The sequence below is a fragment of the Pinus tabuliformis genome, chromosome 1_2 (assembly GCF_031772625.1).
Source record: "Pinus tabuliformis cultivar Carrire ecotype Pingquan chromosome 1_2, CPIR1, whole genome shotgun sequence".
NCBI lineage: Eukaryota > Viridiplantae > Streptophyta > Pinopsida > Pinales > Pinaceae > Pinus > Pinus tabuliformis.
In genome coordinates this window covers 170,464,197-170,536,285 of record NC_142298.1, presented here as the reverse complement: position 1 = coordinate 170,536,285, position 72,089 = coordinate 170,464,197, and positions in this window count along the sequence as shown.

Here is a 72,089-nt window from a genome sequence, read left to right as displayed (position 1 = left end):
TGGCCCAAAGCGACGCGTACTTTGCGGCCTCTGGTAAGTCTTGTTCAATGCTAGGGAACTGAGTCCTTGGGTAATTCCCTTGTTACCAGTAAAATAGATAAGAGAAACCACACATAGTGGAAGGTCTTGCCCTGCTCCTAGGCTTCCTTGCAGTTAGTTAGGAACTCCTCACAGAGGAATGTGGCTCAATTGAATTGGACCTCTCAGTGTATTGTTCTGCCAATGCAACTACCATTACTGGTACCTCATCTCCACGGCATTTTCTCATAACCTTCTCGGCGAGGAGGTTGGTGGATACGTGCACCCCTTTATCTTTAATGTTGTTGATGGTGTAACCCCTCTTTTTCTTCTCCAGTTTGTATTTTTTCTTCATGGCCTCTGCGAGCACCAAATCTCCACTTTTTCCTACTATCGCCACGGGGTCCTTTCCCTTACAGGGGAGCCAGGAAATCCTATGGATGAGATCCACCGTGATGGGAATAGGCTCTTCCAGCCATAAGTACCCATCGTGCACTAGGAAAAGCAGCTGCCTGATGACGAAAATAGTGATAGGCACGCGGTGAAAGTGTGGAATCCACAGCAGATGAAGTAATCCAACCTTCTCCACACCGCACAGCCATTTCCGCAGCTCTAGTGTTGTGACTGACCCCTCTGTGCTTTGCTTCATGAGGCTCTCCATCTCCAAGTGTGGGAACTTCTCACTGTCCGTGAGGTCCCAATCTTCAAACTTCATTGTGGGTACGTGACCTAGGTGTGAGCCCTCAAACACAATTCCATCGGGGAGGAGCAGGGTCTGGAGTGCACTCTTAGTGGCATCCAGGTCCTTGGGTATCTTAGCTTTCCCTTTCCGCGGAGGGATGTATTCAGGTAATTTAGCTATAGTGCGCACCAGCTGGATGTCCTCTTCCATGTCTCTTGCTACCTCTATCTCATCGACAAGAGCCTGTAGGTCCTCCTCCTCGTCATCTGTCTCAATCGTGACAGCCTTGCCCTTTTCTTCCATTGAAAGTTTACCGAACCACGGATTCCTCAAGGTCATCTGAACTGGTCCCGCTGCTTGCTTATCCTTCTTGGGCCTCAGCATTCGGGGTGATTTCAGAATTTCCGGCATGAACCCAGTGTCTCCGGGAACATCATGTACCGTGGGGTTCTGCATGGCCTCGTCGGTGGTTCCTTCTACTGAGCCCAAACCTCTCCTGGTAGCCATCATCCTGTTTGAGCTGTCTGTGGTCGTTCACGAACTTCAAGGCTCAAATCTCGCTTGACGCTCAACACTCTGTGCTCTAACCAACTGCTCAAATATCAAATGACTAAGTGTTGTCTCGTGGTTAGCCCCTTGAGTTTTACAGTGCCTTTTGGATTCAAATTCAACCATTCCCCCCAATTCTGGGCCATCAATGCTTTCTTGGCGACAGATTGCCCCAAATCTTGCCCTTAATTCGTGTCTTAAATGCCCACCTCCTGCTCCCTTTTGCCTTAAATTGGACATCTCATCATGAACAGTGACACAAACAGTTACTTCCCAGCCTACCCGCACAGTAGTGCAGCCCCCCGTGCACGGGCGAGAACGTTGTGTCATGCTGATTCTGCACGCACCTCCCTCATCGTGTAGCCCCAAAATAGACTCTTTTAGAGTCCCGCACTCTCTTTCAACTGTCTAGAGTGCTGAGACTATGATCCCTACGGCTAGTCAGGTGGTCGCACCACCCGTGCGAGACTTCAACTCGCCTTCCAGTATATGTTGAAGATAACAACAAGAAATGCTAAAAATATCACTACTATAAATAGTAGTTTCATCCAGTGTTGAACTTAGCTATATTGGATGAAAAGTGAAATTGCTAAAAATAACATTTCTAAAAATAGCATTTTAGATAGATTCCTATTTTAGTCAGTCCCTGGACTAAACATAGGAAGTAAAATTCGAATTTTAACTTAACAATTGTTTGAAAATAAATTAATTAATTTACCATGAGTTAATTAGTTGTGAAAAATCAAACATGAAGTCTATGTGAGGACATGCAACAGTTTCTCTATTAATTGAGGAATTTATCCATCAGTTAAAGAGATAAGGATGAGTTCTAATTTGAGTAGTAATTAGTTGGCTCAGTTAACTGAGTCAAGTCCAATTATATTTGATTTAAATAGTTTGTTTAAATTAAGTAAGTTCAGTTAGTTAATGCATGCTTGCATATAACTGCTGTTCTTCAGATAACTGAATATTCTCTCATGGATAACTCATGCAAGTCAATTTAGATAGAGACCCAGTTGAGTTTAGATAGTGGGAGAGTGTACTATTAGTTGCTAGGATATTTTAGATGAATATTCCTTGCATGGAGAAGGATTTATTTCCAAGAGAATTACATGATATAGGAGCTTGGAGGACTTGATTAGTATATACACTTGTCTATACAGTCTATGAGCTTCATTATCTGATTACAGAGAGAGTAGGAAAGCTTTTGAGCTGATTCTTTTTGTAACTTGGAAAGGATTTCCACTTGTATGATAATACAGAGTTGGGGTTTTATGCTTTGGCTTTCCCCTAGTTATATCTTCTGTGTTATGTGTTATTGATTTCTTCTTATCAGTTATATGTGTTCTTATTGATGTTTCTCAATTTAATTAAGCTTCCGCTAAATTGTTTGTAGAAGTAGATCAAGTATTTTTCTTTAGTATATTGCATTATCAGGTGATCTACAGGTGGGAATTTCTACAGTATAGCCCGTGGAAACTCCTCAATTGCTTGCGCGACTGCTGGCACCGCACGTTTTATTGTATGTAGTGCGATCCCCTAGTTACTGTGTTTGGTGAGGTGCGGTCGTAGCCATGGCAGCAGAGTCATAAATTCTCAGCGACAATCTTCCAATGCAGTGGTACGATCATCTGTATCTTGCCTTTTCATCCTTGGTTTATCGACGAGACATGCCTTCGTGATCTCGTTTTCCAGCCTCTTAATCTCAGCGTCCATCAAAATTCTTTTCTTTGTCAATCGTACCCGGTTCTTTTCGAGTTCTCGAAGTCTAAGGTTCCCTCGCCGGATGGCTTCCTGAATCCTTATATGTTCAACCTCGCGTAGATGTGTGATTTCTTCCTCCTGGTCATCGTGCACTATCACCACTATAGGGGCCAGTACGTGTGGATTCCTTTTTGGATTTTCTTCAATAATTACGTTTTCCACTTTGTTCCATACCTTTGGAGTCATCCCCGCGTTCAGGGTTATGCACACGGTCCTATAGGCCCATCGAACCACTTGCATGCGCGGGTCCCAATCAGTTCATCTTGCCTGGTGAACCTTGTTCAGTACTCCACACATCCTATCGAATGCTTCATCATGGAGAATCGGTAGCGCGCATCGCCTTTCCTGCTACTGCGGGTTGTTCTGATTCTCTAGTCAGGGAGTGGTGTGCGCTTGTGTGGACTATACATCATATGTCTGTACCCATCGGGATAGGTGGGCGCACAAGTTGTTTCACCCCGGCTGATTGACTTCCGTTCAGAGCTAGGGTTTTCCAAAATGTTGGCGCATCATCCTTCTGCGTCCGCGCTAGTCTTCAAAATTTCCTTGATGCGTACCCCACCATTGTACGGGTGTTGTGCACAGTGCCCACTTCAGCACATCGAACCCCTACTATTCTGGTACTGCGCTTTCAAATTTGCTCAGGAATTCATCCACCACTAACAATCCATCATATGTCAAGATCTCCCTTGCCTCTGTTGTCATGCAATGCAATGATCTGATCATCATGTTACAGTTCAACGTTGTTACTTCGTGCAACCGATTCTGCCATCGCTCTATCTCTTTGTCTGAATCTAAAGTGCAGGAGCTTTCGTGCTCCCACGAAATTCTTCCATTTGTAGTCGGATTCATCCAATCCTCTTCTCATGCAGTTATCTTGTAAATACAGTCGAGATCATCATCACTATCATCGTCGCGCACCGGTTCAGTGTATCGCGCTCCTTCGGCTGGATCTAGTGGTACTATTACGTGTAGTGAATTTTTCTCAAAGATCATTTTGTGCTTCTTCAGATTTATGACTCCATTCATATCGGTAGCCCAGTCTATTCCTAGTAGCGTGGGATAGGGATTGTTGTCATCGACAATTTCTATCACTTCAAAATCTGCCTGCGCGCTCGCACCTTCAATATTGACTATTACCCCTTGCAATCTTCCCATGGGAAAAATCTTCTGTTGGTTCGCCATTCGTAACTAAATAGGGGACGATTGCAGAGCAGGTCTGCCCATGCGTTCCCATGTTTGCTTTGGTAGTACATTTTCATTCGAACCCAGATCCAGGATTACCTGATCCATTTCATACTCGCCGATTTGTGCATTCAACCTCATTTCCCTTCCTGTGCGCAATGCATGCTTTCCCAGTTTCTGGACCACGCGCAGTTCTCCTGAACCCGTGCACCTAGTGATAAGTTCCTGTAGTCCTTTGACTGCCTTGATGTCGCGTAGCAGTTTCATGCATGTCTCCACAGAGGTAGTGAGCATTGAAGGATCCGTCCCTAGTTCTAGTTGATCCTTACTACCTAAAGTGGAGGCCTCTGTGAAGCTCTTCTTAGCTTCCATGAATGTCTCCTTCGCGTGTTCTAAATCAAATTCGGCTTCCTTTGTAGGAGCCTTGCGAACCCACGCACTTTTTTCTAGCTGCTTCCCTTTATCATCTCCCGTGGTCATACTGCTCCTAAGCATCTTGTTTACATTTGGGTCTTCTTTGCGTGGCTCAGAACTCATCATTTGTAACTTCTGAGTTGAAGGGGGCTGGAGTACCCCCTTTTCATGCATCCTCGATATCAACGAAGGGCAGTCTTCTGCCTCATGATCAAACTGAGTATAATACCAACATGATGTCCTTGTCAGGTTTGTACAATCGCGAGCATAGTGCCTTGGCCCTCTGCAATTATAACAAATTAGTTGTTCGCGACCCCTTCCTGGTCCTATTCCGCCTCGACCTCGACCGCGCCCCTGAAACCCAGCATGTGCCATCCTTGTATTTGGGTCGAGGGCTCGCATTTCAGTCTGCACCCTGTAGGTAGGAGTCTGATCCATCATTAGTTCATAGCTTTAGTAGGTGCATTCATCATGGCCTACCAACCTGCAGAAATTACAAAACAATTGTTGGGATGTCTGCGTATACTTCTGCAACAAATGACAATTATCCGTAGTGTGCTTTCCTCCTATCTAGAAGATCGTGCACCATAGTGCTGACGCCGTGCTTGGCCCTGCCTGTGCCTTTGGTCTTAATGGCATTGACCCTCCTCCTACCAAGTAGTTCACGAACACTGGATAGTGGTCCTTGTCGTGCCCTTGGCCTTTGCATTTTATGCACCATACTTCCTCGTGCACCTTCGGTCGAGGTGTCCTGTCTTGTTTAAAACTTTGCATTTCCAGACATAGATTCTACATTTACGCGTGGATTTTTTGGACTCCCAACCCAGGGTCTTGTATAGGGGTCTCATGTAATCTCATTTCCATCTCCAATGCTTCGGCCTGGGTGGAAATTTTTTGTTGTGACAACGTCGTCTTTAAGTGTGGCATAAGTGAGGCCACAAACCATGTACGGTGTTGTGCTTCTGTTAAAATCATATATTAGCTTCATGGATCGTACTCTTCAGCCTTTGGTCCAGATCCCAGGGGGTCTCGCCCAGGAGCATTGCGATCTCCTTAAACCTGATGATTGATTGTGTTTCTGATTTTGGCCCGCTAAATTCCCCGTTCAGCGCGGCCTGGATCTCTGCGATTCTTGCGTTTGGGTGGTCATTAGAATGCTTGATATACCATGTTAATGTGCGATCTTGCAGTGCGCTCAATAGCGTAGCCTTTTGAATATTATCATCTACGACACCTTGTGCTTCCCATACTGCTCTTACCACAAACCAGAATTGGTCCGGATTTCCCACTCCTCTAAATACCTTTACTTTGATCGCACTCACCATACTGAACTGTGGTGGTCGCAGAGGTGGGTGGGTGGAGATGGAGGTGAGGAGGGTGAGATGGGTGGCAGTGTGGGTGGAGGTGGTAAACATGGAATGCACTGCCTTATCAGACTAACCGCGCTTCTCAGGGAAACTTTCGCAAGCTCTTCCTCGCTTTCTCATGAGGGTGAAATTAAGGGACTGCTTTCCAACTCTTCACTACTTCCACTTCTGTAGATCTTCCTGCTTCGCATAGTCCCAAACATTAATTTATTCACATAACCCGCTTTTCACACAATAGCATCTTAATTCAAGTGTTCAAAGATTTAGTATACTTACCTCATGGTCCCTTGCGAAAACATCGCTCCACCTCACTGTAGCTGATGGTCGTGTCTACCACGAACTCAGTGATAAATCCTCCTATTATTCGGTCAAGCCAATAGTCCATAGCTCGCACTATCTTATCTCCTGACGCTTCTAGTCTACGCATTAATTTCGAAGTCCACACAGTTGGTTTGTCAAGCCTACACCTTCCCTGGCTGTCTACTAACTTCACGATCCACTCATACAGCTCAGAAGAAAAGAATGCAAAGAAAATTTTGTGGATTTCCATATACAAGTAGTGCTCCAACCACTGTTCCTTAGATACTTGTGGATTTCTTTTTTCTTGCGTCGTGAACTCGTGAATCTTCTTGTCCAAACACTCTTCAATTTCTTTCTTTGTTGGATTCCAGTGGCACGACATCAGACATCCCTTATGTAGATCCCAGTCCCGGCAACAGAACCATTTGTTGGCTTATATGGGCCTGACCCAGGTTCAGAGGTGATTTATCCAAGCAAATCCCAGTACTACTAGCCCTTTTGGCAAAAATCCGCGGAGCGCAGACTGAGGTCTCACCTGAAGTAGTATGGGAGGGTGCTAGAACCAGGTTTCTACACCCTGGAGATGCCTAATGAGCTTCTATAGGTCCGCGGTCTGACCCATCGCTACGCGCGCTTGTTGTCCCTTTGCGACCTGCGATGCTGCTTCTGTGTAGTCCTACTCGAGGCGCAGTCCATATAATACCCAAGTCCCTTGCTATTTAATCTGTTATTATCCAATTACTTAACTTGTTTATGTAAGACTAACGATTATTACAGCATATTCAGCAATCATACTAGTGCACGCGATAAATAAAACATTATAACCATAAAGAAGGCAATGCACAGCAGATACACAAAAATAGGAATCAACTTCTTTTTATTAATCTTCAATCCCAATTACAGACTCGACACTGCCATGCGCAGTCAGTTGCAGGGGTTCATGCACTCAACTGCGGACTCTACTAGGCCTCTGCGCACTCAGCTGCAGAGCCTCTTCCTACTACTACGACCCAATGCAGTTAGACTCTTACTCTAAGCTCGAACCATCCCTATTATTCTCTCTTCTTCCTTTGCTATCTTTACACTTAGAGCCTCTCTCTTATTTATACAATCCCATGGTCTGTGGACCATGGGTAGGCTGACATGACTTTACGTTACATTACAATACTTTAGGGCGGACAACCCTATGACTCAACCTATACTTCGTGCTCCACGCCCACAATTCGCGGAGTCTTACAAAACCTTTGACCAAAACTTGGGCTTTGAGCCCCAAAACATGTTGTGGGGGGACTCCATGCCCAACAGGTGGATAAGGCTTGGATGAGGCAAATGAGATGAGGTATCCCTGCAAATTAGAAGCACCTGTAACAACATACATTCTTGTCTTCATTTATGCACACATTTATTTATACATGGAGAAGATTTATTAAATGGAAGAAAACAAAGTTATTACTATCTAGTGGCTAAGTTCATGAATGGAAGTTCTTTGAAACCAATGAAAAACTTAAGAGATCAAAAATGACAATTGTAAATCATCCTAAGAAACTCAAATACAATGACCTACTCATCAAGAAACCCTAGATCATGCAGTAAAGCAAGAAATATGTTTTTAAGTTGTGTGAATGGAACCCTCAAGTCATGATCCCATAAGGGAGATGAGGTGAAAGCCATTATCACAAGATTTTCTGGAGTGTCTTCTATCACTATGTTACCACTGATCTAAATATCCAAAAATGGAAGCAAACTAATTATTCATCCAAATACTTGCAAATTAGCAAAACCAAAATCACTACAGAAGCTAATTATGAATGTAATTTAAGCATATATGTACAAAAAGAGGAGCCTATGCTACTAAGGTTGGGCCCTAACCCAAGAGCTTCAAACCTCTGAGTCAACTCAGTGATGGATCAAGGGAATGCTTCTCATTTTCATTAAAATGTCAAAAATACATAAGAGTCATCAATAACAATGTCTTAGCTCGAAATATGCCTCTTGGATACAACACAAAATCCTAATGAGGCTCTAGGCCTTCTTATTTATAAAACTGAAGCTACCAACAACTTCCTTAAATTTAGGGAGGCTTGGCTCCCAAATTCGAGATCAACTGGTCTTCAACTATCACTGGCTTGGCTGCCAATGGTCTTAATGGCTCGGTTGCTTGTAACTCTAAGCTGATGTGATCTGGTGGAGGAATCTTAGAGGGAGTGAGGAGTTAAGGAGGGAGATCCAATCTCCTAAAATCCCGCCTTCTTGTCTACTTCGAGTTCTTGCACTTTAATTAGCCAAAATTTTCTCCAAAACCTGCAATCAATGCACATTAGACCACAATACATGACATCTCATCTTTACCCTTCTCATTAAGCAAAATATAACAAAACATGTAAAGAAATGTGAGAAAAGTTTATTTTAATAAGCTCGAGAGTGGCTTTAAGGTCCATATAATTTACCCATTGATGAGCCTCATCACTGGTTAAAATAAAATCATGAACATATAAGACAATAATCAATAATTTACCTTCTACCACAATATGATAAAGGTTTTCATCTGCTTCACTTTTGGTGAATCCCAACCCATTGAGATATTTGTCGATCCTAGTGTTCCAAGCAAGGGGTGCTTACTTGAGTCCATACAACACTCACTTGAGTCTACACACATGTAAGTCTCGATCAAAGGTGTCAAAACCTTTTGGTTTCTTGATGTACACCTCCTCCTCAATAACTCCATTGAGGAATGTTATTTTTACATCCATCTGGTGGATCTTCTACCCCATCTGCACATCCAATGCTAGAATTGATCTAATGGGTGAGTATCTTGCCACTGGAGAAAAGGTATCCTCATAGTCAATTCCCACATCTTGAGATAATCCCTTGGCCACAAGTATAGCCTTTTACTTCTCTATGCTTTTGTTTGCTGCATGATTTACCTTGAATATCCATCTTGAACCCATAACTGATTTATTTTTTGGTCTTGGGACCACTTCCCAAACACTATTATTTACAATGGAATCATATTCCCCTGCCATTGTATCAACCCATATAGGTTTCTCGATTGATTCCCTGAAATAGGATATCTCAATCTCTATAATGTTAGTAATTAGAGCTATGTAGCTAGTGTACCGATTAGGTGACCTTCTCGGCCTGCACTATGAAGTGGGTGCTCCCACATTCTCTCTAACATCATGCAATAATCTCTCAGCTTCCCTAGTTCTTTTCCTTCCTTCTCTGGATGATTCCACTTAAATGGATGTATCCAATATCTGCTCCTCAACTTGTGTTTGCTCCACAACTTCCCGAGGTTCTTCCTTTGGAGCTAAAATCTCCTGATCTAGTTTTAACTAAAGCTCCCTCTCAAGAGAACATCTCATTACTTTATCCTCACCAAATTTTACATCCCTTTGCACAACTATCATTTTGAGGGATGGAAAATACACATGGTAGTTGTGAGGAGTTTTTGGGTAACCCACAAATACCCCCAACTCTATTGTCAACTCTAGCTTCTTCTTTGATTATTTGGAGACATGATAGTAAAAAGATGCTCCAAAATCCTGAAGTGCGACACATCTGGATTCCTCTAGTGTACTCATGCCAAGAATTTGATGAGGACTCTTGTTCTGCAAATAGACGGTTGTGTTACATGTTGCAACCCACAAATTTAAAGGTAGGCCTTGGTCATGCAACATCACCCTTGTTTTTCCCACAATGTTATGGTTCCTCCTCTTAGCCACCCTATTTTGTTGTGGGTTGTGGGGTGTTGTCAAATCTTGTCGAATGCCTACTTTTGCATAGAAATTTTTTAACTCATTCGACACGTACTCACCTCCATTATCACTCCTGAGAGCCTTCACCTTCTTGCTTGTTTCTTTCTCAACCAGTGCCTTGAATTCAACGAACTTGGAGAATATATCATCTTTCTTCTACATGAAGAAGATCTAGCACTTCCATGAGAAATCATCTGCAAATATAACATAATATTTTTGTCTGGCAGTGGAAGATATCGAGAAAGGTCCACATACATCAGAGTGGATCCTTTCAAGTAGTGCATGTGCTTTGTTGTCCCGATCATGGAATGTGGCTTTTATGTACTTCTCCAAGGTACACCGTTTGCATGTTTCCTACTGCTCAAGTGTTCCTTTGGGGAGGCCTGTGTTTATATACTGCATAATCTTTAGGGCGCCATGATGCAAATGGCCAAGTATTTTATGTCAAAGCTCACTGAAATCATGGCTCTACACCTTCTCCGTCTTCATGCTTAATACATCATAGTCTTCCACATCTAGCTTGTATAGGTTCTTCACACGAACCCTAATCTGCTTCACTTGTCTCATGGCTATGCGTCTTAGGAATGATTTCCCTTTGTTGAAGATCACATCATAACCACAATCTTCCAAAATTGAAATGGAGATGATATTTTGCTTTAGACCCGAAACAAACATCACATCCTTGAGTCTAAGAAGGGAGCTTGACTCCCTCTGAAAGGTCACTATACCAATCCTAGTCACATTGTACCTTCCATCATTTCCCATCTCGATGTGCATCTAGATATCTTTCTCCTCCAATTCACTAAAAAATTCTCTATTCCCCGTCATGTGGAATGAGGCATCACTGTCCAAGTACCACACCCTCCCCATCGCTGTGATCTCCATGTATGTGATGAGAGTGAAGTTAAGCTTGATCTGTGAAGCCATTCACTTGTCACTCCTCCTGAGGTCTTATTTATTACCTTCTTGTGTGGACACTTTGTGGAATAGTGCCTAAATTCATGACAATTGAAACACTTAATCTGGACAAGTATTTATTCTTTCCCCCTCGACTAGATTCTGGTTCAGGTTGGGATTTCTTCCCTTTTCCCTTATTTTCCTTTCCATCCAAGGCACAATTTTCTTCATCCTCGCCCTTGGATGAATTCTCATCTCTGGTATTTCGCCTTATTTCCTCCTGTACTAAATCGAACCATAATCATTCCCAATTTGGTAGTTTCTCCCTCGCATTCACCGAATCTTGGTAGCTATGTCAGCTCTTGGGAAGGCCTAGAAGGGTTGGGCTTACCAAATAATATTCTACAATAGCAACACCAACTCCACCAAGTTCATCATGACATTGTGTGAACTTGCTCAGATACTACAAAATAGTGTCATTCTTCTGCATCTTGATATTTTGAAGTTTATCCTTGAGTGCCAGCTTCCTGTGGTCACTACTATTCTGTAACAAATATGTCAGTGTTTGCCACATTGCATAAGGAATCTCTTTCCCATGGATATTTGAGACAATGTGGTCTTGTACTCCCTCCAATATAATTCTCCTTCAATCCATTATCTTCCAACAATTCCTCCATGTGGTCCTTCCAAGCAACATAATTTGAGCTTCCCTCAAGGGCATACTCGAGTCTTAGTACATAGAAATCCATCCTTCTAGCTTTGAATAATTGATCCTGCAAATTTGATCCTCCTGCTAAATAATTTCAAATTTTTTTCTTTACTAAGAATATTGCTTTGATACCATGCAGAAATTATGGTGTAGATCTGAAACTGCTCATGTAATTTACTAAAACACAAAACTCAGATCTACTCTACGTGTATGCGGAATTCAATTCACGATTGAGAACACAAATCATAAACATGCAAGAAGAAACATCACACATACACATAGATTTATCTAGGGGAAAGAAACTACTCAAAACCCCTTCCTGTTGGTATTTCATTAATCAAAGAATAGAGATGTAATACATATGTTGCACAATCCTGAGCACAACCTACAAGTGTATCCCTCTGGCTTACTAACAGACTCTGGCCAACACTTAGCCAATTTTCAAGCCCACCAAGCTTTTATATCCTTGCATTGTTCCTTGAGGAATTATGCCCCTATTAATTAGGAATTTCCTTCAATTGAATTGTGAAATTACTTTAGGCTAATACTCTGACTGCATGCACTACCTGTACACATTGGAATAACCTACAACTGATAGTACACTACCTTGGAATCTCCACCTCAACTGGGTAACTTGAATTCCCTGCATGCATCAGTTATTTTGGGTTGATTGATTAGCCAACTGGTTGATCACTGAGTGTGGTTGAAGTCACACTTCCACAAATTTGTTGAAAATGGCAACAAGAAATGCTAAAAATAGCATTGATATAAATAGCAGTTCGGGTACTAGTGTTGGACATAGCAACTAGGAATGAAAAATGGAAGTGCTAAAAGTATCTTTGTTATAAATAGCATTTCGGGATAGATTCCAATTTTAGTTAGTCCCTGAACTAAAATTGAGAAGTAGAATTCGAATTTGATCTTAGCAGCTGTTTGTAAAATAATTAATTAATTCATCTTGAGTTAATTAGTTGTAGAAAATAAAACATGAAGTCTATGTGAAGACATGCAACAGTTTCTCCATTGATTGATGAATTTATCCCTCAATTAAAGAGATAAGGATGAGTTGTAATTTGAGTTGTAATTAGTTAGCTCAGTTAACTGAGTTAAGTCCAGTTAGATTAGTTCTAACAGTTTGTAGAATTAATTGTGAGTTCAGTTAATTAATGTTTGCATGCATGTAACTGCTGCTCTCCAGATAACTGAATATTCTCTCATAAATAACTCATGCATGTCAGTTTAGTCAGAGACCCAGTTGATATCAGAGGAAGGGACGGTGTACTATCAGTTGGAGGATTTTTCCTATATAGGAAACTCATCCATGTAGAAGAAATTATTTCCTTCAGGATTGCGCAGTTATATTAGAGGTTAGTGAGTGTGTGAAGAGGCCAATTCACACAGGTGGCAGCATTGGACCCCAAGGAAAACTGCACAAGGAAATAGGAGGCTTGGAGGGCAAAGGAGAAGGTTTGTGAGAAGCCTTTGACTATCTATGAGCAGCAGTTGGATTGCAAAGAGAGCAGGATAGCTTGTGAGTTGATTCTTTTTGTAACCTGAACATATTTCCACTTGTATAATAATACAGAGATTGGGGTTTTAGGCTAAGGCTTTCTCCAGGTTATTTTTCTATGTTTCATGTGTATGATTTCTTCTTCTCTGTTATATGTGTTCTATTTGATCTTGCTCAAAATCGATTAAGCTTCCGCAAAGTTTGTTGTAGAAGTAGATCTTGTATTTTGCTTTAATATATTGCATTATCAGGTGATCTATAGTTAGAATTTCTACATGGTATCAGAGAAAAGGTGATCAAAGGAGAGAACAATATACAAGAAGGGAGAAGTTTGAAGTTTGAGGTTCCTGAATATAGAAATCGAGTTCTTATCACATCTCAATTTCACTAATGGCGTTCAACAGTTTAAGACTTGAGCATGCCCTTGATGGCAGCTCGAATTATATAGCCTGGAAGGATCGCATGGAAGCAGTATTAGAGGATAACGGTCTAAAGGACTTCATTGATCAAGAAGTCCCCAAGCCGATAGCATCTGATGCTACAGAATTGGTGGAATGGAAGAAATGTGTGGCTAGAGTAAGGAGAATCCTTCTGGAGGGAGTTCGAGACCACATAGTCTCGAGTCTCCATGGGAAGGAGACATCGTTTTCAATGTGGAAAACATTGAAAGATCTATATTAGAACAGCTGCGATCAGAGGAAGCTGGCCCTGAAAGACAAGCTTCAGAAAATCAAGTGTGAAAAGGGAGACACGATCTCTACATATCTAAACAAGCTCACCACCTACAGGGATGAGCTTGGAAGTGTAGGGATCATGACAGCCGATGATGACATGGTGAGTTTTGCACTCCTTGGTATTCCTAAGAGCTGGCATAGCTACCAAGACTCGGTTAATCGAAGAGAAAAACTACCAGATTGGGAATGACTTTGGTCGGATCTGATGTAGGAGGAGATAAGAAGAAGCAACAGAGATGGTTCTTCATCCAAGGAGGATGAAGAAAACTGCGCCTTAGTGAGTAAGGAAAAGAAAGGGAAGGAGAAAGATTCTCATCCCAAATCAAGTTCTTCCCATGGTGGGAAGAAGTTTGACAAATCGAAAGTGCGATGCTTTCATTGTCATGAGGTGGGCTATTTTTCTACAAATAGTCCACTGAAGAAATCCAATATGGAATCCAAGGAAGGATCTAAAGGTGAGGCATTGGCCTCAAAGTTCGAGCTGGATTTCGCCCTCTTTGCATGCATGGTTTCATCCATGGTGGGATGTGGTTGGTTTCTTGACAGTGGAGCTTCTTTCCACATGACTGGCGACAAGAGTTTGTTCAGTACCTTGGAGAAGAAAGATCTCTAGATACTCATAGCGATGGGTAATGATGAAAAGTATAGTGTCTCAGGTGTAGGCATGGTTGTTTTTTAGAGGAAGCATGGAGCTCGCATTACCTTGACCGATGTCAAGTATGTACCAGGACTGAAGAAAAATTTGGTGTCAATCGCAACGCTGGAAGACAAAGGTTGTGATGTAGTCTTCAATAAGGGAAAGGTTTTCCTTCGACACATCACCACAAGACAGGTGAAGCAGATCGGTTCATGAGTCAAGAACCTGTATGCTCTTGAGGTTCAAGATGCATGCAAAGCCTTGAGGAGAAAGGCAACTGTTGGAGACTTGGTGGTTGAGAGGGAGAGTACATTACCTCTCAACATGCAGCACAAAAAGAAGTCTCAGACAATTGTGGAGGAGCCACAATTGGTGAAGCAGCTTCAGGAGGTTGTGGAGTAGCCACAACTGGAGAAGCCGAGAGGAGATCAAGTGGAGGAATCCACTCATGCAAAGACCTATAGTAGGGGGAAATTTCGAGCCAAGTGGGTAGAGGGATCACATGCATCCAAACCTCCAGGTCGGAGGTGGGGCGAGGTGGAGTAACAGTCCCAAGAAGTCTGGAATAGGGGCAGGATCATTAAGGTACTCAACCTCTTTGATTAGACCTTGCTACGGGAGCCCCAACGAGGAGTAGTAGGACTGGCTGAGTGGGTAGAGACAGATGCAGATGGAGCGGCAGAGAGAGCTATAGTGCAAGAGTCCCAAGACTATGCAGAGTTAGCAAGATGTAGCAATGCGAGAGGCACAGGAGTGTTGCACTAGTGCAGGATGGCACAAAGAGGTGTGCGACAGTGCGAGATGTATGGAGTGTTGCAGCAGCTCAGAGGTCAGAGAGGGAGCACTTGTAAGCAGCTGATGGAGCTTCAGCATCAGAGGATGTTTCTAGCTCAACAGAGAGGTCAATTGGGAAATTTTTTTGTTTCTAGAGTTGCTGGAGCAATAACACTTGGGAGAAGTGTTGCATGCAGAGCATTCCAAAGGTTCAGGATCAGGTTCGAGTTGAATGCCTTTCTTGTTGAGAGGGAGTGTTGAAAATGGTAACAAGAAATGCTAAAAATAGCATTGTTATATCCCTTTCGAGTTGAATCCCTTTCTTGTTGAGAGGGAGTGTTGGACATAGCAACAAGGAATGAAAAATGGAAATGCTAAAAATAGCTTTGCTATAAATAGCATTTTGGGATAGATTCAATTTTAGTTAGTCCCTGAACTAAAATTGAGAAGTAAAATTCGAATTTGATCTTAGCAGTTGTTTGTAAAATAATTAATTAATTCATCTTGAGTTAATTAATTGTAGAAAATCAAACATGAAGTCTATGTGAAGACATGCAATAGTTTCTCCATTGATTAAGGAATTTATCCCTCAGTTAAAGAGATAAAGACGAGTTGTAATTTGAGTTGTAATTAGTTAGCTCAGTTAACTGAGTTAAGTCCAGTTAGAACAGTTTGTAGAATTAATTGTGAGTTCAGTTAGTTAATGTTTGCATGCATGTAACTGCTACTCTCCAGATAACTGAATATTCTCTCATAAATAACTCATTCATGTCAGTTCAATCAGAGACCCAATTGAGATCAGAGGAAGGGACAATGTACTTTTATTTGGAGGATTTTTCCTATATAGGAAACACATACATGAAGAAGAAATTATCTCCTTTAGGATTGCGTAGTTAGATCAGAGATTAGTGAGTGTGTGAAGAGGCCAATTCACATAGGTGGCAGCACTAGACCCCAAGGAAAACTGCGCAAGGAAATAGGAGGCTTGGAGGGCAAAGGAGAAGGTTTGTGAGAAGCCTTTGACTGTCTATGAGAAGCAGTTGGATTGCAAAGAGAGCAGGATAGCTTGTGATCTTATTCTTTTTGTAATCTGAACATATTTCCACTTGTATGATAATACAGAGATTGGGGTTTTAGGGTGAGGCTTTCCCCGAGTTATTCTTTTGTATTTCATCTGTATGATTTCTTCTTCTCTGTTATATTGTTCTATTTGATCTTGCTCAACTTGATTAAGCTTCCACAAAGTTTGTTGTAGAAGTAGATCTTGTATTTTACTTTAGTATATTGTATTATCAGGTGATCTACAGTGAGAATTTCTACAAACTTGACCTTCCACTAGTTTCTCTAATAGCTAGAACTAGTTTAACTGACCATAACTCACTTTAATTGAAATGGATTGTTACAAATTAGAAATCAATCATATTGAACTAAACTCGGTCTTCCCCAACTCGAATTAACTAAGTTAACTGAGTGACAAGTGCGATGTCACCTCAATTAGCTACCTCCAAGATTTATGTTGATGTGGAAAATTGAATTTTCTCTACTTTGACCAAGACAAGGTCAAACTAAGATTTTCTTGCTACATTTTCAACAGGCATAACAATGACTAATGGTAAGTCTGGCATGGATCTTGTGGTTGTAGCATTTCATAATATTAGGAATTTGATTGGTTTGGACCATTCCAAATTTCATTGATTTATCATATTTATCCATATTGAAATTAGAAAAGTAAAGTGCCAACTAACTTGTGATGCTATTGAGAATGCCATGTCCCCTATGGCCCTAACAATTTCAAACAACACTCAAATATTTCACACTTTAAACTTAATGGAAAATTCAAGAAGCATGCATGATTCCAACAGCTTTGGAATGAAAAGCATATTCAAAATTATCTGAATCCTTTTTTCTTTTTCGCTGATCACATGTTTTCTTGTCATGGATTGGTTAAACGTGTTTTCTTTTCATGGATTGGTTAAACGGTTTTGATTTTAAGGCTCAAAATAATTACAATATAACGAGTCCATTCAAAGCCAAATTTGAATACACAATATTTAGTTTAATTAGGCAATATGCCTTGACCTTTCTTGAGGTCCTTTAGATGGATTCCATGATTATTTAATGATTGGGAATGAATATTTATTCCAATATTTCACTGCGCAAAGCTATCTATAAACCATACTTATTGTAAAACTTGGCAACATAAATCTTTGGATGAATGTATGATAAAAATAAACCATGACAATAAATAAAAAGTTTATACATACTTTAAGAAAGAAGGAGAATATCTTAAATTGGATATGGGTGAAGATTATGAATGCATAATAATAATTAAGTAAACTTAATTTATGTCAATTTCTTTTCTTAGTGTTTTTTTAAATTTTATTATTTATCATAATTTATTTTATTTGAAATTGATTAAATATTTTTAATAATTAAAAAAAAATAAAATTTTAATTATACAATAGAAATTAATAGAAAATTCACTTCAACATTAGACTTTTTAAACAAAAAAATAATCTATATTTTTTAATTTATTTATAAAATATTTAAAAATATATATATATTTCCATCATTTTCTAACCTAAATGACTAGAATTTAAAAAACTATAAAATAAAAATATGGAAATTATAAAACAATATTTAAAAATATATATATTTTTCTATCATTTTCTAACCTAAATGACTAGAATTAAAAAAATATAAAATAAAAATATGGAAATTATAAAACAATACAAAAATTAGATAAAAAAATATAATATAATATAATACTCCAATATAATATTTATTGAAGCAAATCTAAAATATATCAAAATTAATGGAGAGAGAGTCAATTAAACAAAATCATTTCAAAATTAACACTCATTCAACAAGGCGGCATAGCTAGTGTTCCCTACCGCTTAGTTTAATTTAGCTACTAATTGATTTTGTATTGCGATGATGTAATTAGTTTTGGTTAAATATAGTTAGTTTTGGTTAAATATAATTAGTCCAAAAAGTTGGTCAAAAGTAATGTCGCTTTCATATTGTTTTTTTTTCCAAAATGTTATATAACAATTTCTCTTTCTCTTTTAATATGTCATCTACAGGGCCAATTGGTTCAAGAACTTTAATGCTTTTCATTGGTGGCATTGGGAAAGATACAATGTAAATATGATAATGTTAATTGTATCTCGGTACACACTTCTGACCATGTTAATTTATATTGGCAATGTTGTGTTTAATATTATTGAAACACCGACTTATGTGGCTTAGTTGGTTTGAAAAATGCTTGAAATTTCAGTACAAAATTTGGAAATTTTTATTAAATCGTAATTTCAATATTTAAAATATTTAAAAAATTGACAATGTTAAATTTGATAATGTTAATTGTACCCGGGACACAATTTTGGCCATGTTAATTTATATTGGCAATGTCATGTTTAATATTATTGAAGCAACGACTTATGTGGCTTAGAAAAATTAGATTAAAAATAAATAAATAAAATAAAATAAAAAAATATTTCTCAAATGTAAACATTAGATAACCTCGTTTAATTTTTTGTGAATTTATATTTAATGTCAACATCAATGCATTCTGGATGCGTTATTACCCTGTTGCAATAGGGAATAATAAGGGAGGATACGAAAAGTACGTTTTTAATATTTCCTCGAGGCAATATTCCATCTTCCTTCGTCTATTTTGTAATTCCTTGTCCTCGAAATCTATGCAGTAAAGATCCCATGATTCTTCTATTTTTCCTTGATGAAATCTTGTAATCTATTTATCTTGTTTCTCCTTTGCAGGTGTGCAACCATCCCCCATGCAATCAATGTCAGGTGAATACCATAGGGACGTGGGCCTCACTAGCACTGGTCAAGTGTAGAATTTGATAAGAATAACTATAATTAAAGTTTAAAAACTTTGATATAAAAATGCTAGTAAGTGGAGGTATTAAATTTTTTCTTTATTGCAGCTCGGAAAACTTTGAAGTTAGCATCATGATGCCATGTTAAATTCAATAATAATTTCATTTACTTTATCTCTTTCACATGATTTCTTCTACCAGTGCGTAAACTTTTATCATTCAAAGAACAAATATAAGAGAAAGTTTTACAAATTCAATAAATTAATTATGTTCAACCATATCCATGGACACATGTTAGAGTAACTGTGAATGGACGAATGCACAACATAATGAATATAAATGTTTAATAGCCAGAGCTTCGTTATTTGTTAAACACCGCTAGTTCTGAACACCATCATATGGTTTCATTCATTCTCACTTGAGATGGTGGCAGCTGGTTGAATTTATGCGACAAAGGATTTAAATTATTTTATTAAAACAAAATCTACCCAGACCTGTGGTACACATGTAATAATGGATCTAGGGTAAACATGAAATAATGATGGTATTTGTCAACATACAAACAATGGCCATATTATCATTACGAAATAAGACCCCAAACAATTTAACCAATCAGAACGTAGAAAAATTAGATTTAAAAAAAATTAAAATTAAAAAATTAAAATTTTCTCAACATTAGATAACATCGTTTAATTTTTTGGTGAATTTAGATTTAATGTCAACATCAATGCATTTTGAATGCGTTATTACCCTGTTGTGGCAGGGAATAATAAATTAGTCGGTCAATGTAGGTATACATTTATAAAATTATTAATTATTAAATGAATTTTGAGAAATTCTTGAAATTCGACCAACAAATTAGTTGCGCAACATAGTTGAGGGATGTTGAATATGGCTAGAATTTGTTAACGAAATTTAAAATCAATCACTGTTTTAGTTTCATTTTGAATGCAATGCATGAGAATATTCAATTCTGAGTACCCAATCAAATACATACCCACTCATAAAAATAAGATTAATATGGTGATCATACTTCCACGCTACTTCAATATCTATCCAACTTTGTGCTAGATCATGATGTAGGAGGTTGACGAAAATGAGGTGGTAGTCTGTAATTCGACTATTGGTTAGCTTTAGAGCCAATCAGCTACGCACAAACAGATTTTGTACATGGATTTCCCCCTGAGGGTCCCGCTTATTTGACCAATCACTGTCGGTCCCTCGTTGACTTCTCCTTTTATCAAGCGCTTCAATCCGCACCGTTGATCTCACTTCTCCAGATCCATTGAATATTGCGTCGTCCGCTCACCAACTAACCCGAACGATCTCCACAGTCGATGTGACGCGTCCAATCGAACGGCTGTCGCACAATCTCGCACAAACTCATGCACGACTGATATCAGGTCGAGAGCGCACGAGAAAAGTAGTTTTCTCGTGCTACGTGTCACCCACTTAGGCTAATTGCGTGAAATTTAGGAATACCGCTTACCACCTTTAGGGCACGCGAGATACCACTTCCCACTTATCGAATACTACCACGTGCTTAATTCATAATTTTAATAAATACGCTTAAGGAAAGTTTAATGCTTAAGCTCAATATTAATCATTAATATTAATCGACTGTGATATTCAATAAAATGTATGAACAAAGAAAAATACCTGATTAGGGTCCAGAATGTCGATACACAGTCATAAGAGAATTTCTGCACCAGAACAGTGCGTCACACCACACTTCAATCAATTATTCAACAAAATGGAAATTACAGAGTCTTGGCCCTCTCGGCTCGATTACAACAATTTTTTTGACCTCTATTTCAATCTCAAACCCTATCTCTCACTCAAACTCTCGCTTACTCACTCTGTTCTCGATCATCTCATCTCTCTGTCATTACATTCTTTCCTCTTTTATGAATCAAATCCTATCCTAACTGCATTGACAACTCAATCTCTATTTTTATCAACTCAACCATTAAATCCCTATTCTCAAGCTCTGATACACACCTATACTAACAACTTATCTCCTATTCTAAAATTAATACAATAATTGAAATAAAGATCAATTTGAGAGATCCAACCCTCTCTACTAAAACTGATTTTGACCACTCAGGTCAATGAAATTCATCTCCTGTTAGCCCCAACATGTGAACATGCAATCACATTGCTAGCTAAGTCTAGATGCTCCTGCATCAGACTCTCGGGGAAGAAAATAATCCTTCGTCAAACTTTCAGGATTGACTCCATACTTTTGTAATTCTGTCGTTGTTATCCAACTGGCATCCTCCATTGGCTGTCCCCTCCGTTTGACTAAATATTGAAAATAAACTTGTCCTCTGGTTCTTTTGGATATCCTTTTCTCCAAAACAGCTTCCACCTCTTTCTTGACTATCTTTGGCATTTGTTCTTCCCAGTTTAAAGTTTGAACTTCATCTCCTGTAGGTTCCTTTTGTAGCTCTGAATTTGTCTCCTTGTATGGATACAAATTCGCAACATTGAAGATAGGTGATATTCCAATCCCTTCTGGAAATTCAATTTCATAAGCATTAGTTGAAAACTTCCTCACAATTCTGCATGCCTCTATCTTTCTCATCTTTAGTTTATTGTAAGTCCCAACAGAAAATCTTTCTTTTCTCAAGTATACCATCACTAGATCTCCCACTTGGAATTATTTTTCTCTTCTCCTCATATCAGCTCTCTGTTTGTATTTGCCACTACTCTCCTGCAATCTGTCTTTGACATCTTCTTGTAGTCTCTGCCTTTGATCTGCAAACTCTTCAACTTTTTCACTTCTTGTCTCCTGATTACCCAAATTTCTGAGTTCATACACACCTCTTGGATTCATTCCAAAAACAATCTGAAATGGACTCATCCCAGTACTTTGGTTTGGAGTGTCATTATAAGCAAACTCAGCTTGAGCAAGTGCTAAATCCCACTGCTTAGGATTGTTATACACTAAAATTCTCAATATGTTTCCCAAGCTTTTGTTTACCACTTTGGTCTGTCCATCTATTTGAGGGTGATATGCTGAACTGAAACTAAGGTTGGCACCTAGTTTCTTCCAAAGAGTTCTCCAGAAATTCCCAACAAACTTTGTATCCCTATTAGACACAATACTTACAGGCAATCCATGTAACCTTACAACCTATGAAAAAATAGATTAGCAATATGTGTTGCATCACTAGTCTTTTTACATGCAATAAAATGTGCCATTTTGGAAAATCTATCTACCACAACATAAATGGAATCATTCCCTCTTTGAGTTCTAGGTAACCCCAAAACAAAGTCCATACTAATTGCATCCCATGGTCGGTCTAGTATTGGCAATGGCTGGTACAATCCTTTGTTTTGGCTTCTCCCTTTAACATGTTGACAGATTCTGCACTTCTCAATAAATTTCTTAACATTAGTTCGCATCTTTGGCCAATAGTAAAATGCATTTACCTGAGCAAAGGTTTTGTCTTGTCCAGAGTGACCAAATAATCCTCCATTGTGTTTCTCCTTGATTATGTTTTCCCTCATAAAACATTTGGGAATGCACAACTTGTTACCTTTAAACAATAAACCTCCTTGGATAAGATAATCTAACCACTAACTTCTATTATGAACTATTGGATTTTGTACAATTGCATAAATATCTTTGAATTCTACATCATCTTTATACATATCAACCATTTCTTCAAATCCTACAACACCAACTCTTAATTCTTGTACAATGAAATTTACCCTGCTCAAAGCATCAACAACTTTGTTCAACTTACCACTTGTGTGTTTTATCACAAAAGTAAAACTCTGTAAAAACTCTACCCACTTGGCATGTTTCTAGTTCAATTTTGGCTAGTTGTTTATGAACTGTAATGCATGATTATCATAATATAATACAAACTCCTTTGGTAGAAAATAATTTCTCCATGTTTTTAAAGCTTGCACAATAGCATAAAATTATTTATCATAATAAGAATACTTCTTCTTAGCTTCATTTAGTTTCTCACTAAATTAAGCTATCGGTATCTGTTCCTGACTCAAAACTTCTCCAATTGCAACTCCACTAGCATCAGTTTCAACTTGGAAAACTTTCCCAAAATCAGGTAAAGCTAAAACTGGTTTCTCTGTAATTTTCTTCTTCAGCAACTTAAAATTTTAGTCTGCTGCTTTTGCCGACTTGAATGGATGATTAGTCTCTTTGATTGTTTCAATAATTGGTGCACAAATTTGACTAAAACTTCTAATAAATTTTCTATAAAAACTTGCAAGACCATGAAAACTTCTTACCTCAAATATGTTTCTTGGAGTAGGCCAGTTCCAAATTGCTTGTACTTTCTCTGGATCCATTTTCAAACCTTCTTTAAAATTACAAATCCCAAATAAATTAATTCTTCTGTCATGAAACTACATTTCTTCAGATTTATCAGCATTTTCTCTTTCTGCAGAGTTCTTAAAACCAACTTAAGATGCTCAAGATTTTCTTCTTTGATTCTACTGAAAACTAGAATATCATCAAGATAAACAATGACAAACTTCCCTGCATATTCCTTCAAGACTTCATTCATTAATCTCATGAATGTTCTAGGTGCATTAGTGAGTCCAAAAGGCATCACAAACCATTCATACAACACACTATTTGTTTTAAATGCAGTCTTCCTTTCATCTCCTTCTCTAATACTTATTTGATGATATCCACTCTTCATATCTATTTTAGAAAAATAATTTGACCCACTTAAACAATCCATCAAATCATCCATGCGTGGTAAAGGAAATCTATACATGATAGTAATTTTGTTTATGGCTCTGGAATCTGTACACATACACCATTCATCACCTTTCTTTGGACTGAGTACTGTTGGTACAACACATGGACTAAGACTCTCTCTTATTAATACCTTATCCATCAGTTCTTGTACTTTTCTTCCAACTTCTGCATTTTCTTAAGGAGTTAACCTGTATTCTACTTTGTTTGGCAAACTTTCTCCAGGTATTAGATCAATATGATGAATAATACTCTTGATGGGTGGTAATGCATTTGGCAACTCATCCACAATAATATCAACAAAATCATTCAACAGAGTTTTGATTTCTTTAGATAAATCATCTAAGTTTGTGGAAGTTAAAATTACCTTAGGTCTCCTTATGACAGCAAAATGCATCTATTCATCCTTCTTGACTTCTTGCAGCAATTCTTTCCCACTCATCAGCATAACATTGTTTCCAGGTGCTTCTTTGCCTACTTCATCCTTCAATGGAAGCAGTGTGTGTTTATTTCCATCCTTCTCTAGAGTGTAAGTATTTCTTCTCCCATCATGAATAGCTTTCCGATCAAACTACCAAGGTCTTCCTAGCAACACATGGCATACATCCATTGGCATTACATCACACAATATCACATCCTTATAAGTACCAATCTATATCTCGACCTTGCATTGTTATGTCACAATAAATTGATGTCCTTTTTGCAGCCATGATACTTGTAAGGAGGAAGGTGTATTGTTTTCACTAGTTCTAACTTGTCCACCATTTCTATAGAAACAAGGTTATCAGTGCTTCCACTATCAATTATCACTTTACAACATTTTCCTTTGGACTTGCATGTAGTTATGAATAAACTCTTTCTTTGAGCTGGTTCTCCTATCTCTTTCTCTGCCTTAAGAAACACCCTTTTCAACAACAAGGATTCTCCTACTTTAGGTGACTCTTCCTTGTTTCCAATTTAGGGTTTCTCTTCCCTTTCCTCAGCCACATTCACATTCCTCTGATTTGTTACTTTATTATGAGGACAGTCCCATGATCCATGTCCCCATTCTCCACAAGTGTAACACTGAATTTCTCTTCCTCGACCTCTTCCTCTGGGTGCAAATCTTCCTCCACTAAATTCTCCTCTCTGTGGTGATCTACTACTTGAGCCTCTTGCTTCACCCTGAGGGTGATGAAATCTTGATCTAGTAGTTCCTCTACTTCTTGTTGAAATTTTTCCTCTATTCCTCTGATTTTTCTTCCTCAACATCTTCTCTTCTGCCTTCAAAGTTGCTTGATAGGCATCTTCAATTGTCTTTGGACTCAACAAGTTGATTTCATCCTGTATGTCATATCTCAACCCATTTATGTATATGGCTACCTTTTCTACATCATCCTTTGCATGTCCTACTCTAATGCTCAGCTTATAAAACTCTTATGTGTATTCTTTGACAGTCATTCCTTTTTGCCTCAAATTTTGTAACTGTTTGAAAAGATTCAACTGATAATCTTTTGGCATAAATTTGGCTTTCAATCTACTCACCATTTTATCCCATTGTTTGATTTTGGACTTCCCCTTTCTTGCTTTGGATGTTTGTAATTCATCCCACCAGATAGCTGCATGACCCTTTAATCTGGTAATTGTAAATTTCACCTTGTTTATATCATCAACCTCCTCATAGTCAAAATACTTGTCTAATGAACTGATCCATTCCATCAATTCTTCTACATTGAGATTCCCATCATACAAAGTTATTTCCACCTTTGGTCTTCCACTTGCTTTGGCCAATATCTTGATAACTTTGGCAGCTTCACTTTCATCCTCTTCTTCCTCAGACGATTCTTCTACAACACTGGCATTTCCTTCATCAGGTGCTCTCCACTGAGTAGTCTCCATTGTCTCCATCCTTGTATGCAAATTTTGGATCTCATTCAGTAGAACTGCATTCACTACAGGTCTCCCCCAACCTATGCATCCTTCTCTCCTTGGTGGCATGTTTACTATAGCAAAACTTAATCTTTGTGCTCTGATACCAAAGGTTGACGAAAATGAGGTGGTAGTTTGTAATTTGACTACTGGTTAGCTTTAGAGCCAATCAGTTGTGCATAAACAAATTTTGTACGTGGATTTTCCCCCTGAGGGTCATGCTTATCTGACCAATCACTGTCGGTCCCTCATTGACTTCTCCTTTTATCAAGCGCTTAAATCCGTGCCGTTGATCTCACTTCTCCAGATCCAATGGATATCGCGTTGTCTGCTCACCAACTAACCCGGACGATCTCCATCGTCGATGTGACCCGTCCAATCGAACGACTGTCGTGCAATCTCGCGTAGATTCTTGCACGACCGATATCAGGTTGAGAGCGCACGAGAAAAGTAGTTTTCTCATGCTACATGTCACCCACTTAGACTAATCGCGTGAAATTTAGGAATACTGCTTACCACCTTTAGGGCGCGCGAGATACCACTTCCCACTTATCGAATTAATTCATAATTTTAATGAAGATGCTTAAGGAAAGTTTAACGCTTAAGCTCAATATTAATCGACTATGATATTCAATAAAATGTATGAAAAGAGAAAAATACCTGATTAGGGTCCAGAATGCCGATACACATTCATAAGAGAATTTTTGCACCTTAACAATGCGTCACACCACACTTCAATCAATTATTCAACAAAATGGAAATTACAAAGTCTTGGCCCTCTCGGCTCGATTACAATAGTTTGTCTGACCTTTGTTTCAATCTCAAACCCTATCTCTCACTCAAACTCTCACTTATTCACTCTGTTCTCGATCATCTCATCTATCTGTCATTACATTCTTTCCTCTTTTATGAATTAAATCCTATCCTAACTGCATTGACAACTCAATCTCTATTTTTATCAACTCAACCATTAAATCCCTATTCTCAAGCTCTGGTACACACCTATACTAACAAATTATCTCCTATTCTAAAATTAATACAATATTCTAATTATTACAATAATTGAATAAAGATCAATTTGAGAGATCCAACCCTCTCTACTAAAATTGATTTTGACCACTTAGGTCAATGAAATTCATCTCCTGTTAGCCACAACATGTGAACATACAATCACATTGTTGGCTAAGTCTGGATGCTCCTGCATCAGATTAATACCACCATAGCACACATTGGACTATCAAGAACATATTACTTTTACTGCTTCCACCTTCTCAGAATTCACATGCCTTCGAAGTTGAACTCCTTTACATGTTGCCTTCTCCTTGCCTTTGAAGGAGATAGGACAAGTTTAAATGTTCAACACTTTGGCATTTTTTTGACAATTTTATTATAACTGAGTTATCAAACAAATTTGAATTGCATTGTTCTATATTTTTTTGGGAAATATATTTAACAATTTTAAAAATTGAAAATCGATGTGAGTTTTCTGATGCATTCTCAATAATTAGGTTTACAGTTCCGTGCATTCAAAGTTTATAATTTGTCAAAAAAATGTTAAAAATAAATAAAAAATCATCGTAGTCATTGAATTAAATTGTGATAGTATACGTGTTACAAATTCAAATGGAATTTGAAATAGTCTCGAAACAGATTTGCTGACCCCGACTAGTCGGAGGTCGGGTCTCTGGACTTTGTTTACAACGTTAAGGAGAGGATTAACCTGACTCCAAACAACCAGTGGGCCCAACTTGAATATTATTTTATTGACCTCCAGTCGAAAGTGTGTGGGAAAATCTCAGGGAGATGAGGTCCGATTTCCCGACCTGTTCCACAAGGGACCGAAGAGGTACATATGTACATAACATAGGGCTAAATGGGTGTGGCATGTGTGTAAAGCATTGCAAGTGCCACGATGCTCCAACACACACTCTCTTTCATCTGTAGTGTTACATGTGTTCCACTTGTTACTGTAGTGAAGGCTTTACCTCTTACATTTTATTTTGCTAATTTTTTTCACATGTATCAGAAAAATGTATAGCCACACCACCATACCAGTTCCAGGAGTAAGCTTCGGTTGATTTACAAGGGAGCTCAATTCCAATATAAAGCAAAAAATATGCAGGCTTGTATTTCTCTGTGGTTGCTGAGAAACAAATCTTGGCTATTCATAACATATTAGTTGGGGATGATCCAGGGCATAGTGAAAATATCTTCGAATAAAATGAGGCTCTAGCAATTCTTTCTATTATTGGCATGCTTGAAATGTACCCAAACTTCACTGATTCTTTTATTTGACAAGCAAAATAACAAAATACGACGAGAGACTTAGAAATTCCCATCCAAGTATGTGTAGTTATAGGTTATGCTCAAATACTCTTTATGCCTAGTTATTTGTAGCAATACAAGTGCTTCTTTTTAAGTTTTGCCATATTATTGCTATGTTTTGATGCAAATCCAGATAAATGATGAAGAAAACCAATAGAAATAAATGTGCATCTCTTTCAGCCGAAATAGTCGCCGCTGACAAAGCCCTGTTGAGTTTGGAAAACAAGCTACTTAAAAGGTTTAATCTATATAGAGACAATGGTAAATAATGTAAATGATCAGCGGCCCTGTTGAGTTTGGAAAACAAGGTACTTAAAAGGTTTAATCTATATAGAGACAATGGTAAATAATGTAAATGATTATAACTAAAGCTAGGTTATAATGATTATAAGTGTGGTAATTTCATATCTCCGTGTTCTATAGCTCTTATCAATGTGTTTTATGTCTATTTCGTAAATGATTAATGCTTGACATTGGCCTGATTCCTTTTGCAAGTATACAAGTATACAGGCTTTCAAACTAAAATTTTTAATTTACCTGGTATGTATGATAATTCTATGAAAATGAACGTTTTGGCTTTGACTATAAGCCTTGTCAATGAAAATAAAATATGCATTTCTTTCTTGATAATTTTTTTTATCAAAACTAAAAATAATAATTTAAAATAATATTTATAAAAATGTTAATAACACCCAAATACCTACATCTTACACTAGCTTAAGATAAACAAAAAAAAACATAAAAAAAAAAAAAAAAAAAACCATGTTTCTCCAATGTTGCGTATCTTATTTATTTAAACTATTTATATAAACTTTGTCAACTCAATAAACTTAAAATTAATATAACATATCAAATGATTTTATATTTATTAATATTAAAATTTATTTTTATATTAATTACATTAATATAAAATAATTGAATAAATGAGTTTTTAATAAGTTAAATAAAGTAATTAATTTTAGAAAGTTTCAGATTTTTCCATATCTCAAGACGTCATCCATCCTACTACGATTGGAATCGGTCTTCATATTTGTTTTATGATTTTTTGAGGTTAGAATTTTATAATACTATTCATCTCACCTTTACACTTATTCACAGAGATTATCCCGATTATACCCTATTGCGGAATACATGCATAATACATAACCTTCTCTACGTTGATCATCAATTTTACGGAATTAAAAACAATGAAACATCAATTGCATGCGCACATTAACACAGTATGTAACCCGGGGAAAGCATACAGCTGAAAACCCCCAACTATCTGTATATTATAATGATTGAGAACATGTAACAATACATAGTACAATACTCCTCGCAAGTACTCAGTACTATCTCCACCTGTTACACACAAACTAGCTCAGATCTGAATCAATCACAGGTTCAAATCTCCTCCGCTGCTTTCCTGCCTCCACTGCGCAATATTGCATGAGAATAGATGAGTATGGCTGATCCAAACTCGTATTTCCTTGGCTGAACCATGCAATCCTCATTGGCAATACTCAATCCATTGATTGTGCAAATCTCATGCACAACTATAGTCACAACTGACAGTTGTCTTGCCCTTTCACCAACCTCTAACACTTGTCTCCACTGAACTGTCCATGCACTGAGTTAACTGATGTATTCTTTAGTTGCTTTATGAGTTAATAATTAGTGAATTAATTAATAATTAATTCACACCACTCATCACTAGTGTATTTGTAGTTAAACTAAACACAACTAGTTCAACTAAGTCAAACTGAACACAACTTCATCAACTCCTTGATCAACTCCACCAAACTCAATCACTTGAGTTCTAACTGAAGTCCATCATGCAATAGCTCAACTAACCCATAAGAAAAGTGTATTTCCTTCTGACAGTTGCATGTGCCACATCCGTAGCTCGAACTGAAGTGCTCCAAGAGGATAAGATAATGTTTATAGTCCAAATATTATTAAGAGCTAATAATATTCGACTGTTCTATTTTTAGCTTGGCAGTCTAGAAATAGACTCCGCCCATATTATAAAAATAGAAGTCCATCTATTTTTACCAACATGACCAATCATCCACAAATATCATCCTGCAACTCATAGACCATGATCCATATGTCTAAAAATAGACTTTGCGCCAAAAATAGCCTGCGAGCCCACTTAGTGAAGGCGACTCCTTTCCACTAAGCTCCATTATCTTGTTGCATTTTCAACACTCCCTCTCAACAAGATATGGATTATCTGCAACCCCTATCCTGCAACTCTGGAATGTTCTGCATGCAACACATTTGCCTGGTCCACTTGCTCCAACAACACTTGGAACAAAAAACACTCCCAATTGACCACTCTGTTGGACTAGGAACATACTCTGATGCTAAAGCTCTACCTACTGCTGACAAGTGCTCCCTCTCTGACATCTGCGCTACTGCAACATCTCCATGCATCTCGCACCATTGCACACCTCTCTGTGCCACCTAGCACTGTGAAAAACACTTGTGCCTCTCGCATTGCTGCAGCCTGCTAGCTATGCGCTGTCCTGGGATTCCCTACACTGTCGCTCTCTCTGCCGCTCCATCCGCATCTGTCTCTACCCAATCAGTCAGTTCCTGATACTCCACATCGGGGTTCCCGTAGCAAGGTCTCATCCAAGAGGTTGGGTACCTCAAGGATCCTGCCCCTCCTCCTTGGGACGATCAATCCACATCACCCCACCTCCTACCTGGAGGTATGGCTGCATGTGATCCCTCAGCCCACCTGGCTCGAAGTTTCCCCCTACTAGAGGTCTCTGCATGAGTAGATGTCTCTACTCGATCTCCTCTCAGCTTCCCTTGTTGTGGCTACTCCACAACCTCCTGAAGCTGCTGCACCAATCGTGGCTCCTCCACAATCGTCTGAGACTTCTTCTGGCTCTGCATGTTGAGAGGTAATATACACTCCCTCTCGACCACCAAGTCTCCATCAGTTGCCTCGCTACTCAAGGCTTTACATGCATCTTGAACCTCAAGAGCATACAGGTTCTTGACCCGTGAACCAATCTGCTTCACCTGTCTAGTGATGATGTGTCTAAGGAAAACCTTTCCCTTACTGAAGACTACATCATAGCCTTCGTCTTCCAGCATCATGATCGACACCAAGTTTCTCTTCAGTCCTGGTACATACTTGACATCGGTCAAGGTAAGGCGAGCTCCATGCTCCCTCTAAAAAATAACCATGCCTACACCTGACACACTATACTTCTCATCATTACCCATCGCTATGAGTATCTGGAGATCTTTCTCCTCCAAAGTACTAAACAAACTCTTGTCACCGGTCATGTGGAAAGAAGCTCCACTGTCAAGAAACCAACCACTTCCCACCATGGATGAAACCATGCATGCGAAGAGTGTGAAATCCAACTCAAACTGTGAAGCAAGTGCCTCACCTTTAAATCCTTCCCCGGATCCCTTCTTGGATTTCCTCCATGGACAATTTGCAGCATAATGGCCCACCTCATGACAATGAAAGCATCTCACTTTCGATTTGTCAACCTTCTTCCCATCATTGGAAGAACTGGATTCGGAAAGAGAAACCTTCTCCTTCCCCTTCTTTGCTTTGACAACCAAAGCGCAATTTTCTTCATCAGATGCCTTTGATGAAGATCCGTCCCTGGTATTCCGCCTGATCTCCTCTTGCACAAGATCCGACCAAAGTCTCTCCCATCCTGGCAATTTCTCCCGACCATTGACAGAGTCCTGATAGGAATGCCAACTCTTTGGAAGACCAAGGAGAGCCAAGCTCACCAAGTCCTCATCATCGACAGTCACCCCCACACTTCCCAGCTCATCCCGGCATTGGGTGAACCTCGTGAGATGCTCGGGCATACTGTCTCCATTCTCACACTTAATGTTTCTGAGTTTATCCTTGAGTGCCAACTTCCTCTGGTCGCTCTTGCTTTGGAATAAGTCTATCAACGCTTTCCACATCAAGTATGGAGAAGCCTTTCCATGCAGGCTGGACACAATGTGATCCTTCACGCCATCCAACAGAATCCTTTGACACTTTGCTGTCTTCTTTTGCCAAGCCTCAACGTGAGCAGCATCAATGGGTTTTGGGACCTCAGCCTCTATGAAATCCTTCAACCCATTATCATCTAACACCGCCTCCATCCTGTCTTTCCTTTGCAATATAGTTCGAGCTACCTTCAAGAGCATACTCCAATCGCAATTCGTAGAAAGACATTTCAACTTTGACACCAAGAAAACATTGCTGCAAATTCGAATTCCACCAGCTTAAAACTCAACCGCTTCTGATCTAAAATTCATGAGAACAAAGTATTTCTCGTACAGAGATTGACTGTATGGGTGTTTATCGGATATCTCACCTTCCAAAAGAAGGATGAATCCAGAGGCTACCTGGCCCAATTACAGACTCTGCCTGAAGAAATAAAATGCAAACACTTTCTGAATAATAGATCTGATGATCAACTCTGCTCTGATACCATGTAGAAATTTTGAATAATATGACACTTATTCACAGATATTATCCCGATTATACACTATTGCGGAATACATGCATAATACATAACCTCCTCTACGTTGATCATCAATTTTACGGAATTAAAAACAATGAAACATCAATCGCATGCGCACATTAACACAGTATGTAACCCGGGGAAAGCATACAGCTAAAAACCCCCAACTATCTGTATATTATAATGATCGAGAACATGTAACAATACATAGTACAATACTCCACGCAAGTACTCAGTATTATCTCCACCTGTTACACACAAACTAGCTCAAATCTGAATCAATCACAGGTTTAAATCTCCTTCGCTGCTTGCATGCCTGCACTGCGCAATCTTGCATGAGAATAGATGAGTATGGCTGATCCAAACTCGTATTTCCTTGGCTTAACCACGCAATCCTCATTGGCAATACTCAATCCATTGATTGTGCAAATCTCATGCACAACTATAGTCACAACTGACAACTGTCTTGCCCTTTCACTCACCTCTAACACTTGTCTCCACTGAATTGTCCATGCACCGAGTTAACTGATGTATCTTTAGTTGCTTTATGAGTTAATAATTAGTGAATTAATTAATAATTAATTCACACCACTCATTACTAGTGTATTTGCAGTTAAACTAAATACAACTAGTTCAACTAAGTCAAACTGAACACAACTCCATCAACTCCTCAATCAACTCCACCAAACTCAATCACTTGAGTTCTAACTGAAGTCCATCATGCAATAGCTCAACTAACCCATAAGAAAAGTGTATTTCCTTCTGACAGTTGCATGTGCCACATCCGTAGCTCGAATTGAAGTGATCCAAGAGGATAAGATAATGTTTATAGTCCAAATATTATTAAGAGCTAATAATATTCGACTGTTCTATTTTTAGCCTAGCAGTCTAAAAATATACTCCGCCCATATGTCTAAAAATAGAAGTCCAACTATTTTTACCAACATGACCAATCATCCACAAATAGCATCCTGCAACTCATAGACCATGATCCATATGTCTACAAATATACATAGTCTAAAAATAGACTTTGTGCCAAAAATAGCCCGCGGGCCCACTTAGTGAAGGCGACTCCTTTCCACTAAGATCCATCATCTTGTTGCATTTTCAACACCTACTACGATTGGAATCGGTCTTCATATTTGTTTTATGATTTTTTGAGGTCAGAATGTTATAATACTATTCATCTATATACCATTTAATGCCCTCGCCATACTATTTTATTCCCCAATAACTTTCTAGTTGTAGGAGTTGACCAATAATAAAAATCTGAACTGAAGAAAAGTCCATGGTACTTACCAGGAATTGTGCAGGGTAAAAAATTCCCCCACTGAGAAGCTAACCTTGAATTCGAGGTGCAACAAAATAATTGGAAGTAGTTCGAGGATTTAAAATATCAAAATGCATATTTCATTTCGAAGAGTTGATATCTTATTAGAAGAGAGCGTGCTAAAATTGATTTAGATTTTTGTCGTTGGTAGTGGATGGAAATTTCTGTATGGTATATTTAATTAATGAGGTCTTGTACTTGAGATGGCCAGCATGTATTGATGATGATGCCAGAAGTAAATCCTAAAGAAACAGATACAACGTTTCCGAACACTTGGCAGCGATTAACATTAAGACTATCATACCAACATTCATTTATGAAGTGACAATTGCTGGTACAATAGCATCATTACACAATAAGACCTAAATTGATTTAACCAATCAAGATGCAGAAAAAAGAAAAAATTAAATTATTTTAAAAATAAATTAAATTAGTTTCTAATGTAAACATTAGATAACGTAGTTTAATTTTTGGTAAATTTAAATTTAATGTCAACATCAATTCATTTTGAATATGTTATTATTACCCCGCTGTGGTAGGGAATAATAAGAAACCATGCATTAGAAGAAAAAGACCAAAGATTCGTTCACTTGATGATTATAAAGTTTCTTAAATCATATATCCATTATATATGTGATTTATTGATTTATGTTGAGGTTTTTGGGAACAAGTTCATTTTACAAATTACTATTTCTTATATATTCAAAATGTAAACCATATAGCATATATATTAAAACACATTATTTTTCTCTAGTATGTAATTATAATTTTGATTTAGTGTTGCAAATATAAGTTGCGACTAATATATTTTAATTATTTTTGAATTATGATGGACAAATTATAAATGATATAAATGTATTCTATTTAATTAATGAAATTTTACTAAACAACTAACTAAAGAGGGTAGCGGAATATTGGTACATGTCATGATATTATGAGTAAAATTCTATGAGGAGATAACACATTACCTTGCTTATTAAGTAAATACCTTTTGTTGAAAACCCATAATTGTCAAATTGTAAAATTTGAATTTGAATTTGAATTTGAATTTGAATTTGAATTTGAATTTCATCTTTATATGTTTCCCCAAAAATCAATGAATGATGGAGTTGGATAGTTGGCCAACCAACCTCCCACAATTATGCAGTCATTAAGAGATGGTTAGACAACTAAAAAATGTTAGCTAAAGGTACTACCAAGTACCCACCTTGAATTCCAAGGCTAATCCATGAATTCCTTTTCCACAAGCAAGAGAAATAGCAAGTTCCTAGGTAGGAGAAAGGGGGCGCACGTGAAACTCACTTGGATCATTCATTCATGGATGGGGGGTGTACAAAACATGAATGGGAGAGGAAGAAGAGTTTTCTTGAGTTGTGAAAGAATTTACGAGTGTAGGGGTGATCCATATTGGATCATCATATTTTTTTAATCTATATCAATGCTTTCAAACTGGAAAAAGTGGAGGAATCAGCTCACAGGACCATTTGTACAGGCGAGAACTAGTTTCGCAAATTAGGGACTGAAACCTTTTGGGAGCATTTTGAGGTATCAAATAATGTTTTTTAGCTATAGAAAATTGTTTCTCTAGTGTGACACATTGTTGGCATATTCTACACACAAATACCTTTCCAACATCACAAGAATCACATCATTCAAAGTCCATATGAGAAAGTAATGCCACTCAGAATTTGACCTTCCTATTTTCACCACGATAATTCGAGATGATGTCACATCAATCCCCATAATTCATAGAAAATGGGCTATCCACATGATTATGATGAAGAATAATATAGAACTATATTGTAATTCTGGTTAAGGGTTGAGGTAGTCAAACCTAACCACTAGTAGGCTATCAGGTTGTCTTATAACTAGGCCACTAGGAGGAAAAAGGGTCTCATTCTTTTGAGTGAATTTGTTCCATAGCTGAGAAAAAATACTTGAGAGGGATAGATATAGATCACACACAGATTATCTGTGCACTATAGTATCCCATGGGCCACAGGTCATACTTCTTTCTCTCGCAGATAGTTTCTATTCAAAGAAAGAGAGTAGAGTGACCTCACCTTCCAACTACGTTTTTATCCCAAAAGGGCTTCCCAGGTCATATCTTGGGTCAAATGTGTGTGAGAGATTTTATTTATTGTTCTCTATTTTCTGCATAATTTTAATTTGCATGCATACACTATTAACAATAATCTACAAATCTATAAATCTAAAGAGAACTAAAATTGCAATAGTGTAGATTTTGGATTTTTAAGTATAATTTTATCATATATGTTGTGACAAACTATCCAGTGGAATATCCATGAAATTTTATGGATAAGGGGGGAGTAAAATCACGAGTATAATTGTGGATGATTTTTCCCAAGAAAATAAAACTTATGTGGGATGTTTAAATTCATGCTAATGGATGCATGAGCTCAGTCAATTACTAAGTTATCAAGTCTAGTAAAGATCTATTTTGGATGTTGATTTTCGAGTTGCCTTTAGTGCGACTTTTTGGAATTTTTTTTGGTGGGTTTTTCCAGTCTAAATTCTCTAAAATCCGGCATGAATTTAATGAAATCACGAGTTTGATAGGTAATCTGTGCACAGTACAAGTTCCCTAGGGGTTTTTAAGGGTGTTGAATACATATTTACAGCCAAAAAACTAGTTTAAATAACACAATTCAATATTTCACCTCAAATTTTTCCACCGGATTCCAGCACCAAAAAGTCCAAAAAGTCACACTAAAGACAACTCCATTGATTTTTTGGCATAAAATCTTGAACCATGCTTGGGAGAGAGGGGTTGTGAATTTTGAGTTGTTTGGCCAAGGAAAGAGACACTTAGATGGGATGGAATTGAGGAGTTGTAGAGGTAGTGAAGGGACTCCCTTGGGTTGACGCAACGAATTGAGAATGCATTTGTAGGATTTGTGGAAGTCTTTGGCTAAGTGGGTAGAAGTGTTTTTGTCATTTATTGCCTGTGAAGGAGAGTGGCCTTTGCATCCTTCAATTTCCTTGATAAAGCCAACTTTCCCTAGTGGTATCATGGCCTAACTAGGGGGTGGACAGCTATAGACAAAGAAAATTACAATTGGGCCCCTATGGTTGGGTGGAAAATAGCACACTTTACTTCAATTATAGGCAATTGATTTCATATAAGTATTTGCATTGTTCTAAAACAATGTTTCTCAGTTTAATTTCACTTAATATTCATTATATAAATTGATTTACTTACTATGTAATGTTTATGAGTGATGATTTAATATTATGTCTCAAGAATACAAGGTCAATGAAAAAATGTTTTGATAATGTTGATGAGAAATTTGAACAACTTGCCTTCATAGGAAGATTCATTAGTGAAATATTAAGTTTTTATAAGAAAACCAATCAAGTCCTAGTCTTCATAGAACATCTAATGGTAAGATTTAAATTACTCTCCAGAGCTTTCTTACTCTTGCAAATCTGGTCTAGGAACTTTCATGGACATTTTGGATCATGATGGTAGTGTTATGTTACTCCTAAATTCCATTAGAGATTGTTACTAATATTTTACCATCTTCATTCTTCAATGATTCCTATCTTTAGTTTGAAATGCTATGCCTTCCAAATGTGGATTGGCTGGAGAAGTGGGAGCTTTACCTCTAATTTGTAAGACCTTCACAACATGTTTATTAGATCCATGAAGGTTTCCCCCTTATTCTAAAGTAGAAAAATTGAACAGATTGATTTGGTTGCCTCATGGGCTAACTTAATAAAATCTGTACTTTAGTTAGATGAGGCAATTCTCATTATGAAGGTGGTTGAGCAAAGTCGCCTTGGAAATTTCAATTTGACATTTATTCACCAAATTTTGTTAGCTTAGATAAATACAATCAATTTGGATAAATTAGTTTGGTAGAGAAGCATTCCACATCATAAGTTAGAGGATTGAGTGTATATATGTGAGTATACATATGTATATTTTCACCTATGTACCCTTGAATTGTGGTCGATAGGACATGGGTTGGAGTGACATATTGGTCATGGTAAAATGGGTGTATCCTCACCCAAGGCATGCTTGTGAGTTTGTAGTAATATATTTTTCCATGCTAAAAACCAATTCCCTATGTGTATTCATGAATATGAATAAACAAACTTAACCTAGATTGTCACTAAGAGGACAAGAGGGACCCATTTTCAAATCCCCTTCTCCTAGCTCAAATGGTTTATGGAGAGTACATTAGCATTTTTTTTTCGAGGAAATATCCAAGCAGATCCACCCGAAGGGATCACATCCAGTCGGCTTATTAACAAATCCTAACCCTGAGGGCATCGAGGAAAATTGACCTTGTGACCTCCCATTAGCAAGGTACCTTAGCGATAGGAACTTGGCCAATCAAGCTAACCCTCGAGGTTGGAGAGTAGACTAACATAACTAGGGAAGTTCTTCTTTTGGGCTAGAAATGGGGGATTTTTCCTAATCTTGAGATCTAAATGGAATTCAAACCTACGGAGGCCTTTTAACAAAAATTGTATAGCCCTAATTAAGAAATGTTACATAAGCATGGGAAGATGGTATCTATGAAGCCAAGTACCTTGGCGTTTGATTCATCCAATGATAGGAAGTTTCCCTACTCAGTGTTCATAATTGATCTACAATTAAAATCCATCTCTAAGCCATAGAATGTCAAAATTTTAGTAGGAGTAGGATTCGAGACTACAAGCATAATAAAAACATATGTGTAATAACAAACTACAGGTCTACCATATTGTCATACTCCAATCCATAAGAGTTGATTTGATTCCAAGGATGGATTTTTTTCATGGATTGTAAGTAAAAAATTATGGTGCTTAGGTGCCATAGGTTATGTACTTTCCACTCACCTCTATAATAGGATATGCTATGGACTTTAAATTTTATATTAGGCATCCAATTATGGTCCTTATGAATTCTTTTTTGTTCCCCCGTAGCCTGCCATGGATCAACTTGGATATTTAAACTAAGGCAAACTCTTCCCTTGCCAAGTGGAAACCTTCTCTAGTGACTCAGAGCTAGTTATGCTTGTAGGCGATCAAAGAAATTTCAATTTTTCTAATGAGATGAAGTCAAGTATGATTTTTGACATGGGTATATTTCCTTATGCTGCAATAGTATGTATGATAGTTTTAGAGATTAAGGCACACTTGATAGAGGGTTATAAATTTTAACCCAGTGCAAAGGAACCCCCCATGCTTGAGAAAGTTGATCTTTCTTTGATATGCAACCAAAATAAATTCATGCATTACCTTTGGCTTGAAATTATCAAGACTTAAATGATTCACGTTAAAACCTCGTTATGAAGCAATTTCATGAAGTCCATGCAATGGTTTATAATTCTATGTCAAGAAAAATGATTTTTGCATGAAACATGTTTGGTTTTGCTCAGAAAGACACATCTCATGCAAAAAGTATCTTTGTATTTATGAAAGACACATCTCACAAAATATACTAGTTACTGGAAGATTCAGTTCCACTTGGTGATGTATCGTTGACAAAGCACCTTTATGAGCACCAAGGTAAGTCCTTGGTCGATGGAAATAATGTCCATTTTTTACAATGGAGTATTGCAAAAGAAGTCATTCCTTGTTAGAATAGTGATAATCCAGCCATGTAAGGGCATCACTCAAAATTTGAATTAACCTCGAGAAGGTTAAAGAAATTTTATCAAAGGAGTTAGCTTCATATAATGTGGATTTTGTTAAGTAGATTAGGTTAAATTAGTTTTGAATTCTATGTAATTCCTTATTTTGGTAATTTTTTATTTAGTCTAATAAGGCTAAAAATCTAATCATAAGCCAAAAATGGATCATTCGATCCTATCTCTTGGGATCTGAATGGGGCTTGAAAATATATTTACATCAAAAAATGAGATAATAAAGGATTGGATTTCCATAAGTGTTATTTGGGTTGCAGAATTGATTAAATCCTTCATGTATAAACCTTGTAAACCCCCTTTGTGAATTGCTTTTTAGCTCTGTTAATAACGAAAGGAATTATTTCACGTTGATTGGCCATAGTGCTTTTTTGTTTTCCCTTAGCATAGCAACTTAACAAATTGGATTTTGAGTGTGAACTTATAGAAGGTTAACCAGTCGAGAGAGAGCATCTCTTCGCATCCATTCACTTCACATCTCGGCCCTTCAAGGTTCATAAGTGATCAAGTTTCTAAGTGTTAAGTGTCAGGGAGCCTTTAGTATGCCGATCCAAGAACCTTTCGGATGATACATTAATTGACAGTCATGTTATTGTCGTCTCAATCCCGGGACTTCGAAAGAATGGAGCAGGGAGCGAGAGAGATATATCTCTTGAGGGTGACGATTATAAAGCACAATATAATCCCGCCAAGACAAGGTTAAGTGAAAAATTGGTTCAGGACTTAGACTTAGCAAATAGATCATGGGATTGTTAGAGCTTACGCTAAGATAGAGAGGAACTTCACATGCGTCAAGAGTGGTATCAAAGAAGATCCCACCTCAACTTTCAGGAACAGGAAATCATGGCTGACAAAGTTGGTGGAAGAGGAGGTTAAAGGGAAAGAAGGCATGTAGCTAATGTTGAAGTAATGGTAGCCATGCAACGCTTAGAGGCAAGGCTAGATGTTGAGGAAACGGGAAGAAAGAGAGATCATAAACCTAGAGATGTGAGTGAGATAGGGGAGGAATCTACAGAAGAAGAAGAATAAGCAATAGAAGAACCAATAAAACTCAGAATGTCGAGAGAATTTCATGGATCTACTTCAAGGCCCAAACCTAAAGTGTCAATTTATAGTGTTAGTTTGAACCCTGAATAACATATGGATTGGATTAATGACATGGACAAGTTTTTTGAATACGAAGAGATGGAAGATGAAAAGAAATTAAAGTTTGTTGTCACCAAGTTGAAGGGACAGGACATACAACTTTATGGTGGGATGGTGTTCAATCTAAGAGGAAAATATAGGATAATAAGAAGATTAAGATTTGGGATAGAATGATTGCAAATATCATAGGTAAGGTTTTGCCCAAATATTATCAGCGTTCTTTGTTTATACAAATGCAAAATATTAGGCAAATATTAATGTATGTAAGGGAATACAAAGAGAAGTTTTATAAGGTGAATATAAAGGATGGTTATGTATAAGACACTATAAAATATACATCCATGTACATAAATGGCTTTAGGCTAGACATTCAGGATGAAATAAGTGTGTTGTCTCCTAAAACTATAGAAGAAGCATATCATCTTGCCTTGAAAGGTGAAGAAAAACTCGTGAGGATACAATCTAGCAGAGGAAAGAGTTTTTTCAAAGGAAGAGGATAGCAGTCTGGCAGAGGAAGATCTACAACACAAAGAGATGGATCTAGTATCCCAAGTCAGTAAGAACAATTAGGAGCTGACTCCAGGGGTAGAACATGTTCTTCTAGAGGAAGAAGTAGAGGTAGAGGAATAGAATTTAGATGCTACATATGTGGCAAGATGGGACACAGATCATTTGAGTGCCCATAGAATGAAGGTACAGGCCAGAGAAATGTTATTATTGCCCAAATAGAAGGAGAGGTTAAGGCACAAGAAGTATAGAATGTACCAGAGACAAGGGAGTCCCTATTATTGAATAAGGTGTTGTTGAACCTATTATCACTCGGAAGTCTTCCCTAGAAGTTATCAAAAGAAGGAATAATTCAAGGTAACCACAAACCTAATATTTTAGACTCGGGTTCTAGCCAACTTGAGTCCAGAGAGGGCTCTCTCTTTATAATTTAACTTTGTTTTGGGTGGGATTTTAGGCTAGTTCTTAGTGTTCATAAGGTGTTGAATTTGGTTGGGTGGTGGAATTATAGGAACAGATGGACAGAGCAAGGCCTTCAAGCCATTGGGCTATGGAGTCAATCAAAGGATAGCTTAATTGGACTAGATCACTAAAGGGAGTGTTCACGGGGCAGGCTAGTAAAGCAAAAGGCAAATCTTCAGGTTCAATGGATGAGGTAGTCCTAACCAGGGTGAAAGGGAAATGAAGAATCCTTAGACCGCGATCAAGATGAAGAGAAGGAGGTGATCATGAGCAAAGGGCAACTAAGAATCATTTACTATAGACCTAGGGGGAAACTACGGAAGTAAGGGAGCAATTAAGAACTCCCTAACTAAGATAGTTTAGTAGAAAACATTAAGAATGTAAACAGTCAAGACAAAGAGCATTAAAGCCAGTTCTAAAATATCATTCCTAGTTTACCATTCAGATTTCATAGAAACACATATGATTATTAATAAACATAAAGAAAAACGATAATACACATGAGAGAGAGAATACTTATTTGATTTCCACTTTACACAAGAATCCTGTGAAATGTCTTTACTTTATTCCTTGATCCAGCAAGCCAATCCAGTCTTGATACAATAGCACTTTAACTTGAGAGGAAAATGTCTATAGAAATGTCTTTGAATCCACCCTAAATACTTCAAAAGGTGAAGTATTTATACAAAAACATTTACAAAATATCTCATAACAGTTTGAGAATTAATCTAGGAAATCAAAATATCTTCAAGCATGAAGATAGAGATAGATGGAAAACTGCATCATGTTGTCCCTTTTATTGTGATTGTGCTGGTTGTTTGCAGTTCGAATTTTGAGCTCTTTAAGCTGGCTGATATTTGTATGCTGGAATCACCTTTGTCTTTAATCTTTTACTGATACTCTTTAACCTATTACTCTTTGACCCTGTTTATCTGTCCTTTCACCTGCCTTCAGATTTATTGTGGTAACTTATAGTAAATTTGTCACTGTTACCCACCATTCATTTTTAAGCAACCTTACCTTGAGCATCCTTCTATATATCTCATATGCCTCAGTGTATTTGGCAAAATTTGGCTTGGTGACAAACAAATGATTCACCTCATGCTCTAGGAGGAATATATTTTCTAAAGTATCATATAATACTTTCCCTGTTGGCAATGCTTTGACTCCTGAAGTGCTTGCCTGTTCTCTGGACAATTTCTCTAGTCTGTCAACATATTCCACTTGGGTTATAAGTTTTTCATTGATTACCATGGGACTTGGAAGACCTTTACTGATCAAAATTTGAAGCTTTTCCATGAATCTGTCAATACCAACCTGCAAGTTATGGCATTGTTTCTCTAGGTTAAGCATGAGGTTTCTTTTAGAAAGAACCTTTTTTATTTTAATCATGGCTTTTGTTCTGTCTTCCACGCCAAGTTCATCTAGTTCATGCCTGTTTTTGTTGTTCAAGAAATGGATGAGTTGATTAGCTTCTTTAGGCTGGTCTCTTAGGTCTTCCTTTACCTTTTGTATTGCTTCGGTGGCCACTTTTACCAGTTCTGTTTGCTCGAATATTACTTGAATTGATGGCCAAATATCATTGACAAAGTTAATGATATTGGCCCAAAGCATCTCATTAGTCTGTCCTAGTGGCTTTTGCAATGTTAGATCCTTCTCTAGGACCTTAATCTTATCACCCATCCTTAGGGCTTTCTGTGCTTCTTTCTGTTGTATTTGGGCAAGCTAACAATCATTTTCTAAGCTTGCCACTTTCTCCTTAAGCTTTTTTAGCTCTGTAGCCTATATGGACATTTCCTCCATGGCTTTCACTAACTCTGTTGTTTTCTTGGTTGAAGTACCTGTAGTTGTAAACTCTATTGTGATTGGAAGTGTTGTAGTAGGTGGAGTTGTTGGTGCTAAAGAGGCTGCCAATGTTGAAGTGACTGCAGTTGTTACTGTGGGAATGGTAGCTGTGGAGGTAGGGGGAAATTCACTCTGTTTGGATTGAATCGTTATGTCCAATTCTTTCTTTGTTTCTTTCAGTTGATCATTTAACTTAAGGACCAAGTCCATAAGCTCTTCTTGTTCCTTCTGAGTTTCTAAGACTTTTGCTGTTTGTGGATGATGAAGATGTGGAATTTTGAGTTGCTTTTTCAAAGCAGCTATGTCATCATTCTTCTTTTTAATTAACCTTTCTGTAGCTTTCACATCTTTGGGATCATGTCCCAACCCTATGATTAAGTCCTCCAAGGACTTGATTCTGGTATCCTTGGCCATGAGTAGGCCTTTTCTAGTTGAAACAGTGCTGATATATTATTCAATGAATTTTGTAACTGGTGCACTGCAATGGCTTTGCTTGTCAAAGTAGAATATACCATCTCTCCTGTCTATTTATGCAATTCAATCTGGTCAATAGGATGTATGTCCTTTGCCAGTACTTCAAAATCTGTCTTCTGGTAGTCAGCTGCTGATCTGGGATGTTGAGTGGTGGGTTTCAGGAAAGTCATCTGCATTTTGCCTTCTTTCACATCAAAGGCTGACATAAGCCTTGTTTGGTTGGTGGGAGCCATTTTGAGGTACTGTGCATAGCTTTGGGCTTTTAGCCTTTCATTCCTGGCCTTTATTTCCTTGTACTTTTCTCTAATATCCTAGTCTTGGTTAGTTGTAATCCTTAATGAGGACACTTCCACACTTTGTTGTCTTTCCAACATCTGAGTAGGTGTTGTGGAAGGTTCTTTTGTTCCTCCAGAGGGAGTAGCATGCCTGATCCCTTCTCTTTCTGTGCTTGTGGTTCCAACTATTTCTTTTGTGAATTCTTGCTCGGAGAAAGGATTTAACCTTTGCCTTTTGACATATGTTTGTGAAATGGCTCTGCTTGAAGGAGTGGCCTCCTCCCTGTCTTTTTTGAGGTTTTTCTCCTCATTTAGAGGAGTTTGCATGATAGGGGGAGTACTCATGATGGGCTCTGGCAGTCTTGTTTGAGTCAGTTCTTCTGCTAAGTCTGGTCGTTCTGACTCTTCTTTCACCTAGGGTCTTTCTTCTGCTTGTTGTTCATTGTGTGTCTATGATTCCCTTTGTGCTTGAGATTCTCTTGGCACCTACAGGAAAGAACATTCATCAAGCCTCCTCTCTAGATCAATTAATTCATTTTCAACAGCAACTTCAGTGCTATCTCTGTCCACTAGAGTATTCTCCACCCATTCCAATTGATTTGCATATTTTTCTATCTCAAGGATTTTGTGGTGGATATAGGGAGACATCTTGTTTTTCTGTCTTCTATTGCAGATGAAATCAAAGGGGTCATATCTCCATATGAAGCTTTGTTTCAGTTTGAGCCTTTGAAGGATTTCTTCTTCTTCTCTTCCAGCTTCTCGACTATTGCACACAAAGGGGCCTAGTTGATCTTTGATTCTGAGTTGAGCTTTCTTTTTGGCTTTAACAAAATGTAGATCATCTGAATTGATTATCTACTTGTAGTACTCCAGAGCAAATAACATCATTAGGACGTATCTGGGTAACTTGTATGGTGCTAAATCACAGCCATAGATCCTAATTTTAGTGTGATTTTGGTACAAGTACCAATCTCCCACTTTGTGTTGTTTTGAAAGTTGTAGGATCCTCCTGATATCTGAACTGATCCTTGGAGGAGGACTTCCTAGCAGCATGGTCACTACAGGATATACAAAAAGATCTATGAAGTCTGTGTATGGCCATGGTGATTCATATTTGTGGATCAAAGGAGTCCAAAAGATTACTAACCTAGGATGGTTTCTGGTATCAAGCTTTTGAAGAGTAAATGGGAATTTATTAGCTTGATAATATAAGAAAAGGTGGTACAAAACTGAGGAATACTTGAATACTCTTTCATTGTTCATTCTTAAGAATTGATCATGCATTTTATCTGCTATGAATTTGGCATAATCATACATGATGGCAGGGGGCTATCTTGGAGTGAAGATGGACATGAAGGCTAGAATGATTTCATCAATATACTCACTGGTAGTATAGCCTAAGACACTAGATATCATTGACCCAATGTCCTGGCAAAGTTTAGAAAATATGGTCCACATGTATGGGGGAGGATCATTTTGAATGTGTTTCTCTTCCACAATGAAGGTCTGGAATATTTTAGCAAGTCTGGCAGGGGTAATCTTGGGGAATTTGTCTAGTAGGTCTGCAATTGAAATAGGGGTTAAGATTTGCTTTGGTTGCAACTGCAACATTTCATTGATTGATTCGACAGTGATGGTAAAAAGTATGGTATGGTCAGGGGACATCACTACTCTTTGACTCGGAATGTAGTTTGCATGGAAGTAATGAATGATTTTAGGGAAAATGTGCACCTCAGGGAATTGATACTTGGGCAAATTAGACTGCCCAAGACCTATTTTATCAGCTTGGTTTAGGTATTGGTCCCTGTATCGGCAGTACAGTTTGATAGGAGATTCGCAAACAGAGGTGTCCTTGATTTGGATGTCTCTATCAGCAAGGGGAAGGTGGTCAAGGTCCAAGTGAGGAGTGGTTATTGGCCTGATATCCATGGTAATTGGAGTAGCCATTCTTATTTCTTGTGGATTTAAGAATGGGGAAAAGGGTTTTTCAGTCAATTGGGGCAATTTGGTTTAAACACGGAGCAATTTTGGGTTTTAGGGTAATTCTTTCACTTAATTACTTAATAATTCTAAGAAATTGAGTAACTGGTTCAGAAATGAGATAGGGTTTCTGGTAAATTTGGATAAATACCTGGAATTTCAGGGAATTTTAACTCTGAACGGGTCGACGGGTGACAGTGCATGGTTGTAGAAGGCCTACATGAACTGGAGGGTGGACTGGAAGTTCAGTGGCTTTTGCAGGTTGGCGGTTGGATGTAAGTTGGCAGTTGGACGTTGTCAGTCGCGTGCATGGAGGTCAATAGCGTTCTTTTCATGATAAAACAAAAATAATCATTTTTTTTTGGTTTTATTCACAAAGTTAATGGTTTGGCGGGCACATGGGGAAAAGTAATTTTGGCTTTTAGTGGGGGATGTGATGGCTTTGTCGTTTAGCGGGAGGCGATAAGCGGGTTTGTTCACACCGCTTTTGTGCGTTGGGTGGTTTTGGGGGGAGGCTGCTCGATCCCACTCATCGGGTGCCACGTAGCATCGAGGCCTAAATGAAAATAGCCCATATCGGGCGGGTAAAGTTCGGGTGTTTGAGGCTGCTTGATATGTTTGACAACCGTCGGATTAAAGGGGAGGCGATCACTCGGTGATCGAGGTGGGGATTTCGCACGAAGGGAAATGGATGGGCCTGACCAATGATTAAGCACGGCGAGTTTTATTTAAACAATGGATTAAGGCGAGGTTAGGGAATTAGAGGTGTTTTCATTGGCAGAGGGTTAGATTATTAATTAAAGATCTGATCGATTAATTAACTCATTGGTCAGGTTGGGTTATTATAAAGTTTATGTTTCAAACTGTCGGGGGCGGGGTATTAATAAAAAGGGTTTATTATAACTTATACGGGGAAGGGTTATTTCGCTTTTTTGGGTTTTTTGAGAAAAGGGGTCTCTTTCATGGGGGTGATGACTTTTCCTAGGATAACAAGGTTCTATCCTTAGAAAAAGGGGTTTATTAGGGGAAAATGACTTTTCCTTAGGAAAATGGTGTTTTTCTTAGGGAAAGGGATTTGTTTGGGAATATGAGTGAATCGAAGGGGGTGAATGTTTATGAGGAGGTTTTTAGTACTTAGGACCTATAAGTCATTGGGTCGAGAGTCCAGTCCCTCTAGAAGTCAGAGAAATGCTCTGAGCCCCTTTGACTTAATATTTTGGGTACTTAAGACTTTTTATTGGAAATTAGTTAAGTGAAAGGTGTAATGAGTGAGGGAAGTTAATCAATTTGACTTTGTGGACTTGATGCATGTCCAATTTTCATCCATACTTAGAACTTTGATGATGAAGGTGATCAATATGCTTTTATCTAACAATCATCACAATTCTGCAACCTTTCTTCTACTTACCCACCTACTCATCCTACCATTTTTACTTCTCTTTATTAGGGTGCACTTAAGCTGGCAAACCCTTATCAAAACATTTTCTTTTCTTTTACAATAGTAATCTAACTAAGTCTAACCTTATTACATCCAAGGGCTCAGATTAAACAGTTGAGCTCCTTTTATTCACTCTACCTAATCTACTTATCTGCCAAGATTAAATAGTTTGGTCAGATTTTATTCTCTATCTATAAGCATAAAATTGAAAACATGAAATAGTCAAGTTTAAACATTTTGACTATCATGGATGGTGGCAAAGATAACAAACTGCACACAATCATTCATTTTGTACAAAAAGTAAATAGTAGTGGCATTTTGACTTGCACACTTTCATGGTCTTTTCTTTCTTGGGGTTCATATTTTTCATCTTTTTTGACCTTTTTTATTCTTTTTGTCCTTTGATTTTTCTTTTAGGACATACACTCTTTACATTTATTTATTTATTTTTTGAATATGGTGTTATCACTAGAATCTATAGTTCATGTATATGTTAATTATCCATAAGTTTTTATAAAGTCTTGAGGTCTTGTAAATAAGTTTGTTAACTTATGTCAATTTCAAATTTTGAAATTCAAGAGTTATGAATGAAATTCGTGTAAAGGCAAGGGCATTAGTCATCTTCCATCATGGTTAGTTATGTCATGTCATGTCATTGGTACTTGCGCAGTTTCGCAGCGTGGGTATGATCTCTTAGGTACTTGCGCAGTTTCGTAGCGCGAGTGTGATTGGTCAGTTCTGCTGCTAAATAATGTTTGCGGGTTTTCGTAGCGGCCCGTTTGCCAGCGATTTCGTAGCGCATTCCTTTAAATTTGAACTGCCCGCGCTACGAAATCGGGGTTTCGGGCTGTTGTCTAGTTTTTTTTTCTGGAATGTCTAATCCGAGAAGTGGTGAGTCACGAGTCCGGTTATGATTGTTTCCTCACACCATTTACGTGTCATGATTAGCCATTACTTTGCCATCAGGTCTGATTTCATTGAGTTAGGTGTCAGTTTGGAGGACGTTATAGGAAGTGGTCATTCCATAATGTGTTTTTCATAACATATGAATGTCTTCTGCTCTATGAAAAGCGTGAGCTTTATTCTAAACAGACTACTGCAAGCGAGCCTGATTTCTACAGCCAAAGAGTGTTATCGTGCTGCAAACCACCGTCATTTCCTTGTGTAGAATTGTGCAAAGAAACATGGAAAGAAAGGAGCACCGTTCGGGTAGATGTGTGAGAACAGAGCCGGAGGGATTAGATGTAACCCTTAGGGATGAGGAAGTAGCAAAGGCGTTCAGAGGTGCTGGTTGTTGGCGGTTCTGTGAAAAACTCAAAGGTGGACATGCAGAAGTGACCAAGGCATTTGCAGTGAATTTCACGGGATTAAATTCAAAAGTGGCCATGCTGGAGTTTCCGGTTTCCCCTGAAGTCATTTCTACAGTCACAGAAATCCCAAGAGGTGGCCAAGAATGGTTCAAGAATTTCAAGTTTGATATGGGTCCGTGTAAGGAGTTCTTAAAGGCACCATATGTAGACGAAGATCTTACTAAAGCTGTCCCAAGGAGCTATCTTAAGGAGAATTATGCTACATTATTGACATGCATCCAGAAGTACTTGACATGTGAAGGTTGGTACAACAAAGTCTACTCATATCATTTCAAGCTGCTACTACACTTCACTGGTAAGAGCTCAATAGACATCCCTTTTTACTTATTCAGGAGTATTTCTAAGATGTGTGACAAGATTCAGTTGAAAAAGGAAGCTTATGAAACATCTCTTTTTCATCATGGTCTGGTTAAATTATTGGTGTTGGATAGCCTACATAAAATTGGTAAAGACTGGGATTCGTTTGTATTCATGGCCGGTTTCCCTAGTAAAACGGGCCTCACTCCATTACCTGTAAGAGAAAGAGAAGATAGGAGTGAGGATACTACTTTGGCTGAGATTAGGAAAGAAATAACAGACCATAAGAAGCCCAAAGCTAAAACAAAGAAGCCAGAGAGGTCTGTAACAGTCAAAGAAACACCTGAAGCATCAACAAAGAAGACTCCTAAGTTAGCAGTTAAAGAAACTCCTGAGGCATCAGTAGTCAAAACTTCAAAATCATCCAAAGTATCTGAAAAAGAAGCTTCTAAGTTGCCGCTTAAAGAAACACCAGAATCATCTAAACAGAAGACTCACAAAAGAAAAGATGAAATTAAGTCTAGTGAAGTTGAAAGAGTTTCAAGAGCAAGAACTAGAGGCCAGCTGAACAAAGAAAAAGGAAAATCAGCTCATGTGGAAGAGAGTCCTGTTTCTAAGGGTAGTCTAAATGATTTGTTGGAAGCCATTGAATTAGAACAAGAACATCCAATTCAAGTTGAACCACTTGAAATAGAACAAGATCAGTTGGTATCACCTATGCATATTGATCTAACACAGTCTTCACCTGAGAGTTCTAAGAAGTCAAAGGCTTCCAAAAGGTTAAAGTTTGAAGAACCAGGTGAAGAGTATGCCTTTAAACCTCGCAGACCAATGACTAGGAGGCAAATGAAGGAAGCAGAAGAGGCTCAAAAAGAGAAAGTCCCTTCAGACATGCCTAGGACAAAGGCACTTGAAATCTTCTCTGAAATAGTCCAAGCAGCTAAAAACAAGAATAAGGACAATAAGGTGGTTATTAGTCAAAGTGGAAATGTGGTTGCCATTAAAAAACAAGCTGGAGCAAGTAAGGAGATACCTCAGGTTCATAATATTTTTAAAGAGAAGGCAGTGAGATATACTAATTATAAGAAAGCTGTGATGAAAGGTAAAACAAGTTTGATCAGTCAAGCTAGTTCGGTATCTGACGCCTATGTATGGACAGTACCAGCTCTAAAACAGGCAAAAACTATGAAACAAATGAATGCAAGTCTAAGAGCACAGAACAAGAAGTTGAAGGAGGAAGTCATCAGCCTGAAAGAAAAGCTAGACAAGCTAGCTAAATGATTCAAGGAGGAATGTGTTTTCTCAAATTTTGATATATTTTGGGCCATTGTCTTTTTAAAAGTTTTTGAGACTTTTTTGTGTCTTCACACCTGTATGGAAAGACTAAAGGAATCATAGATTTGAAATATTGCTGTTTTGAGGTTCATATATTTAATTTTGATGACCTACAGCAGTTTCGTAGCGCGCTACGAAACTGCTGTAGATGACTGGTTAGGTTTAAAGCTTGAGTTGGAATGCTGAGATCAGCATATATTTAAAGAGATGGTTTAATATCAGCATGGAGACTATAGAAGATCAGTCAGATATTTTGAAAAGGAGGCCAGGTGTAAATATTCAAAGAAAAAGCCGAAGTTTTGTCTTTTGCCTAAAAGTCACTTTATCTCCGAAATTTTAGGGTTTGGATAGAGCTGCTGAGGTGTTAAATGATACACTTGTCCAGTTGTGGGATGGCTGGGTTATGAGTTCTCTTCAGTCACACGGGACTATCCAAGGTTTAAATGGCTTAAAGATGGATCATTAATATATGAACACCGAGGGGAGGCAGCAACCAAGAATATAGGCTTCATTTTCTTTTCGGTTGTTGAGTCATCTATGCATCAAGTATCCGGAGCTGTATGTACATTGAATCTGTTTTAAGTTTGGATATGGTTATTATTGCAGTACTACAGGTGGCAAGCTCCAAGGACACAGCAGGGTATACAAGGAAGAAGACTTAAAGTGCCAATATGATGGAATCCTCTGTTTTCGTAGCATCATATCTCTTGTAATAAATTAGTTTGTTTATGTTATTGTTAAGGTCATTTATGTCAAAAGCCCGAGCTCCCTTCATGCTTGATGAGGAGTCTCGTACAGCAGTGTTTTGATAGGCTATATATAGGAATAACTTAGATGTAAAAAAGGTTGGATACTTAATAGAAAAAGTGTGTTGTTTTGGGCCACTGTAAGATCTTTTTTGACAGTAATAGTTAAACAGAGTTATTCTCTTCTCAAGATTCTCGAAGGATTGTCATGGTCAAATGAAGTGATGATGTGTTATACCTTATGTTATTTTATGGTTTTGTTGTATGCAATCACTCAGAATTCATACTTATATGCTCTGACTTCCTGTGTATACAGCAAGCTATGTGTGGTGGAATATGTTTGACTTGTAATGCTAAGAGCCTTGATTTCTATGAGTTCACTGTGTTTTCCTTGTCTACTTGATATTATAGACTCCATAGCCCAATGAGATATCTTTTGGTGTGTTTCCAACCAGTTATGCTTTCATTAAATCTATTGTACAAGAGTTAGCCCTCTTATCAACATTCAAAATCAATAACCTTTTCTTGAGAGAGCCCTCTCAGGCTAGGGAGGCTAATCCTTAGTCAAAAGCTTGGTCTGAAATAGTTACACAGAGTCTACCTGATCAGCAGCCCTTCAGTGCTTGATTTTGTGATAACATATGGAAAACATTTTTAGAAAGCAAAGATATGTACATATTACAAGTTTAATCTCAGTCATTCAAAAATTATGACTCCTATTGGTATAGAAACCTAAGAGTGGCTCCACTTGGGGATGGCATTTCCTGGTGAAATGCCAAGAAATTGTAGATTAATGGCCTTCTGAATTGCTGTGATGTTACTCTGCAGCTTTTCCTTTCACTTTTCTGCATTATTGCTATTTATGACAGTAAAATTTTTGAAGCTTAGGGCCTTCTCTTCGGGCTTCAACTCCAAAAATTCACTATCCAATCAACTCTAAAATTTTGAAAAATAGAATATGTACAAGTGATTAGTGAAATCAGTAACTAGGATTTATGTAGTGTTTAAGCATTCGACCATTAACTAATCCTCATTCTGCTTCTGTGCCATCCAATTCTTTGAGGAAAAAAATATTATTGCCTCTAAAATCATAAATGATATAACGGCCTTTCCATAGGAAGTCAAACTTCCCATGTTTACCTTTATCCTCTTTTCTTGAATCCCATTTCAAAACTTTGTCTCCTAGGTAAAAATCTTTTGCCTTAGTCCTTTTGTCAAAAGCTTTCTTGATCCTTTCCTGCACAACTTGTGATCTGATGTACACTTCTTCCCTAGTCTGTTGTAAGTGAATTGTCTAGTTGATTCTCCTTTGAATGTCATTTGGCTCAACCTGTACCTCTTGGAGTAATTTCATCACTGGTGTTCCCAAGGAAGATGGGAAAACAACCTCCATTCCATAAACTAATTGATAAGGATTGGTACCAATAGATTTCTTTGTGGTTAGCCTATCTGCCCACAAGACATTTACTAGGTTCTTGTTCCAGGTTTTCTTATTATCCTCCAACAATTTTTTGATGATATTCACTAAACTCTTGTTGGAAGACTTTGCTAGTCCATTTCCTTGGGGATAATAAGCTGTGGAGTGACCTAAGGTTATATGGTACTTATTGCAGAAATCAATCATTCTTCTGGATTTTAAAGTTGCTACATTGTTAGTGATGATTTTGGTGGGGCATCCGAATCTCGATAGGATGTTGGCCTCAAGGAAGTTTATTATGACAGTGTCAGTGGCTTGTCTTGAGGGTATGGCTTCTATCGACTTTGTGAAATAATCTGTAGCAGTCAGGATCCATTTGTGTTGGGCAAAGGAAGGTGGATGGATTTCACCAATGAAGTCAAGACCCCACTGTTGAAATGGTGCTTCGGCAAATATTGGTTTCAAGGGTAAGGGAAAAAGTTTTTTCTTTCCTTCAAAAATCTGGCATTTATGACATGAGGTTACAAATTTCTATACTTAGAAAATAGAGTGGGCCAATAAAAACCGGCTCTTAAGATCTTATCAGCTGTGGTTTTCCAATAAAGATGCCCCCCATAGTCACCTGCATGAAACTCCTGTAATATTTTATCAGATTCTTCTTTTAATAAACAGTTAAGAAGGATACCTTCATGATTCCTCCAAAACAGAGCATTGTCAATTATGCAAAACTTTAAAGATTTCATTTTTAAGAACCTACTTTTAGTCCTAGATAATTCTGGAGGAGCTTGTAAATTTTGTAAAACATATATAATGTCAGCATACCATGGTGATTCAATAAAGGTCTGGCTGATCGGTGGAGTCACCATCTCCTCTCCATTATCCATTTCTGCAATAAAATTTATGTCTAAGGCCTGACAGTTCGATTCAGCCATGAGCTTGGCTAAACCTTGGCCTTTGATCAACTTTGTAGGTTTGATTTCTAGGTCATATTCTAATATAGTAGCTATCCATTTTCCTCTCTTTCCATCTGGACCATCCTGAGTTAGGATGTCTTTGACTACAACATTGGGAACATAAGCTATTACATGAGAATATAGGATGTAAACTCTGAAATCTTTGATGCCTTTGACTAGAGAAAAAGCTTGCTTTTCCATTATATTATACTTTAAAGGGGCATCCTTCAGGGCTTTGCTGAAGAAGGCAATAGGTTGTTCAAAACCCTCATCATTATTTTGCAATAGGACTACAGAAATTGTGTGTTCTGAGGCGAAAGAAAATATAATGAAATCCCTATCAAACTTTGGAGTGATAAAAAATGGTGTTTGTGTTAAGGCTAGCTTAATATCTTCAAAAGACCTTTTAGCCTCAACTATCCACTTAATTGTCGAATCTTTTTTCAACATATTATTTAATAATCTAATTAGTTCTGCTAAGTTAGAAATAAATCTTCTAAGAAAGTTTATTTTACCTAAAAAGGATTGTACTTATCTGATGCTCCTAGGATGTTGTATCTGTAAGATGGCTTCGATTCTTGCTAGATCTATTCGGATACTATCTTTAGAGATTATGTGGCCTAACAATTTTCCCTCTTCCAACCCAAATAAAGATTTTTTAGGATTCAAAGAAATTCCATACTTTCTACACTTGATGAAGACCTGCCTTAGATGATCTAGGTGTTGTTCATCAGATTTAGAGAATACAATGATATCATCTAAGTATATTACAAGGAAGTCATGGATTTCCTTAGCAAAAGCTATATCCATAGCTCTTTGAAAGGTGGCCCCTGCATTCTTTAACCCAAAAGGCATCTTCACATACATGAAAGTGCCCCAAGGAGTAGTGAATGAAGTTTTAGCCTGGTCATCTAGGTGGACTAAAATCTGGTTATAACCAGAAAACCCATCTAACAATGAGATTTTGGTTGAACCTACTACCCTCTGTAATATGTGATCCATTTTGGGAAGAGGGTAGTTATCCTTGAGTGAAACTTTATTGAGATTCCTAAGGTCAACACACAGTCTAATTTCACCAGTTTTCTTTCTTGTGGGTACCAAATTAGAAATCCAATCAAAGAATTTAATTGGTGCTATGATCTTGGCTTTGTACATTCTTTTGATTTCCTTTTCGATAGAAGGCAATAGAATGGGATTAATCCTTCTAAGCTTTTGTCTAAAAGGTTTTTGGTTTTCTTTTAAGGGGATGGTATGTTGTATTATGCTAGTTTCATAGGACTTAAGGTCCTCATAACTCCAAGCAAAAACATCTTGGAATTCCTTTAGTAGTTCTATGTATTTCACCTTTTCATTAGGAGGTAAAGACTTTTAAAGTTTTATCAATTTATGATCTTCCTCAGAGCCTATGTTACACTCCTCTATGTCTGATTTTAAGGGTTCCATTTTCGGCTTTCTAGGGACATTGTTTGAATCAAACAAATCCTCCAAAGGAGTTAAACCTTTGGGCAAAAAATTGTCTTTGAGATTGATGATTTCAGAGTCTTCGTCAATTATCTCATCAATTTCAATTTGCTTTAGCTGTTGAATATCTGATTTTGTAAACTTTGTCGAATGGAATCTATCTATCTCTTCATTTTCTAATTTGTTAATTTCTATTTTATCTATAAAAACAAGATCTAATGTTATGTCAATATCTATGTTTCTATTTACAAATTCCTCATCTAAAGTTAAAAAATTGTTTATTTGTTGGTCATTAATGAATACTTGCCAGTTTTCCAAGTTGTCTGGGATAGCAGGTTTGTGCCTAACCTCAGCAGTGTACTGATGGTTAGGTTGAAAGGGTAACTTACAAGTGCTGGCAAACATCGCTAAACTGTGAGCCTGCATATTGTGTTTTCTTGGAATGATTGCAATCTTAGTTTCTAGAAAAGTATTCAATATTTCTACAAATGCTCCTCTATAAAAGCCTAACCTAGGATCTCTAGTCATATATACAGCGTTGATTTGTTTAATGACCAACTCAGAATATCCCATAATAGAAACACCTATGGGCTCCTAACCTTTAAACCAATTTGAGACCTAAAAGAAGTGCTTCATACTCAACCATGTTGTTAATGCATTTGAAGTTTAACTTGTAAGCATGGCCCTCTGAGTGATCATTTTCTAAATTGTAAATCCACACTCCTGCTCCTACACCTAGTTTGTTCACTGACCCATCAAATTCAAGATTCCATAGTATTTCATGTTCATAATTCTTACTGTCTGGGGGAACAAAATATTCTTTGATTAAGGTATCTTGATCATCTTTTGTATTTGAAAACTCTTGAATTTGGACAATTTGATTTTCTGCAGCAACTGCAATTTCTTTTGGTTCTGAAGTAATGTTGTTTGACAGGGAAAATTTTAAGAACCCCCCCTAAATTTACATGTATAATAAATGGGCAAATCTCCATGGTATATAGGAAAAATGGAAGGCGATTTTATCAATAATATGATATGTATATATAATTTTTTAGCGAATCTCTCACCAGGCATGGCGAATATTTTACTCAATTATAAAATCTTGTGTTTATTGAATACACAAATGAAATCATTGCATTTCTTTAAAATATCTTTTGAAATCAAAATTACCAAAATTACATATCGATAACCTAGTGGGTGTAGGATAAAATTCACCCATGCCATTCACAGAAAGCATGAGAAAAAACCTAATACTATATATAAAACCAAGAAAAATTCAAATTCATCACTTCTAGGGACCTCGTAACCACCCTGCCAATACACAAGTATGTTCCTGTTTGCAATTAGAAAAATTACCCAAATTACAATCTGTTTACTCCAGCATATGTTGGAAAGTTATAGAAGGATGACTAGTGTAATCAATCCATTCCTTTTAGCCCTGGATTTGTTTCAGTTTAAAACAGAAGTATACAAATATACTTGTCCCATGTCTATGCTTTAACCATTCACCTTAAGATGTTTTTACAATATAATTTCCTAAGTCTATTTAATATCTTCATTATCATAAAAACCAACCTATATCCATTTTAACTCCACATCTACCACTCTTAGGGGGGATGAAATCTATTTATCCCTCTGAGCACTTGGTAGACCCAGAATTAAGATGGATCTAAGATGATAGAATTTCCCCTTTAAATAGTCTATGCTCACATGAATACCATGGTATTACCATGGGTCAATACCATGGGTTATCATAAACCTGGAGCTTAAAAATTACTATTAGTAATTTATAAAAATTAATAAAATTAATGGTTGATTTTTATTTTAACCAAGCTAAAATGTTTAACATACATTAAATTACAACATCCATTTTTACTCTTGATCGGATCAAATATTTGTTCACTCTATGCTAGTTTGCATATCACGATATTTGATACCTCTCGGGGGTTAGTAGATCCAGAGGAAAGATGGATCTACATTGGTTTAATTCCCCCATTTAAATAGGATACATTCTAGGTGAATACCATGGGTCAATACCATGTGCCATTTTGGTGAATACCATGGGTCAATACCATGTGCCATTTTTATTTTTATTAATACTAATATTAGGGTTAATAATGTTTTTTTGCATGGTATTAATAACAATCTAGTCCATGGTATTTGTCCCATAGTATTTTTCCCATAGGTTTCACCTAAATATAACGCATTTTTTGAGTGTTCGTAAATATAAGGTGACTTATGGAGTAAATATAAAAAAATGTTTTATTTGTTTACCATACCTCTCGTTTATCTATATTTTTATTAATTTACCATACCTCTTTTACAAATATGGTATTTGGCCCATAGGATTCACTTAAATAAAACCTCTTTCTTGAGCCTTCATAAATAGAACGAGGGTTATGGACTAAATATAAAAAGAAGTTTTATTTATTTACCATGCATCTAGTTTATTTATATTTTTATTTATTTACCATACCTTTTGAGTAAGTATAAAAAGACATTTTATTTATTTACCATACCTCCACTTTACTTATATTTATTTGTTTACACCCTTGCATGTATATAAGGTGACTTATGGAGTAAATATAAAAAAATGTTTTATTTATTTACCATACCTATCATTTATTTATATTTTTATTAATTTATCATACCTCTTTTATAAATATGGTATTTGGGCCTTTGGCCCATAGGATTCACTTAAATAAAACCTATTCTTGAAAATGGGCCAATGGAAGGTTTAACTCCTAATTTCAAGGGCTAAATTTACCTTTTTTCCCCTCTCCCTTAAAATAAGGTGGGCTATTTTAGGTGATTTGTAAAAATGTACTTTGATACAAAATACTCGCCCACTAAAAATTTAAAACCCCTTAATTTCGCCAAAGGGAAAACATTCGCCCCTAAAATTTTCTATGTTGTTTGAAGTATTTTCTTGGTTTGGTTCAGCATTGTACAGGATGAAAGAATCGATGTTAGAATGCATGGAATATATGGGAAAGTTGTGAGGTCTCTCCTGGCTACTTACTACATACTTCATCAGGGTCTCTCTGTACAGTTTTTTAGGATGTCCAAAGACTGAAATTGTAGCATACGACATGTCAAGTTGCAGAGATCCTTGGAGTTTAGCACCCCATGATCTAGACAACAGCATGCCATATTTAGGTGGTATATCAGTGACAACTATGTCCATAAGAATGGTCTTAGCAAGTATTGCACTAGGGAAACACACAGGTATTTTATAAGTCCTAGGCACTTAACTTGACTTGAATCAAATGAAAACAGGTCCTTGTAAGGCCTAGTGATATCCAAGTTTAGTTTCTCCATAACATATTTAGGCCTTAGATTGTGTGAAGCCCCAGAATCTAGCATAGAATTGTGTAGGATTTTATCATGAATGTTAAGGCTAATGTAGAAGGGTGGTATCCCTCCTTCCACTGGCTTTCCATTAACATCAGGACCAAAAATTAACTCAGGTTGATCATCAAATAAGTTAATAGAGTCTTCATTCTCAACGAAGTTTAAATATTTGATTATTTGAGATTTATAAGTTTCATGTTTAATCAATTTTGTTAAAGGAACCGAGATTATCAGTTTGACCACCTCTGCTCCCAAATTAAAAGGCAAAGGGGATTTCTCTGTTTTAATGTTTAGAATTTTAACAGCAGGGTTTGGAGTAGATTGCTCTTCTTTTTCTGTGGATTTTCTAATATAATGTTTGGAGTTTCTTCCACTATCTCCTTGGAGGGGATTGAGGTGGAAGGTTGATTATCAAGGGGTTGGTCATTGGTTACATCTACAATGGTGGGACCAGAAGGATTCTGGTTTGGTCTAGAGAGGATTTGGAGAGTTTTTGTAACTGGAACTACTTTAATTTTCTTAGGCTAATTTGGTACTGCTTTCTTGTTTTGGTCAGGAGCATCAGTTTTCTTTTTGCTCCTCAAATTGTACTGTTTATGCACTTCGAAGATAGCAGAATCATACCCTTTCTTGTAATCGAATGATTCTCCAGATTGGGTCTGCAACTGCTGGAGCATGTGTAATTCATGATCATATTGAGTCAAAAAGACAATTTCCTCATCATCTAATCGTATTAAATTTATTTGAGTGTCTTTTCAGGGTCTTCTAAATGGTAAGTTTCAGAACAGTTTTCTTGAAAAGGAGGCCTAATATTCTGATTAGGTCCATTTTTTCCAGTGTTCTGATTTTGATTCTTTCTGAAGTTTGGATTTCTCACTGGAGGTGCCTGTTGATTATCCCAGTGAGGCTTTCTGTCAATGTTCTCCACCCTATCCATTAGTTTTTCCATTCCTTTGGCTAGGGCATCCATTTTAAGGTCAAAGGGTGAGGCTTCATCTTTCAAGGGTGCTCTCCTTCCGTTCCTAACCTGTTATAGACATTTTTGTGCCTTACAGCATTGAGCATGAAATGTCCATAATCGAAGGGATCCAAAGTCCCTAAACATGTTGTTCCTACCCCTAGAGGAACAAGGCTAACAAACCACAACAATTCACAAAAGTTCTCCACCAGAAACTGCTAAAAAACAAGTCAATTCAGGATCAATTCAGTGGCTCCACTAGCTGTCTGCGCTGAATGTCAAAGCCAACACTGGCTACCTGCACTGCAACGCAGGTAGAAGCACTACCAGGGTGCGCTGAGCGAGAGTTGACAAATGGCAAGTTCATTCCAAGAGGTGTCAAGACCCAGGAAGCTTCCAGAATCTTCCTCAATGACACTTGCCTCAGTGAATTCGACTGGTGATGAGTAAGAGGTTCCTAATCTCCAAGTGGAAGCAAGAACCTCCAAGTGGAATCAAGAAATGACAGAGGGAGAGGACACTAGTCAGATCTCAAGCTGACTCATCCTCTCTCCAAACATCTATATATGGATCTCTCCTCCATGAGATCTAGGGGCTAGAATTTTGTTATTGCAAAGAATTGTTGTTGGTTTGAGATTGGAATCATTGGGTGCTTAATGCTTTGAAGGGGGTGAAGATAGGAATTCCATTTGCTGGGAAGGAGATGCTGGATTGGAGCCCTTTAGGTTGTATCTCTTCCTGAACCTTGTTATTCATCAATAAAGCTATCTTGGTTTCTCCTATATATTGATGTGTTTTTGATGTATGAATGCATTAGTATGTTTAGTTTATTTCTAATCCTGAACTAGTTATGAATATGAATCCATGTCTTGTGTAGTGTTCTCTTCTTGTGATCTTGCAGAAACCTCTTGAAGCTGGGCGAGCAAGAAGGCAAGTAGCTGGGAACTCTCCAAGAGAAGAGAAGCTGGATTGAGGGACAAACAGAAGACACCGGTTAGTCCATCCATCTCTCTCTTCATTCTTAATTCATAAAGGAAAAATACTAGAATAGCTGTCTCTGTTTGTTGCTAAGGCACTGTCACACCTTAGGTGGATAGGATCGTCCTGCATAGGCATTTTTCCCCACAACAAATTGCCGACTCCGCTGGGGAGATCTATTTAGTCATTTTATTTGTGTTTCTATCATTGTTTGTTTCATAGACTTGACGGCAACAATCGAACTGCATCTGCTATTCCCGGATGCAAAGTAGACAGTTGTTGCTTTGATCCAATCACTGGACTTGTCTATGATCTGAACGATGGACTCACAAATGATTTGATGATCCTTTGTGATAGATCTTAGTACCCCCTCAAAGCATCCCTTTGATTGTACCTTGCTTGTTTCTTTGATTTGGCCTGAAACAGTTGATTAAATAGCAATCTGTGACCCAGAACCTGTGGGAAACGAGACTTTCTCCTTCAGCGCAGACCCAGTGAAGGTATTCTGCATTTCAACGCAGGTCCCGTGAAGGCTACCTGCGCTGAATGTCAAAACCCCTGTGTTGAGGTTGCGCTGAACCAGTTTGCCCTTGTGCAGCTGGGGTTCTCTGCTCTGTTTTGCCTTGTTTTGATCTCTGATTTTTGCAGCCTGTAACCAGCATAGGTACCAGTCTGATAACTCCTTTTCTCTGCTTAGATTCCGCCTCCTTTTGTACAAAAAGATTGTGAGTGTTTTTATGTGTTTGTGGCGTCATTTACAGTTTTCCTTTGCATGAGTGAAATAGTCATCCTGTAGCCCTTGATTCAGATCTGTTGATTGTGATCTTAGAAGAGAGTTCATTGGCTGTTTGCAGATTGATTATACATTTACTCTTGCTTATTGGTTTGAGTTTGTCTCTTTTAAGTGTCGGAACAAGTATTCATTTCGAAAATCGTTAAGTGTTGTAATCTCTTCTACCCTCTCTGATTTCGAAAAAGTAAACTTGTTTGTATTTGTCATTTAAAAGCAAATTCAAAGTTGTACAAAAAGCTTTCTATGTAGGCATCAATACTAAGAAAGCGGAAAACAAACACCTGCATTGTGCATTTGCATCTTGATGGTTTGCATGTCTGATTTAGGAAAAGTGCATTAGAGTGTGCTGATTGCTCTTTGAGAAAAGATGGTGTCTTTCTTTTCCCTTAGTAGCTAGGATTTTCAAAGTTGAAAAGATATAAAGCTTGCATATCATCTTTAGACTGCATTTAGGAATTGTATCATACATCTCATGGTGAACCTTGAAAGGCAAACTTCTAAAAAGATCAACCTAAAATAAGTTGAATGAACTTAACAACGCTTTGCAACATAACGCACAACATAGAGGTCTAGGCTAGAGACGTGTTCTGGCGTCGTTAAGCCTGGTGACTGTCGATCTCGTGGATGGTGGGTGATTCCTCCTGAGGGACGATAGCGCCAGTACGGATTGTGCTCCCACGTACCGTCGCGTATATATTGGGAGACCCCTATAGGCATAAAACCTTTATCCTTAGGAAGCCGTGTCGACCGCCCTACTGATCGCAATGCACTGAACACAGCATTCAGGAAGATCGACTGCCCGTACCCTAAAAAGTATTCTGCGGTTTTGCGAAAAGTTTGGCACACCCTCTGCCTAGAACTCCAGAGCAGTTCCTTTTGGCCTTTTTCAGACTCTATAATGGAAAAAGTCCATCCGAGCATTTGTCACTTCGGGCTCGTTAAAATATCGAAGGAGACTAGAGTCATCTTTAGCTTTTTCTCGACTCTTTAAAAGTGAAAAAGCAAGTTGTGTCTAAAAGCGTCTAAAAAATTCATTTAATTCGGAAACACACTTTCCCCTTTTGTATTTTGGTTGATCGAGTAATCCGCAATCGTGGAAGAAAGTCAATTAAAACCCCGTCGTTCGCGGAGGCTTACGAGTCAACCGTCTTTGTCTCCGAAATCGAAAACAGTACGGACAAAGCGAACTCGTTTAACCGGTTCGAAATCTCCTATCAAAGTTAGAACAAGTGTTCCAACAACATCTGAGATTCTGGTTACTCCAAACATTTCTGGAAACCCCGCCTCTATAGAAGAAGTTCAACAGCCACAGAGGGACAGTAACACTGATCCTAGTCTGGGGGCAAATACTTGCCTTACTGAACCAGTCCCATCTGTGACCGGTTCGGAGAGTCTTGCTCCTCAAACAACTGTCGCTGTCGATTCAACCCCTTCTTCGGCACCAGAAATATTTTACGGACCTGACGGTCTTCCTCTTCCACCTGGTTTGATTGCGATAGAGGAAATTGTAGAGGATCCGCAAGCAAGTACTCCAACACATTTTGGAGTCGGGGTCACTCTATTTCCTTCATCAGAAGTTAGTCTACCACAAGTGGAAGTTCCTGTAGAATCGCTAGGCAATCTCTTGGATAGACTCAAAATGTCTGAACAACCGTCAACATCTAGGACTGTGTCGAATGACACAGCGACAGCAGAAGCCCCTGCCGTCACTCCGACAATGTTTGCCGGCATACCATCTGTCCCGACTAGCTCGCAACCGCTAGAAGGAGTCCACCAAGGGACTATTTCGACAGTGTGGTCCATTCCAGTTTGTTCCTCCGGAATAATATCCGGCAACTCTTATGTTGAAACTCGCCAGATTGATCCATTTGGAGGTCAATTTGGGCAATCCAGTCCCCAAGGACAAACAATCCCCTTGAGTTCCGGATTGCTACCGTATGGGGGGCAGTATGCCCTTTCATTACCCCCTCCGGGAGGGTATCCATACGGGAGTTCACAACAGTATTCAGGTTATACTGGAATTACATCAAGTGGTTGGGTACCTATGCTACCTCAACAACCAATGGTTGTATATTCTATGCAACAGTGTGTACCTATGTTGAACATCCCGACCACACCGGCTATTGTGACAGTGTCGCAAGTTCAAACGTTGCCTGTTGTATGTCAACCTCAGATTTCTCAGGTTGTAATGCAACAACCCCTTGACCCTGTGACACAACCACAATCGCCAACTGGTGGGGCGACACAGGTCCAAACGGGTACAATTACCCCACACCTTGGTCCAACAGTTAGTATAGCACAACAGAACATGGCTTCACAACCATGGCTGGTGCAATACCAACAACCACAATTCCAGCAAGTGTACCAAGGTTCTGAGCAGCAGATCTTTGCGAACAGTGGACAACCGTATATTCAAAACGGTCAAAACCAACCGCTTTACAGTGGTCAAGTCCACCAACCGTATCAGTCATACCAACATCAATTACATTATGATGGTATGCAAAGGCCCACTGCTCAGGCAATTCCATCGTACCCTGGGTATGCTTCACCTAACCTGAATCAACAATTACCATTCGTGGCAACTTTAGAGTTACCCGATTTACACCGGTTAACCAACGATCCGATTGCTTACGCCCCTTGGTGGCCAACGATTCCTCACAAACTTCCATCTGACATTCCTAAATTCAATGGAAATCCAGGTGAAGACCCATCGAATCACGTGATGACTTTTCATCTGTGGTGTTCATCAAACACCCTAAATGATGATTCGATAAGGCTTCGCCTTTTCCAGAGGACATTAACGGGTCCAGCGGCAAAATGGTATATTGAATTACCTAGAGCCTCGTTCGACAATTTCAGCTCCCTAGCCACGACTTTCTCAACCCATTTTCAATTACTGATAAGGTATGAAACGGGAACAGAAATCTTAACCAACTTCAAGCAGACAACGACCAATCATATATCCAATCATATACATGAGTGGCGTCGTCGTCGAAGGATGGTGAAAACATACGTTCCCGATCAGCTGTTAGCTGAATGTTTTATAAAGTCGTTACTTCCTGCTATAACAGAAGATGTGGAAAAGGGGGGAGTCGTAACAGAGGAGCAAGTTATTGCTCGTGCACAATATCTAGACTTAGTTTATACTCAGTCTGGCACGCTCTACGACAAAATACCTGACGCCCCTAGACCGGAATTCTCAATTCCTCCTCCTCCTAAATCAAACAATGACTCTCATGCCATCGATGGCCTGATTGGCACGACAGGCACGAAATCGACAAAGGCTACATCTACAAGGGCCCGTAAGATTTCCAGTCAACATGCAAATGAGGAACTTCTTGCCTCGGAAGTAAATGCCGCGTCGACCGACAAGGGAAAACAACTGAAGCAACCAGGGGGCAAGAAGAAAAAAAAAGGGAGAAAAAGGAAACCCCCTGCGGGGTGTCATATATGCGATGAGGATCATTGGACGAGAGATTGTCCACATATAGCTGAAGTTAAGAAACTCTTTAAGAGTTCAAAAACCTCAGCAGTATTGACTGATCCGTTTCCAAGCCCGGGTACCAAACTGGTTGCTAATCAAAATGCTTCCCGATCCCAAGTGCTTATGTTGTCTATCTCAAAGAAGCAAAATGATGCTTTGGCAAGGAATAAAGATTACGGGAATCCACAGGTGTCGAATAACAAGGCTAATGAACAACCTAGTAGTTCGACAACAACTTTGACCAAAGTTGTGCCACCCACCATTCCTGAACAAATGATAAAGTCGCCAAAGGGAGTAGTGTACAAGTCGACATTTAATCCTCGTGCAAAAATAGCACAGAATTATAATATAATAGAGGACCTGGCCCAATCGCCGTCCGCTATGTCGACGCTTGAGGTACCACAAAATTGCCTCTCCCAAGAGAAAGCTTTATTATCAGCAATAGGTGAAATTGACCCAATGGACTCCAATCTTGTGGCCTTTGATCATAAAGGATATGACCCTCAGTTACCAGCTCAACTAGCTTTCCTTATTCAAGTGAAAGCCCTCAACAAAACTGTTCATCGAACAATTATTGATGAGGGGGCATCTACGTGTATTATGTCGATGAGTTGCTGGAAGAATTTAGGCTCACCACCCTTGTCGAGATCGTCAACGACGTTAAAAGCATTTGATGGACGATCATACACTCCATACGGGATTTTAGGTAACTTGCAAGTTGAACTAGGGGGAAAAACAGTAGGAATTGATGTTGAAGTAATTGATGGAAACCTCGATTACAACATCCTACTGGGAAGGCCATGGATATATGCCATGGCCGCAGTTGTGTCGACCTACTTCAGGAAGATTGCATTTCCCTTTCAAGGAGGAATTACATTCGTCGACCAACAAACTTTCCTCCCCGACAGTTCACAAGTTACAGGAAGCATTCCAATGATCCATGGAAGAAATCATTCGCTTCAAAATATTGGAGTAGGTCTCCTAAAAGACCCTGCCTTAATGGGTACTTTTGCCCTACCGCCTGCAAGTAATCTGGCGGAAGTGGCCACAGTGGAAACCTACAATATGAAATCTTCTATATCTAATGGATTCGGAAGATTCCTAAACATTTTGTCAGTGTGGATCATCGCCCTAATAGAAATACTATAAATACAGTGGGCTCTGAGGACGGTTCTTATCTCGTGTCAACCTCATTAAAAAATGAAACAAGGAGTCATGAGGATAGTTCTTTTACTGTGTCAACCTCATTAAAAAATGAAACAATCTCCTTTCCAAATCTCAAAGGTAAACCTTCATTCTAACCACCAAGTTGAATGCAATGAAGCTTGGGGGGCATGCACCTCGATTTGCGTTGTTATGCTGGGGGCATGCAAACTTATCATCGAGCAGTTTTAGCACACAGTTCATGCTCGTTAAAAAATAAACGCAAGAATCGAGCAGTTTTAGCACACAGTTCATGCTCGTTAAAAAATAAACGCAAGATCCGAGCAGTTTTAGCGCATAGTTCATGCTCGTTAAAAAATAAACATAAGATCGAGCAAATGTTTCCACCCGCGTTTAAGCTCGTTAAAAAATGAACTATCCCGGTAAATAACCATTGTGAATGTAATATTATCAGCCATTAAAGCCTTGGTCGTGTTTGCACCGTCACCTCCACTTTTCCGTTGGCCGATCGTTCACCTCCATATGATTGTTTACCCATTTTGAGGAATGGCTGCGAAGAGTGATTTCACCTAGCCATCCTTGTGACACTGCCGTGATTGGAAAATTCCAACCTGTACCTGGAATCAGCTGCTAACCCTGTTTATCACTCGTTCCTCAAAAGACGAGTCTTCTTTAAGCTCTTTTCAACTGACTCGTAAAATATGAAAAGATTGCCAAGTCCTTGGCCTTCCAGCTCGTTAAAGGGACAGGAAGAGCTATCCCTCCTCTAGATTTTAATCTTTTTTGGACCTGAGGGATTATTGCACAAAAAGATCGAGCGCTTGTTTTGTTCGGCTCGTTAAAACTATCGAAAACTCATCCCTTCTGTATTGTTTTATACTTTTTCGGACTTAAGGGATTAGATGACGAAAAAGGACTTTTGGAGTTAACTTTATGTACCTTTTCAGACTCTCTAAAAATGAAAAGGACCGAGTTATCCTTGTCGTTAGACTCGTTAAAATCATTAAATAGCGACAAACTTGTCTTTAGACTAGAACGAGTTTCACTATCGCTAGGCTCGTTAAAACATAGCGATGGGCTTGCCCGAAGGGCAGGTTATAGAACAAGCATATGTTATCCTCCTCAAGCTTGACAAAAATAAAGAGGTACTGGTCAGAAATGACTGGGGAAAAATTGGGAGAAACTAAAGAAAACTTTGATGGTAGCAAGTCGCTCTTGAACATGACACTTTTCCTCCATACCACAATCGGATTGGGTTGTTCCATTCACCGGTCACATCCATGGTCTCGCCATACCATCCATATTTGGGGTAATGCTACCAATCCATCGCATCAGTGTCGCCATATGTTCAAGAGAAGTCGTTCAGAAAAGTCAACCGTGTCCCATCCACTGCCATACATTATCCTTCATCCTTTCATGACCGCCACCCTGAATCATATGTCACAGATCGTTTTCACCTCCATCAAAATCATTAGCTCCGTTCCGTGTCACTGATGTGGGATTCATTAAGGCCCTCCTTTGACGGATCGCTTCTTGTCAACATCAGCTCATTATCCAAGAAGTTGATCTAGGAACAACCCCTTCAGTACTTTGAAGCTTGCATGCCTCAATGGCAAGTTTCTCACTTCCGGCGACAGGTATACATCAATGACCTTCGACCGAAATATTTTGCGTGGTGTTCGACGCCAAGTCCTTTATTCACACCACGTGAATTGTACTGCAGTACCTTGAGGGTCATTATCATTATCGGTGATTCCTCTCGCGCTTGTTAACGGTTCACATCATTGACCGGTAATCAAGCGATGTCTTTCCATGTTCGACTTCAGAACATTTCTCACATGGATCGACTTGTACTTAGAGTGAAGATCAAACGATTTTGAAGACCCCGGATCTAGTTTCATACATCCGGGCTGCGATATATATTCAGGAAAGATAAAGACATTGACATGTACATCATTGCAGCAGATAATCATCCTACTCAAAGGATGATAATTTCATCAAAATTATCAGTCTACCATCAGACGATTGTCTGTTCTATGTACAGAAAAATGAATTTATAAAGCTGAGCATGGGAATGCCCGCCTCAGCTAGATCATGAAAGCAATATGAAAAATAATGTATTGTATTGTATCTTATTACAGGTCTCCTCCCAGCATTGGATGAACTTCGGATCCCCCTGATAAAGCATTTCAACCGATAAACGGCCTCATACTTTAGGGGGCAACTGTTATAGACATTTTTGTGCCTTACAGAATTGAGCATGAAATGTCCATAATCTAAGGGATCCAAAGTCCCTAAACATGTTGTTCCTACCCCTAGAGGAACAAGGCTAACAAACCACAACAATTCATAGAAGTTCTCCACCAGAAACTGCTCAAAAACAAGTCAATTCAGGATCATTTCAGTGGCTACACTAGCTGTTTGCGCTGAATGTCAAAGCCAACACTGGCTACCTGCGTTGAATTTCAAAGGGAACACTGGCTACCTGCGCTGAACGAGAGTGGACATGTGGAAAGCTCATTTCTCAAGGTGTCAAAACCCAGGAAGCTTCCAAAATGACACTTGCCTCAGGGAATTCGACTGGTGATGAGTAAGAGGTTCCAAATCTCCAAGTCGAAGCAAGAACCTCCAAGTGGAATCAAGAACTGACAGAGGGAGAGGACACTAGTCAGATCTCAAGCTGACTCATCCTCTCTCCAAACATCTATATATGGATCTCTCCTCCATGAGATCTAGAGGCTGGAATTTTGTTATTGCAAAGAATTGTTGTTGGTTTGAGATTGGAATCATTGGGTGCTTAATGCTTTGAAGGGGGTGAAGATAGGAATTCCATTTGCTGGGAAAGAGATGCTGGATTGGAGCCCTTTGGGTTGTATCTCTTCCTGAACCTTGTTATTCATCAATAAAGCTATCTTGGTTTCTCCTATATATTGATGTGTTTTTGATGTATGAATGCATTAGTATGTTTAGTTTATTTCTAATCCTGAACTAGTTATGAATATGAATCCATGTCTTGTGTAGTGTTCTCTTCTTGTGATCTTGCAGAAACCTCTTGAAGCTGGGTGAGCGAGAAGGCAAGTAGCTGGGAACTCTCCAAGAGAAGAGAAGCTGGATCGAGGGACAAACAGAAGACACCGGTTAGTCCATCCATCTCTCTCTTCATTCTTAATTCATAAAGGAAGAATACTAGAATAGCTGTCTCTGTTTGTTGCTAAGGCACTGTCACACCTTAGGTGGATAGGATCGTCCTGCATAGGCATTTTTCCCCACAACAAATTGGCGACTCCACTGGGGATCGAACCCAGAATCTCTGGTTTCGTAGACCAGAGATTGAATGTCAAAGGGAACACTGGCTACCTGCACTGAACGAGAGTGGACATGTGGCAAGCTCATTTCTCAAGGTGTCAAAACCCAGGAAGCTTCCAAAATGACACTTGCCTCAGGGAATTCGACTGGTGATGAGTAAGAGGTTCCAAATCTCCAAGTGGAAGCAAGAACCTCCAAGTGGAATCAAGAACTGACAGAGGGAGAGGACACTAGTCAGATCTCAAGCTGACTCATCCTCTCTCCAAACATCTATATATGGCTCTCTCCTCCATGAGATCTAGAGGCTGGAATTTTGTTATTGCAAAGAATTGTTGTTGGTTTGAGATTGGAATCATTGGGTGCTTAATGCTTTGAAGGGGGTGAAGATAGGAATTCCATTTGCTGGGAAAGAGATGCTGGATTGGAGCCCTTTGGGTTGTATCTCTTCCTGAACCTTGTTATTCATCAATAAAGCTATCTTGGTTTCTCCTATATATTGATGTGTTTTTGATGTATGAATGCATTAGTATGTTTAGTTTATTTCTAATCCTGAACTAGTTATGAATATGAATCCATGTATTGTGTAGTGTTCTCTTCTTGTGATCTTGCAGAAACCTCTTGAAGCTGGGCGAGCGAGAAGGCAAGTAGCTGGGAACTCTCCAAGAGAAGAGAAGCTAGATCGAGGGACAAACGGAAGACACCGGTTAGTCCATCCATCTCTCTCTTCATTCTTAATTCATAAAGGAAGAATACTAGAATAGCTGTCTCTATTTGTTGCTAAGGCACTGTCACACCTTAGGTGGATAGGATCGTCCTGCATAGGCATTTTTCCCCAGAGCATAACCCTAGCTCTTTTTGCTAGCAAATTAGCTTCTACACTAACTGCTACACTCTACATATCTTCTAGAGTTGGTTGATTTCTTTCTCTAAGTTGAAATGCTATATCAGTGTCAAACTCGTCTGGAAACTTTATCAGAGCTAAGCTAGGTGGGGTTCTAAGGTCGGCTGTTATTGCATTGTATACACTGTTAAATCTAGTACAGTAATCCTGAACTGTCTCATTTGGTCCTCTCCTAATGTTTTCATACTCTGAAAGGATTTGAAGAGGGTTCTTTTTCTTTTCCCATCTATTTAAAAATCGTTGGTAAAATACTTCTAAACTATCTATACTGTTGTTAGGTAAAGATCTAAACCATGTTCTCACATCGCCAGCTAGAGTCTGGGAAAATATTCTCATTTGGACATCTCCAATATCAATTTCATGTATTTCTAAATGATCTGTCAACTTTCTTGTACGTTGTTGTGTTGTGTAGGATCCGATGCCATCAAATAGGACAATTTTTCTCTAGTATTCTTGTGGCATGGCACCTCGTGGAGTAGGTAACACAAGAGGGGCATATCTATTTTCCATGGCTCTAAGTTGGGCAAGACTAAGAACTGGATTTGGAGTACTAGGGGGTAATACAGAGGTTGATGAGGAACTGGGGGTGATAGGTGACTGATGTGTAATGGTAGGTTGGTGGGGAAGTGAAGGTGTAAATGGAGGTGTGGAATGAACTTCAGAGATGGAAGGGAATAATGGTGAACTAAAGGAAGTCAAAACTATTTTAGAAAGTTTAGGGATGTTAGCAATAGTGAGGGATGACTGAGGGGAATTTAGAATGTACTGATCAATTGACAAGTTTTCCCTTTGGACTTCAAGTTCTGCTGTAAATTCTGGATCTAGAACTATGTCATCAAGTGCACTCTCAGACCTGGTTCTAAATAGGGAAAGGTCAAAATACTCATCAAAGGGGAGGTATTCTAAAAACAACCACTCATCCGGGCAGGAATCTGCTTTAATTGAAGGCATAGGATTGACTGAACTTTCTTGTCTTCTGGATATCCTTGAAATCAGATTAGGATTGTCAAATACTGGGGGAGGGTTTGGATCAGGGTTGGCCCTAGTATAATGAGTTCTCATTGAAGCCAGATTTTAAGATTTTATAATTATTTCTTTTTTTTGAAATTTTATAAATAACTTCTAATAAACCCTTTAAGAGGCTAAAAATAAAAATTTGAAATTTCTCAAAGGTTTATTAAGACTGAGGGTTTGAGTCCCCAGTATGGTTGCCACTATGTTATCACTCAGAAGTCTTCCCTAGAAGTTATCAAAAGAAGGAATAATTCAAGCTAACCACAAACCTAATCTTTTAGACTCGGGTTCTAGCCAACCTGAGTATAGAGAGGGCTCTCTCTTTATAACTTAACTTTGTTTTGGGTGGGATTTTAGGCTAGTTCTTAGTGTTCATAAGGTGTTGAATTTGGTTGGGTGGTGGAATTCTAGGAACAGATGGACAGAATAAGGCCTTCAAGCCATTGGGCTATGGAGTCAATCAAAGGATAGCTTAACTGGACCAGATCACTAAAGGGAGTGTTCATAGGGCAGGCTAGCAAAGCAAAAGGAAAATCTTCAGGTTCAATGGATGAGGTAGTCATAACCAAGGTGAAAGGGCAATGAAGAATCCTTAGACCGGGATCAAGATGAAGAGAAGTCGGTGATCATGAGCAAAGGGAAACTAAGAATCCTTTATTATAGACCTAGGGGGAAACTACGGAAGTAAGGGATCAATTAAGAATTCCCTAACTAAGATAGTTTAGCAGAAAACATTAAGAATGTAAACAGTCGAGACAGAGAGCATTAAAGCTAGTTCTAAAATATCATTCCTAGTTTACCATTCAGATTTCATAGAAACACAGATGATTATTAATAAAC